The sequence below is a fragment of the Rhamphochromis longiceps genome, linkage group LG1 (genome assembly GCF_057381845.1).
Source record: "Rhamphochromis longiceps isolate RC_006_pf linkage group LG1, R_longiceps_female_GT1.1, whole genome shotgun sequence".
NCBI classification, from domain to species: domain Eukaryota; kingdom Metazoa; phylum Chordata; class Actinopteri; order Cichliformes; family Cichlidae; genus Rhamphochromis; species Rhamphochromis longiceps.
In genome coordinates, this window is record NC_140557.1 from 24,760,363 (window position 1) to 24,831,419 (window position 71,057).

At 41.4% G+C, this 71,057-nt stretch overlaps 5 protein-coding genes across 5 annotated transcripts; all 5 read left to right on the plus strand.

Moving 5' to 3' along the window:
- The first annotated feature begins 341 nt into the window (after positions 1 to 341).
- Positions 342 to 14,055, plus strand: arl6 (ARF like GTPase 6). Its single transcript, XM_085403026.1, has 8 exons — positions 342 to 506; positions 1,405 to 1,558; positions 2,272 to 2,333; positions 2,489 to 2,557; positions 2,636 to 2,730; positions 2,920 to 3,049; positions 4,155 to 4,210; positions 12,895 to 14,055. Exons 2-8 carry the CDS (start codon positions 1,439 to 1,441, stop codon positions 12,918 to 12,920), a joined length of 558 nt encoding a protein of 185 aa, XP_085259152.1. The 5' UTR covers positions 342 to 506; positions 1,405 to 1,438; the 3' UTR covers positions 12,921 to 14,055.
- Positions 14,056 to 14,191: 136 nt separating this feature from the next.
- slc5a7a (solute carrier family 5 member 7a) lies at positions 14,192 to 23,530 on the plus strand. Its single transcript, XM_085403015.1, has 9 exons — positions 14,192 to 17,160; positions 17,900 to 18,125; positions 18,353 to 18,466; positions 18,773 to 18,928; positions 19,063 to 19,211; positions 19,402 to 19,545; positions 20,197 to 20,350; positions 21,285 to 21,502; positions 21,616 to 23,530. The coding sequence occupies exons 2-9, from the start codon at positions 17,942 to 17,944 to the stop codon at positions 22,288 to 22,290; spliced, it is 1,794 nt and encodes a 597-aa protein (XP_085259141.1). The 5' UTR covers positions 14,192 to 17,160; positions 17,900 to 17,941; the 3' UTR covers positions 22,291 to 23,530.
- A 7,566-nt stretch (positions 23,531 to 31,096) lies between these two features.
- LOC146678784 (SUN domain-containing protein 3-like) lies at positions 31,097 to 36,443 on the plus strand. The gene is made up of 9 exons (XM_085411404.1): positions 31,097 to 31,157; positions 33,296 to 33,383; positions 33,507 to 33,733; positions 33,838 to 33,896; positions 34,004 to 34,139; positions 34,229 to 34,353; positions 34,467 to 34,640; positions 34,740 to 34,829; positions 35,018 to 36,443. The coding sequence occupies exons 2-9, from the start codon at positions 33,298 to 33,300 to the stop codon at positions 35,126 to 35,128; spliced, it is 1,008 nt and encodes a 335-aa protein (XP_085267530.1). The 5' UTR covers positions 31,097 to 31,157; positions 33,296 to 33,297; the 3' UTR covers positions 35,129 to 36,443.
- Positions 36,444 to 49,381: 12,938 nt separating this feature from the next.
- On the plus strand, positions 49,382 to 52,671 carry LOC146678785 (uncharacterized). The gene is made up of 3 exons (XM_085411415.1): positions 49,382 to 49,467; positions 51,163 to 51,318; positions 51,746 to 52,671. Exons 2-3 carry the CDS (start codon positions 51,193 to 51,195, stop codon positions 51,977 to 51,979), a joined length of 360 nt encoding a protein of 119 aa, XP_085267541.1. The 5' UTR covers positions 49,382 to 49,467; positions 51,163 to 51,192; the 3' UTR covers positions 51,980 to 52,671.
- Positions 52,672 to 64,103: 11,432 nt separating this feature from the next.
- Positions 64,104 to 66,351, plus strand: LOC146678786 (uncharacterized). Its single transcript, XM_085411423.1, has 6 exons — positions 64,104 to 64,191; positions 64,994 to 65,063; positions 65,520 to 65,794; positions 65,899 to 65,957; positions 66,085 to 66,124; positions 66,227 to 66,351. Exons 1-6 carry the CDS (start codon positions 64,104 to 64,106, stop codon positions 66,349 to 66,351), a joined length of 657 nt encoding a protein of 218 aa, XP_085267549.1.
- Positions 66,352 to 71,057: the final 4,706 nt, after the last annotated feature.

Sequence of the window (71,057 nt, forward strand, 5' to 3'; positions counted from 1 at the left end):
AAATCAAGGTATTTTTAATCATTTGATATTTATTTATTTTTTTGTCTTTTTGGAATTTTATCGATTACTTCACTACTTTAGTGTAGTGTGAATGGCAGTGGGGGAGGTCCATATCAATAGAGAAAGCTGTAAAACATATATACAGTAAAATACAGTTCAAAAATCTTCACATTTTCCAAAGCCTTCCAGTGGGCCTGATTTCAGTCTTTGCCGGGGTGAATCTGCCTTCTAGGCCTTATGTTTGACACACCTTGCGTGCCTAAAACCTGGCTGCTAAAGGTATCAGATTGGAAGTAAGTTTTGTTCTGCCCTGTAGGGGTCAGACTAGAGTCAATTCGGTGGTCTCCCAGCAACACAGTGTAAATAACTCAGTGGGTTTTTCAGCAGGTCATGGAGCTTAAGAGGCAAGCAGAGAAATGAATGCAAAAACGATTTAATATTAAGTAAAGTGAAGTAAAGGGAAGGGAAGGGCGACTCGAACGTAGGCACTCAAGCGAAAATTACAGGTAAAGTACATCTTCAATATACACTTTAGCACAGGATAATACAAGCTAACCATAGCTAAAGCATCACTAGCTGTCGTGGTAACTCAACGATGAACTATATTGCCTTGATGGCTGAGACTGTTCATTTAAATATCGAGTACCGCACTAGGCTTTAAAAGCCTACCGCGTTACGAGGGCTCGCTGATGTAAAGCTTGTGGAAAGAGGTTGGCTAAGGGTAACTAGCTTCAGTAACAACAAGAGATTAACGAAGTAGCAGTAGCGACTGATAATTATATTCTAGAGCCCACTAAGCACGTTAGCTGAGGCTAACGATAACAAGGTTAAATGTTGTTGGGTTTGGCGAGGCATAAACACAAACGCTATTTCTTGGCGTTATGCCGTCCATCTGTTATTGCAGCAACTTGAGTGTGAATGCTAATTATGCAGCAGAAATGTGAACTTGTTCAGTTTTCGCTGTCCCTTTGGTGATCTCAGAGCTAACGATGAGTACTGTAACTATGCTAGCAATGAAATATGAAACGTTTCCCACACAGGACACGTTCCCATTCCCATAAAGTCTAGATTACTCATTATTTTTGTAGAAGTGGCTTAATGTTATCGAACAACAACAGATAACATTATGTCGCACAGCCCAGTTACCGTGTGATTACATTCGGGGTCACCAGGCTAAAGTATAACATTTAAAAGGGTTCCTAGGACTGACTTGTTTCTGATAGCCATTGCATGTGATTAGCAACAGGTGGGTGATCAGTGCGTGACCACAGCTTCTTTAGAGTTGCAGGTCCTCATGTTGTGAATTTTCCAGGACACGTGAAGTACCCTGTATAATCTCCAGCACTTGCTGTAAAGTATTGCTGTATTCTAAATCTTTCTGTGTTTATGTTATGTTACTTGAAGGTCATAAAGACAGCTGATGGTTGCTGAGTAGCCAATGGGGTTGTTTGACAAGTTGGCGGGTTGGCTGGGCTTAAAGAAGGAGGTGAACGTGCTGTGTCTCGGTCTGGACAACAGTGGAAAAACCACCATCATCAACAGACTGAAGCCCTCGAATGTAAGTCTTTCTAATACAAGAGATGTTGCATCACTCATCTTTATGTTGATAACGCTGATGAGAAAGGTGAAGGTGGGGTGTAAGGGGTGGAGATGGGTGTCAGGGGTGATTTATGACAGAAGGATACCAGCAATAGTAAAACGAAAGGTTTAGAAGATGGTAAATGGTAAATGGCCTGTATTTGTATAGCGCTTTACTAGTTCCTAAGGACCCCAAAGCGCTTTACACAACCAGTCATCCACCCATTCACACACACATTCACACACTGGTAGTCAGACTTGCTATGATATATGGTTTGGAGACGGGGGTACTGACAAAAAGACAGGAGGCACAGCTAAAGATGGGTTAGGGTTAGGGTGACTACATCAGAGGGACAGTACAGGTCAAGCGGTTCGGAGACAAAGTTAGGAAGGCAAGTCTGACATGCTTTGGACTTGTGCAGAAGAGGGATAGTGGATATACTGGAAAGAGGATGTTGAATGTGGAGTTGCCAGGCAGGAGGAAAAGTGAAAAACCACAGAGAAGATTTGTAGATGTAGTGAAGGGGGGCGTGCAGGGGGTTGGTATGACAGAGGAGGATGTCAAGGATAGGGTGAGATGTAGCCAATACAATGAGAAAAAGACAGTACTGTAGAGGGAATGTTGCTACTACTAAATACTGTGTTTTCCCCACCTGAAGCTGCTAATGAGAACATGGTGCCCTTCTTTTTCAGGCTCAGGTACAAGATATTGTCCCAACAATTGGCTTCAGCATAGAGAAGTTCAAGACATCCAGGTAGCTGCTGTGGTTTAATATTGAATTGAAACCCAGTAATAAAGTATTGTCATCCTTTACATTATTGAACATCTGTTACAGATTAATATATTTTATTGCTTGTCTCGTTATTTACATAAACTTCATACACATGTGATTTTCTTCTCTTCTTCTAGTCTTTCTTTCACAGTGTTTGACATGTCAGGTCAAGGCAGATACAGAAACCTTTGGGAACATTACTACAAGTGAGTGTGATCCCAAAACAGCCTTTGCAAGATTTTTGTTTTGATATACGTTAATTAATATCTCTCATCTCTTCCCAGGGAAGGCCAGGCTATCATATTTGTCATTGATAGCGCAGACAAACTGAGGATGGTAGTGGCCAAAGAAGAACTGGACACATTACTAAATCATCCTGGTAAGGATTTTTTTTTTTTAGCCACTTGTTCACATATTTATTTTGTGTAAAATTAAATCAGGTTTAAAGGTTTCTTTTTTTTAATTGCCTTTTTAAATTTAGTTTCAAAATATTGTTCATTTATTTGAAGCTAATAACATTTCTAATTAACAGCACAACTCTGAAACTTTAATCTCTCTCTCCTTGCAGATATTAAACACCGGAGGATCCCCATTCTGTTCTTTGCTAATAAGATGGATATGAGGGATGCTCTGACTTCAGTTAAGGTCTCACAGCTGCTGTGTTTGGAGAACATCAAAGACAAACCCTGGCACATCTGGTACGAGCTTTTACTTTTATGTCATTGCCATTGAAGCAGTGTAGTTATTATAGACACAACAGCTACACTGCAGTCTGATGTGAGCATACCAGCACCATTCGCGGTTTTCCTGATGCATCACATTATACGAAAGTCCATTTCAAGGGCAGAACAAGTTTTATTACACAGCATGCAAGTTTGTTTTTTGTTATTGTCTGGTGTACGATCATATTGAACTAAGATGCCCAAACTGTACTGATCACTTCCTCTCGGCGGAAGTCCAGGATATTAATACTGGGACATTTATATTGTATGACTGGAAATAGTTCTGATGAACATCTATTTTTCAGTTCAGTTTTATTTATACAGCACTAAATCACAACAACACTCGCCTCAAGGCGCTTTGTATTGTAAGGTAAAACCTACAATAATACATACAGAGAAAAACCCAACAATCATTTGACCCCCTATCAGCAAGCACTTTGGCGACAGTGGGAAGGAAAAACTCCCCTTTAACAGGAAGTAACCAGTTAGGATGATGGGAGGAAGACAGGATAAATCTGCCATCTGCCACAAGATGTCATATTAACCCAGCAAAAATATTTCTATCTCTTCACTGTTACACTAGAACATTTACTTCAGTGACCTGAGACTAAATTACTCTATTGATTGACACAAGCTCGTTAACACTTGACAATGAAAATGAATATTTTTTTATCCTTCACCAGAACAAAAAATATACGGAACCTTCTGCGATTTTATTCCTTTTTTTTATGCTGGTTGCAGATAAGATATATTATACATCTTATTATATGTGTTATCTTCATATATTATGAATTATACAGTGTCACTTGGTGCACATTGTTAAATCTAAACATGGAAGAAAGAAATTAATTCCATGTTCTGTGCAAGTGACACCACACACAGCTAAGCATACTAAGAGTATCCCATGTTAAATCACAAGACTGACAAAAAACCCTAAATAGGGATTTGTTACACAGTGGTTAATGGATTTCTTTCGATTTGCCTTTGCACCCTCAGTATTAAGGATGTGGATTTGGCAAAGCAGTCACTTGAAGGTTTTCTGCTTTGTGCTTTTATCAGTGTGTATTTTGATATTTTTCAGTGCCACCAATGCTCTGACAGGAGACGGTTTACAGGAGGGAGTCGACTGGTTACAAGGTATAGTAGGAATGAATATACATGAAAATGGGGAAAGTGGACATCCACTAGTGAGTTCATCTCACAGTGTAGTTCACTGTTAACCATTAGAGTACATATTACATACATTTTAAATGACTTTCAAGATTTATACAGTTAGTTTTTTTGTTTTTTTTTAACAGGCGTATTTTTCTGTCTATAAGGTGCACTTAAAATCCTTTAATTTTCTCAAAAACCAACAGTACAGTACAGTACCGAAGTCGGGAGCATTGCGGAGTAATCAGGGTCCAAACTCCGCTTCAGGTCCCCAAGGTCAAACGATCACTGCGGCATTAAAAACTGTCTAAATTCTTTCATCTTTAATAAAATGATCAGTGTTATTGCTTTACCAGGTGTAACAATTAAGTTTAACATCTAGGCATCCATGAAAACAGAATTTATTATATTTTAACGGAGATGGAAGTTAACAGGAAGTTAACAGGAAGTTAGCTTGCTAGTTTCCACCTAAATATGATATAGCATGTTCTGACTGAGAGATTTCTGAAAAAAATTAAAACGTACAGCTCTGCTATCACTTCCAACATAAATGAAGACAGAAAACTAAACAGCAGTGACTTCTGTAGTTGTTACTAAAGTTGAACTAGCTGGTTTATAATGATGTGCTACGTGATCGCTAGCGACACAGCTAGGTTTGCATAACATAAACACAGTGAAGCTGGAGGATGAATGCTAACTTTTTCCACTTGATAAAAGTTAACAAGAACGTTCCTGATGGTTAGAGACAAATGCAGTCGCATGGCAGGATGCTGTAAACGGACCGAACTTCAGTCAGGAGAACAACTGAGATAATCCATCCACAATATAAAGTCGGTTATTAATATACTGCAACAACATGGGAATAGAGCATGTTGTTGCAGTATATTAATAATACAGGCCGTACCGAAGTGGAGGAAGCAAGAAGAATGAGTTGAATAAAGTTTGACTTATCAGACTGTTTTGTTTCACTTAATACACCTTATAATCTGGTGCACCTTATGGTCTGAAAAATATGGTAACCCCATAATTCAGCCACGTGTAAAACTACGCTTAGCAGGAGTAACTTGAAGTAAACCTTTTCTTTATGACTTTATCGGCCTTTCACATGAAGGAGGAAATTCCAGTCCACTTTTGGTTCACTCTTCTTTACAGTGTTGTTTTGGTTCATTGAGGTTTGCTTGCATTTTATGCACAGCTCTCTTAAGGTCTCAATAGATTCTTTTCTTTTTCAGCCGTTCTGTTGTAGATTTGCTGCTGTGCTTGGGATTATTGTCTTGCTGCATGATGCAATTTCAGCCAAGCTTTAGTTTTTTTACAGATGGTTTCCTCTGTAAACTTTGATATAGAGAGGCGTTCATGGTCAACTTAGTGACTGCCAGGTGCCAAGGTATCGTAGCTGCAAAACCAGCCTAAATCATCATCACCGTGCTTGAAAGTTGGTATGAGGTTTTTGTGCTAATATGCTGTGTTTTGGTTTTCAGCAAACATTGCGCTGTGCATTATTGCCAAACACCTCTATTCTGGACTGATATGTCCAAAGGACATTGTTCCAGAAGTTTGCAATTTTCTATTTAGACAGAATAGGCTTTTTCCTGGGAACCCTTCTAAGGAATCCATACTTGTTCAGTCTTTTTCAAATTTTACTGTTGAACTTTAACATTTAGTATACTAAGGCCTGTAGCATCTGAGATGTAACTCTGACCTTTGTGTGAATTTACTGGGAGATCCACTGCTGTTAACGCACAACAACTGCCAAAAACTTCTGTGTTTATAGTGGTGCTCGCACTTGCTGATCATCAATTAATCAAGTGTATTTGATAGCAGCACCAGGCTGCCTCTTATCCTCTTAATTCTAACGGAAGCAGTAAGGGTGCACTTAGGCTGCGTTCACACTGCAGGCGAAGGTGCATCAAATCTGACTTTTTTGACCCTATGCGACCCATATCCAATCATGGTATGTGTCACGGGGGTGGAACGGACTCAGGCGCAGACTGAGGTAGCACAGTTCAACGACACTTTATTAATCACACTGGTGCGCTATATACACGTGAAGGGAGGGGGGAAACACCAGGGTCCCGGGGATCAATAGGCTGGGGAGACACACTTCTTCGCACTCGCTCTGCTCCTCGTCCAAACAGTCTCCACACAAGCAGCTCAGCTCACTTTCCTACTCACGGGGTCCAGGGGTCACAAAAGGGCTGATCCAGGTAAACCTGTTTACACAGACGAGGGTAAGTCGAAGGCAAACACGGGAACAGTAGAATCGCAAGGAAGCCAGGCAATACTAACGAGAGTTACTCAATATTCCAGCGACGAATAGCTCAGAGCCCCAGCCTTAAAAGCCAGAGAACTGCAATTCGCTTGAGATCAGCTGCAGGTGCGTGGGCCAAGGGCAGGAGCCCAATCAGAGCTCCGCCCAGGCAGACAGGTAGGAGAGAGAGAGAGCGAGAGAAAAACAACAAACACTTGTGGCCACACTGGGCTGGCCGGGGAGGCACAGGGACCATGACAGTACCCCCCCCTCAACGGGAGCCTCCCGGCGACCCACCAGGCTTACCCGGGTGCAGGCGGTGGAAGTCCCGGAGCAGACCCCTACCCACGATAGCCGACCGGGGCACCCAGGAACGTTCCTCTAGCCCGTAGCCCTCCCAGTCAACCAGGTACTGAAAACCCCGACCCCGGCGGCGGGAGTCCAAGATGCGCGAGACGGCGTAAACCAGCTGGCCACCGACGAGCCGGGGGGGCGGCGGGGGCCTGGAAGGAGGGCACAACGGGCTGGAGACCACTGGCTTGACCTGAGAGACATGGAACACATCATGAATACGCATATTGCGTGGCAGAGCCAAGCGGACGGAAGCAGGGTTGATCACAGCACTGATTTCAAACGGGCCGATGAAGTTGGGGGTGAGTTTCTTAGATTCGGCACGTAAGGGCACGAAGCGAGTAGAGAGCCATACCTTCTGCCCCACCACATACACAGGGGCGGCCGTCCGGTGGCGATCCGCGAGTGCCTTATTCCGTTCCTTCGTCCGGAGTAAAGCCGCCCGAGTGGCCCGCCAGGCCCTGCGACACCTGCGGAGGTGATGTTGGACAGCCGGAACAGTATGCTCACCTTCAACCATGGGAAACAGAGGTGGTTGGTATCCCAGAGACGCCTCGAAGGGTGACACGCCGGTAGCAGAGGATGTGTGACTGTTGTGAGCATACTCTATCCACGGCAGGTGTTCGCTCCAGATGGCCTGGTTATGAGAGGCGACACAGCGGAGGGCGGCCTCCAACTCTTGGTTGATGCGCTCTGTTTGGCCGTTGCTTTGCGGGTGGAAGCCAGAGGAGAGGCTCACCTTGGCTCCTATGGCAGAGCAGAACTCCCTCCACACCCGCGACGTGAACTGAGGGCCCCGGTCCGAGACAACGTCCTCAGGGATGCCATGGAGCCGAAAAACATGCGTGGTGAGGAGTCGGGCAGTCTCCAAGGCTGTGGGGAGCTTAGGAAGCGCAATGAAATGGGCAGCTTTGGAGAAACGGTCAACGATGGTCAATATTGTAGTGTTACCTGCAGATGGTGGCAGACCAGTGACGAAATCCAGAGAGATGTGGGACCAGGGTCGGCTGGGTGTGGAGAGTGGCTGCAGACGTCCAGACGGATGTTGATTGGAGTGCTTATTTTGAGCACAAGTGGTGCAGGCGGTGACGTACTCCCGTGAGTCTTTAATGAGGGCGGGCCACCAGAAATACCTGCGCAGGAATGCAGTGGTGCGGTTAACTCCTGGATGGCAGGAAAAACGGGCCGTGTGAGCCCACTGGAGCACCCGGGACCGGACAGCCGCCGGAACAAAGAGTCGATCAGGGGGGCCCGTGCCAGGATCAGGGTCGGTTTCTTGTGCCTCCCGGATGAGCTCTTCGATCTCCCATGTAACTGCTCCAATAACACAGGAAGTAGGCAGAACAGATCCAGGGTCGGACTCCTCTCCGACTGGGGCGTATTGCCGGGAAAGAGCGTCTGGTTTAACGTTACGGGAGCCTGGCCTGTAAGTGATGGTGAAATTAAACCGGGTGAAGAACAAAGCCCACCTGGCCTGCCGTGAGTTGAGCCGCTTCGCCGAGCGGATGTATTCGAGGTTTTTATGATCGGTCCATACAATGAACGGCTGTGCAGCCCCCTCCAGCCAGTGCCTCCACTGCTCCAGAGCCAGCTTTACGGCCAGAAGTTCGCGGTCTCCGATGTCATAATTCCTCTCGGCTGGGGAAAGACGACGAGAGAAAAAGGCACAGGGGTGGAGCTTACCCTCGAATTGTTGGGAGAGCACGGCCCCTACTCCAGACTCCGATGCATCCACCTCCACAACGAACTGCAGGGAGAGGTCCGGCTGGCGAAGGATCGGGGCGGTGGCGAACCGTTCCTTGAGGTGAGAGAAGGCTTCCTGAGCCAGCCGGTCCCAGTGGAATGGCACCTTGGGTGACGTTAACCTAGAGAGAGGCAGAGCAACTTTACTAAAATCCCTGATGAAACGTCTGTAGAAGTTAGCAAACCCCAGAAAGCGCTGAAGCTGCCGGCGATCGGGTGGTTTGGGCCAGTCCAACACTGCCTGAACTTTTGCCGGGTCAGGTTTCAAATCCCCTTTGGTGATGATGTAGCCCAGAAATGCCACTGAATCCATGTGGAAGTCACATTTCTCTCCTTTAACAAAGAGCCTATTCTCCAGCAGGCGCTGCAGGATCTGCCTCACATATACCTCATGTTCCGCTTTAGACTTGGAGAAGATGAGAATGTCATCTAAGTAGACAAAAGCACATCGGTTAATAAAGTCTCTGAGAACATCATTAACAAGAGCCTGGAACACGGCCGGGGCGTTGGTCAGGCCGAACGGCATCACAAGGTACTCGAAATGGCCTAGGTGAGTATTGAAGGCCGTTTTCCACTCATCCCCTTCACGGATTCTCACCAGATGGTAGGCATTGCGCAAGTCCAACTTACTGAAGATCGTGGCACCCTGAAGTAACTCAAAAGCAGAAGAAAGAAGGGGCAGAGGATACTTGTTACGAACGGTGATTTTGTTAAGCCCGCGATAGTCGATACAGGGGCGAAGGGTCTTGTCTTTCTTAGCAACAAAGAAACACCCCGCTCCCACTGGGGAGGACGACGGCCGAATGATGCCCGCAGCGAGAGAGTCTGCAATGTACTTCTCCATAGACTCCCTCTCTGGCTGAGAAATGCTGTACAAACGACCAGATGGAAGCGGAGCCCCAGGCAGGAGATCAATCGCACAGTCATACGGTCTATGAGGGGGAAGTGAACGCGCCCCGTCTTTACTAAACACTTCAGCCAAATCATGATAAACACGCGGGACCGAGGTCAAATCCGGGGGCTCGACCGGCTGGTCAGACCCTGGAGATGTGGTTGGAGCAGGTGCAGCTTTGAGACAGTTCATGTAGCAGTCATTGCTCCACCCGGTTACTCTCTCTTTCTTCCAATCGATGTGCGGATTGTGCTGGAGCAGCCATGGATAACCCAATACAAGGGGGGTGCGCAGTGCTTGAAACACGAAAAGCTCGATGCACTCTGAGTGGTTACCCGAGAGAGTAAGAGACAGGGGTTCTGTGATTTGGGTTATGTCCGACAAGCGTTGCCCAGACAGGGCTGTGACAGCAAGTGGATCGGGTAGGGCGTGTAGTGTGACGTTTAGCTTTTTCGCCAGAGCGATGAAACTCTGCTCAGCACCTGAATCCACTAGAGCTTGAAGAGAGTGGGTAACATTCTTAATGGTGAGTTTTGCAGGTAACATAAGCCGGGGGAGAGAACTTTTAGTCGTTATATCGCCCACCAGTATTCTCTCAACTACTGGCGAGCGCGCCCTTTTGCCCGTGCGCAGCATGAAGAGGCAAAATGGCCCTGACGGCCGCAATATAGACACTCACCGGCGGCCATACGCCGTTGACGTTCTGCGGGCGAGAGCTGCGAACGTCCAAGTTGCATGGGCTGCTCCTCCTCAACCTCGCCGTGCTCGCGTGCCGCTCCAGGCCCCGGTGAGGCGTCCCTCGGTGGCCGAGGCTGAGCGAAGCGACGTTGCGTGCTTCGCCGTGCACACAGGCGATCGTCTATTCGGATGCATAGGGACATGATCGCACCTAAAGAGGAGGGTAACTCACGCACCATCAGTTCATCTTTAATCTCCTCGCTCACATTATTTAGCAGTGCCGTCTTTAATGCTTCCTGCCCCCACCCCGCTTGCGTCGCTAGTGTCCCAAAGTCAACTGAAAAATCTGCCATGCTCCGCTTACCTTGCTTCAGATTCATGAGGCGGAGCCCAGCCGCCGCAGCAGTGGAGCCTTTATCAAAAACACTCCGAAACAGAGACAAAAAATCATCATAAGTGATTTCGGGACTAGCGGTCAGCACGGCTTGTGCCCAGGTCAGCACACGATCTTGTAGCAACTGAACAAAATATGAGATCTTACTCCCGTCATTAGAGAAGGCATGAGGCCGCTGGCGAAACTGGAGAGAGCACTGCATAAGAAAACCCGCACACTTCCCTACATCCCCTGAAAACAGCTCAGGTGTGGGGAGATAAAACTCACACACAGCCGGGACCGGAACCGGTGAGGCAGCACGTACTGCGGAGCTTGATGACACCTGGGCGGGTTCGCTGGTAGGCGAGGGTTCCGGCAATGGAGTGCGCTGAGCAGCTGCTAGCGTTAAGGCAGCGACATTCTCGCTGAGGTGAACAAGTATTCGCTCGTGGCGTTGTAAGATCGCTTCCATTGTGACCGGGGCGGAGGGAGACGGGGAGGAAGCTGAATCTGCTGAGTCCATGGTGGCTGGAATATTCTGTCACGGGGGTGGAACGGACTCAGGCGCAGACTGAGGTAGCACAGTTCAACGACACTTTATTAATCACACTGGTGCGCTATATACACGTGAAGGGAGGGGGGAAACACCAGGGTCCCGGGGATCAATAGGCTGGGGAGACACACTTCTTCGCACTCGCTCTGCTCCTCATCCAAACAGTCTCCACACAAGCAGCTCAGCTCACTTTCCTACTCACGGGGTCCAGGGGTCACAAAAGGGCTGATCCAGGTAAACCTGTTTACACAGACGAGGGTAAGTCGAAGGCAAACACGGGAACAGTAGAATCGCAAGGAAGCCAGGCAATACTAACGAGAGTTACTCAATATTCCAGCGACGAATAGCTCAGAGCCCCAGCCTTAAAAGCCAGAGAACTGCAATTCGCTTGAGATCAGCTGCAGGTGCGTGGGCCAAGGGCAGGAGCCCAATCAGAGCTCCGCCCAGGCAGACAGGTAGGAGAGAGAGAGAGCGAGAGAAAAACAACAAACACTTGTGGCCACACTGGGCTGGCCGGGGAGGCACAGGGACCATGACAGTATGACAGTGTGAACGGCACAAATCCGATATTTTCAAATCCGATCTGGGTCACTTTTGTATGTGGTACTGAATCCGATACATGTCTGATGTTTCAGAAAGCGACTGCTGTTTGAACGGTCATGTCGCATTAAATTCGTCTTTTACATCACTGACACAAGACAGACGCCAATTATCAGCTCCAGAGAAGACATCGTGAACACTTCCTGGCCATCCAGTGTAGATGTCAGTGAAACTGTTGGAAAAACAACGTTGGAGAAACGTGAACATTTTATTTGTACTGTATAATCTGCAGATTCTTACAGAAATCTGCAACTATCCTTTGAAGCACCGCTCCTCTCTAAAACAGCAATAAGGATAATTATTAGGCCATATCTAAATAACAAAATAACCTTATAATTTAAAGCAAGATTGGGAAACATAAAGTCCAAAACAGTCAAACAATACTGTTTGGTCTGGGTCTAAACAGAGCGCATTTTGTGTGACGTCTTCTTTAGCGCATGCGGGCCGCTTTGAGGGTTCACACTAGAGCGCGTTTACTGTCACATTTTATTTGTAGTGTGAAGAAGCAGACAAAAAATCGGATTTGATCAAAAAATCGGAATTGAGCATTAAGACCTGCAGTGTGAACGTAGCCTTAGTTCTTCACATGACTGCATACAGTCCTAAGAAAACTGTCTTGTTCACACGACTAGTTGATAATCTTATTTTTTCATGCCTTTTTTGGAAAATTTTCAAATATCTTTTTGTTCAGCATATCAGAATGGTCATGTGTTTTATGTCATTGAGCAAAGCACAGTGTGTTCTGCATCGTCATATTATTTTTCTTTTTTTTAACATTTAATGCTCTCGCTAAAATCCTGCCATAGATCAAATTATGCAGTGAGTACTAAATGCTGTGTTGTCTTATTGTTATGCTGTCTAGTAGATTTTATTCAAAATTAGTTCTACCTTACTGATTTACTGTCAGTGTGCCTTGGTTAGTGGAGAATAGGATTATTTGGGTGTAACAGTGAACCATGCCTAGATGTGTACCCTTTCCTATATCCTTAATAATGATGTCAGATTCATAAAGGAATGCTCTGCTCTGACCATTATCGCTTAATTATCGAGTCGTCAGTTTAACGTGGAGTCAGAAGGTTCATAGAATCAATGTTACTGCAGCATATGCCATTTTCTCCACAGACGACTTGGTCAGTATTCTGGTTTCCTGCATCATAAGTGATAGCGGTGCATAAATGAAACCTGTGCTGTATATTCCTTCTTAACCATACTTCTCACTTTTTTCCAGATCAAATCAAAACAATGCGAACATGAGGGCGTGAAGGGGCATCGGCCAGAAGTCGCAGTCTAGTCTTTTATTTGTACCAAAATTCAATGTTCAGAATGGGTTTTTGTTTTTTTTCATTAATGTATTTTTGTCAGTCGAAAAAACTTGGTATCAGTAAAAAAATGTAAAGAATGAATTGACTGTGAGGAAAAGGTCAGTGAGAAATCTGTGACTGAAGACATGGCAAAGTGCTCATGTTTAAAATTCCTCATGGACGTTTTGAAAGGAAAAATAATATTTAAAGCATTCTCTCACTGAAGAAGTCTGTTTCCATTTATCTCATCCCTTATTGTGTCCTTTTCCCCACTGACTCACGATTCATTTCCACTGCGCCATTACAGCAGGAGATAAATGCTGTGCTCTGAAATTTTATGGACGCTTTTTGAGAGCCTCCATATATCACACAAATTTCTAAAAGTCAAACAATTTTGGGAAATAAGTGAAAGATTTTTTTTCCCACCTCTGACATATGCCAAATGCTCTCTTATTTTCAACTTTTTGTGTTTCTCAGGGCCACTGAGGATACATTTCAATCTATTGCTCTCATATATATATATCTCATATATATCTTCAGCATAGGCAAATCTTCTGCTGTTTGTGTCGTTAATACCAAATATTTTCACGTATTCCAGTGCGTCGCCTTTTTTCAAGTTTGCATAGAGGGCCATTTCACTGCCGCATTAAAAGAAAACAGCAACAGCTGTTACCTTATTGCAGCTAACATCACATGCAGCTCTGCTTTGTTTGATAACCATTGTTCCAGTTGTAGTCGAAGTGACAAAATTGTAAAATAAGTCGTGTGTATTTTTGTTCATGGGTAACAGTAACTGTAGGGTCTAGAGATCAGTTACCGAGCTGTAAAATGATTTTCATACACGATTGTAATGCTAGCCTGTAATGTTTGTTTGAAAGTATTTTAACGTTTTCCTTTTTTTGCCTTATTTCATTGCTGAAAGGAAAATGTATCAAACATTGTGCTTCTTAGAATTGACTGATGGTACTTGTGATCAGAAGGCAGACCAGCTAAACAAAACATCTGCTCAGTCTGCACCAAGTCAAGAACCCAAGCTTTTTGTCCTGTGCTTTAGCTGGCTGAAAGCTTGCATTAAAAACAAGTACAGATCTGACTGTGTGGTTGCATTTTTGGGGGTTTGTGGGTGTGTTTGTCAGGATCCATCCCCTAATTGAGCTTTAAATTAAAAATGAATCATTTTCAGTGTTTTGGGTGCTTTCAGGGTACAAATCCCAAATATTGTTTTGTTCACTGCACAGTTTGGAGTTCTGCTTTTCCTCTATAAATTGTAATTATACAGGTGTTACGTACTGCAGAAAATATTCTTTGCATTATCCAATGAAAGAAATGAAAGGAATTGTAAGCTTTCTGTGGTTGACAATATCAAACAGCTGTGAATGTGAATGCAAATTTAATCCTGTGAGTTGTAAATAAATAACAGAAAACATCACAGACAGATTTGATATGAAGCAAGCAGAACAGACCTCATTTGATCACTTTAGCTTACAGAAAAGGACAGCAAGCTGAAACAAGCTTGTTGACATCAGGAGCTTAATAATCTATGACCAGTGATGTTTTTCACTGCACAGAGTTGGTGTATGTGTAACTTTCAGCCCACTTAGTCTCCACAGACACTGAGTACTGGTTCATGTTAGCTGTAAGGACATTACATTGAATTGCTACTTTATAGTGATGGTTAAAAAAAAGTGCACTACCTTCAATTTTAAGGTTTCATGTATCGGCACATAAAATTAAAAATAATCACAATATAATTATTTAAATACAACTGCAGATGACTTATAAAACATGACTTTTTACACCATCTAATTTTTTAATTTGGCAAAAATGAAGCAAAAGCAGCGTGTCAACAACTAAATACACACTGACTCAGCTTGTAGAACCACGTGTAGCAGAATAACTTGATGTTATCGTTTTCTGTGCAACTTTATTGCGACTTTACAGACTGTCAAACCTCTGCTTGCATAGAGGCGCGCACACTTAATAAATAATAATATGTAATATGTCATGTTCATCTCAGGTTGTATTAATCTTGTTTCAAGACCTGGTTAAGGACAGGATTTTGTCAAGTTCTGATAAACCTTAGAAATGGAAGATAGAATACTTATTTTTAACCTTGACTGTTTATTTTTATAAGTTTGGTCAACTCTTCAAATTCTCCAAAGGCCTGCATATTTTCTAAACAAGCAGATGTTCCCTGAGAGATCAAGTTTCTTATTCACCAGACTGTGATTCAAACTCAGACTTCTTAGATCCTCCCAACAAGCTGTGTGTCTCACAGAAGCTCTGTTTATTTATTTTTTTATTATCTTTTGTATCTATGTGCTAACTTTCAAAGAATGCATTTTGTGGAGAAAAAAATTGTTTCATGTTTTGGAAATTGATGGATGTTTCATATGGAAAATCCTCTCTACACATCTCTGTGAATCTTTGACTTCCTTAGCGCTTGATTTTCCTCTCAGACATCTTGAGCTCTGCCAGCAACAGCTGCTCATTAAACCTCCACTCCTTGGGCCCTGACCAATTTACTTTCTTTAAACATAAACATTCATTCATGACAATTATTAGGCTTGCTCTTATGCTATATATCACACCTGATCTGTTTTAGGTAACAATATTATTAGGAATGTGTATGTAATGAGACTTCAACCATTAAACAAAATGTAGAGTCTTAGCTTCAGTGTTTAGCTTGAAAATGTATCGGGGTTGTGTCCCAGCCATCTGTGAAACATGTCGTTAGAAAGCTTTCCAGCTGTCTGCCGGATGTTTTAGCTTTTGGCATCAATATTGATTAGAATCAAGTTAGATGTCAACAAAAAAAACATACTTTTAATTCAGCCATCATACAAGTACTCAGCTTTTCACATGCTCCTGTGATATATTGTCGCCGTAATTTGGCCTTTAAACAAACCGTATTTGACTGTGTTTTGCAGAATTAACCGTATATTGAAAAGCCATGTTAGACTCCCTTGTTACTCTTAGACTGGGTAAGTTCCAAAGTCATATTACTAATGTCTAACTCTGTTTTGTTGACCGTATGATTTAATCAAATGAAATAAAAGAGCTCAAAGAGAAATCATAAATATTAACTTTATGATAATTAAAAGGAAGTAGCAATCATACATATCAGATTCTCACGCAGTCTGAGCGGTTAGAATATTGTCCACTGTCCTTGGTGCTGAAACGAGAATGTTGTCTTTCCCAAAGAGGGCGCTGTACATGGGTAGCAGTTAAAACAAGCTTTTGTCTTGGTAAAAACCACAGCCCTCTATCAGATATCAGTTGTACTTATACGCGCGCGTGTGTATGTGTGTGCTCGCCAGTCAGAGCGTATCGTTAAATCTCTCCGCTGCTCTCCAGGATCCATCCTAATTGGATGCCTCAGTTTTGGCAAGAGGTCCAGATTAAACGAGCTCGTGCAGAGGAAGCCATTAAGTGGTCACAGCTCAAGTATATCCTGAAGGGGAAGTGGCAGACACACTTAAACGAGTTCTAATAGGTCCAAGATGAGAGTGTCTTCAAGAAGGTTTTAGGAATTAAAAATTTGAGTGATATATATTTAAAGTAATTTTTTATTTACAGATATTTGTCTCTTTATAATTTTTCGCCTGCAAGGACATTCGGACAAGCTTTCTACGTCCTCGACGCTCAAAACTTGCGCGGAGCAAAGCTGTTTGCGATTGTGAGACGAGGAGAGGACGTCGGACAAAAGGCCGTGAAGTGTGGCTGCGCAGTCAAGTGACTATCAATCACTTGAGTTTGGAAGAGCAGGAGCCACTGGAAGCTTGAAACTCCCCCACAACATATTGATTATTTGGTGCGTAAAACGCCGCATTCAAATTCATGTCAGGCTATTGAGCTTCTTTAAAAAGTGAACGATGTCCGTCCATCCTCCTTTTGGCGTAAAGGAATCTCTTCCGCCCTCCCACCACTCACATCAGCCATTACACTGTGACGCGTTTCAATACAAAGTGCTCATTAAGAGGGACGTTTGGTTTCTCTGACGTAGGTTTCAGTTCTCTAACGGCACCTGCCCCCTTTTATAAGCCTCAGTAAGTCACCCGGGAGACCTCCACCAACAGTTCAATTTGACTGTTCCTCACTGTGCGGCGGAAGGTCGAGGGTCTTCAGAAAAAGTCTGTTACGCGCTCCGTTACCCTTAAGTGCCCCAGCACATGACTCTAAAAATACTTCAGGTAAGTTCTGCATGTTTTTCAAGTTTTCCTACATTTTTAGAAGCATTTAGCAAATAGCTTTTTGCACAGGACGCTTTCTTGTTTTTTTAACGTGTCAAAAATGGGTAATGATTTTTTTTCATGCGCTCTGTGCGTAAATTGAATTTTACATACATGATTCATTACAGGAGACAGACAAAGAAAAGGACAGACCAAAGTCTATTACCATAGGACCGCTGACCATTTTTAAAATGAATTCTGAACAATTTGTTTGGTTTATTTTTTATTTAAAGAATCGTTTCTATGTTTTTTCCCCAACAAGGCAACATGCACCTTGGGCTGTATCATGTTATTTTGATAAACCGTACCAAGAAAACATGGTATTTATTTTCAATACATTTTCATCTTACGCGATAATGTGGAGATGATTTTACCCCAAAATAGCCAAAAAACATATTTTTATAAAGAGCTTTTTGTGGTTACTCTTTACCTCGATTTTTTTTTCTTTTGTTTGTAAAGGTAGAAAAGCACATGAAATTTGCTTCTGTATCGGCAACAGGGAATAAAAAGTAATTTACCATTTTAAAAGTTAAAGTAGTCATTACATCAAATCGAGCATAGAAAGATGTTTATTTTTTATACATTTATTTCAAACCAACCTAACAATTCAACATGTTGCTTCTGTCACTTTCTTGTCCAAAAGTCGGAAATAAAAGCCAAATAATTACTTCTTTTTTTTTTTTACTTTGACTCCACACAGGTCTTGATGCCTTCCCGTTCCTAGCGGAAGACCGCTGCGACGATGACCATCCATGTAGAGGGGCTTGTGGCTATCGCGGTCTTTTATCTGCTGATCCTGTTCGTTGGCATCTGGGCGGCATGGAAGAACAAGCACTCCGGAGAGGCGGAGGGCACCGACCGCAGCGAAACCATCATGGTCGGAGGGAGAGATATTGGATTATTTGTGGGTGGATTCACCATGACAGGTGAGGTTTTAACTTGTTATAACTAAGTGACACAAAGGAGATTGGTGTCTTTTTTAAAGACACTTTCTTCTTTTAATAAGTGGAATGAGCTTAAATTAATATTTTCTGATTGTTTTAATTAGTTCTGTAAATGTATTTCACTTTGGCCAAGTTTGTGTTCAGATTTTTGCTCGTTATAATTCATATTGGAAGCTTTAATCTGATGCGTGTATGTGCAAAATTTCCAGCGACCTGGGTTGGAGGAGGGTACATCAATGGCACTGCAGAGTATGTGTATCTTCCAGATTATGGCTTGGCTTGGGCTCAAGCCCCATTTGGATATGCACTCAGTCTAGTTCTGGGTGAGTGTTTCTTTGTGTTTAAAATAATGCAAATTGCTGATTTTATATTGCTTCTGAGATATTATATTGCTTGAGAAAGGATTTGGGGCAATTTGGACACAGATCTGATATCTTTCTACCCATTTACATTTAAACAAAGCAGCACTTTAATGCTCTTACTTACTGGGTGCTAATCAGACCTCTACAAGTATTATTCTGCTAAAGAGTCTGAGGGGGACTCTTTAGGTTTGCTTTTTTGTTTGTTTGTTGTTTTTTTCTGCCAGGGGCTGTGGACATAATATGTAATGTGTGCACCCTTTGTACCAGGTGGTCTCTTTTTTGCTAAGCCCATGCGCTCACGAGGTTACGTCACTATGTTGGACCCGTTCCAGCAGCTGTACGGGAAACGAATGGGAGGCCTTCTCTTCATACCTGCTCTCATGGGCGAGATTTTCTGGTCTGCCGCCATCTTATCAGCCCTCGGTAAATTTTACTGTTGTAATCAGTACAAGATAAGCGATCGGTGTGGTCAGTGAAGTCAAGCTTCATCATTTGACTTCATGATGCTGCAGTGATCATAACATCCTTTCAATCTGTTCATCTCTTCACGATCTCAGGTGCCACTCTGAGTGTCATCGTGGACATCAACATTAAGATGTCCGTGGTCATCTCTGCGCTTATTGCAATCTTTTACACCCTGGTTGGAGGACTTTACTCTGTGGCCTACACAGATGTTGTGCAGCTGTTTTGTATCTTTGTTGGTCTGGTAGGTTCACGCCAATCTGAAAATTAAATCACCCTCATTAATATACGGTAGTGTAACAAAAAACATGCAAATATATACTGCTTCACCTCTATATATTTTTTTAAGAACCCTCTTTTATTTGGATTTTCTTGTATGCAGCGTCTCTCTTCTCATCTTCTTTTCCATCGATACTTGTTTTTCTTGTCTGCAGTGGATCAGTGTCCCTTTTGCTTTGATCAACCCTGCGGTGTCAGACATCACTGTTACTGCCGTGAAGCACTTGTACCAGTCACCCTGGATAGGCAGCGTCCAGAAGGGGGACACTTGGGTCTGGATTGACAACTTCTGCCTCTTGGTACTGTAACCACGAGCTGTTGATCTCATGTTTTATCTCACTGCTTTATTACCCTGGAAAAATACTGACACTAATTAGATGGATAAATTAAATTGTGAGACGATTTGTTGATCAAATACTCCAAAATGACTGAAATGAGCTGAAAATAGTGAATGCTGCCAATCAGAGGCATTTAAAATCGGTGAACTATAGTAACCACTGATTTACATTTGTATTAGTTTCTTCTTTTATTTTGGAGACAAATTCTGCCAGCTGATTACTCTGATAAATCATCTAAAAGTGAATTTGCCATAGTAATAACTGCTTGTTGCAGCAATAAAATGTATTAGACTCTCAAAATGAATCTTCCGCTTACCGGCAGCTGCTGTGAAGCTGTAATAGTTGACTGTAATGTGGTTTTACTTTATAGCACAGTTTGGTTTTTTTTAAATGTTTTTATGCAAACACAAATTAAATGCAAATGATTAAAAGTATTTTTCTCCTTCAATCATGACCTCATCTTGTGCTTTTAATAACTTTCTTATCCCCCCCAGTTAAAAATCTTTTTGATTAGAGGATTTTGCTTGTTGTACAGATTTATGATTTGGGGTTATAATAAATGAGATTATATTGACCGTGAGTGCTATTCACTTGATTTGAACTGTGCTGCAGATGTTAGGAGGAATACCTTGGCAAGTGTATTTCCAGAGAGTCCTGTCAGCCTCTTCGGCTACGTACGCCCAGGTCCTTTCCTTTCTGGCTGCTTTCGGGTGCCTCGTCATGGCTGTGCCCTCCGTTCTCATCGGGGCCATCGGGGCCTCCACAGGTTAGAGACAATAATGTATGGTGTATTCATATATGTATGTATGATGAGGGTCAGCAGCTCTGTCTTCTGTCATCATGGTAAAGTGGAAGTGCTGTCCTGAATACTGTGGCAGGTGTTGATACTTCACAATAGTGTCACATCTATACAAGAACCTTCAGATGAAAAACGAAGGTTGGATTCAACAATGAGTGTGTTTCAGCCAAAGTGTGCCATGGGTTTGCCTCCCAGTACTTAGCCATAGATGCCAAGTACCTGATGCTGCTATCTTATATTCTTTTCATGTCTTTTGTGAAGTACTTCTATGTTGTGTATAAAGCCAGAAGAAGGTGTCATTCTATGTATGTGTGTGTGTGTGTGTGTGTGTGTGTGTGTGTGTGTGTGTGTGTGTGTGTGTGTGTGTGTGTGTGTGTGTGTGTGTGTTTGTTTGGGACTGCTCTGGATGGATCCATGTTGCCCTTAGATCTGAGAGAACCTGGTAAATAGCAGCTGGTTCGCCTCATCCATAATGAAACAGCAATCAGTTTAATAACCATGCTGGTTGTGTAAATATTACATTAGAGGGAGGCAAGGGACCGAATTAGTAGTTTGATCTTCAGATTTTTTTCTGGCTTCAGATTCCTCAGTGAACAGGTGATGTTGCTCTGTTTTGTCCTGTACTAAAATATATATTATTTATATCTATTATTTGCAGAAGCAAGAAATTTAAAAGAACAAATGTGATTCTCCAGTGCAAATATATTTAATATTTAACATGTTGTGCATGTCCAGCTATGGCTTTAATGTTTCTCTGTTTATTTGGTTGAATTTCGTTGGTGCAGAATTATGAATTTCTCTGCATGAATGTGCTTGTATAGATTTATAGATATTAGTGGGTGTATTTTGCACTTCTGTTCATCACGGATGTCTTTTAAAATGTTTATTTTGCCGTCCTCAGACTGGAACCAGACATCCTACGGTGCCATTCCCCCTAAAAACAAAACTGAAGCAGATATGATATTACCCATTGTCCTCCAACACCTTTGCCCTCCATTTGTCTCCTTTTTTGGCCTGGGAGCAGTTTCTGCAGCCGTCATGTCGTCTGCAGACTCCTCCATCCTTTCAGCAAGCTCCATGTTTGCAAGGAACATCTACCAGCTTGCCTTCAGACAGTCAGTAAGTGCATGTCTGGTCCTTGGACACAAGTAATTATGCACTAACAGTTTTCTCTTTAAGTTTAAATAAAATTCATCTTGACGTGTATTTTTCGCTTCTATCTTTCTGCTTAGGCATCTGACCGTGAAATTGTGTGGGTGATGCGTATCACTATCTTTGTATTCGGCGGTCTTGCCACCTTGATGGCCCTGGTAACCGGCACGGTTTACGGCCTCTGGTACCTGAGCTCAGATCTGGTTTACGTCATCATCTTCCCCCAGCTGCTCAGTGTGCTCTTTGTCAAAGGAACCAACACTTATGGCTCAGTAGCTGCATATCTGTTTGGTATGGTGCTGCGTATAGGCGGAGGTGAGCCCTACCTGCAGCTTCCTCCCTTCATTTACTACCCCGGCTGGATGACTGAGCAGCGGAAGCACCATATAACCGGAGAACTGGAAGAAATCGTTGTCCAAAAGTTCCCCTTCAAGACCGTATCGATGCTGGCCTCCTTTCTGGGTAACGTTGCTGTCTCATACCTGGCAAAGTACCTGTTTGAGAGTGGCAAGATTTCACACAAATACGACTTTCTTGATGCCGTGGTGTCCAAGCACAGCGGAGAGATCATGGATAAAACTACGCTTGTGACTCGTGGCAACGCCATCGGGCTGTCGGAGATGGCGCCCATGAAACCGCGGCTGAGTGTGACCTTGGCGGCTGCCTTTACACGCCGTGATACGTTGCCAACAGAAACAGTAGAGGAGGAAGAGGAAGAGTCCAGCCCTGACTCCTCCCACCACGAGGAAGAATGACGCAGTAAAATGAAGAAAATTAAATAAACAAAAAGTGAGCAATTGACTGAACTGACAGAGAATCAAAAGACAGCAAAGAAACATCGTCTTACGGGACTACAAATACAGCACCCCGCCTGACTGGATAACAGCTACGTGCCAGGATATATAGTGTAGCAGCTTGCTGATTGTCAAGACATGAAGCGGTCTTTCTGTGAAGTAAAGCAAACACGCCTACATACATACATACACTCAGAGTATTTATCAATAGCTGTTTCTACTATATATTCATTCTTTTTATTAACTGGTTTGGTGAAAACTGTGTTTAGAGACTTTTTAATTGATTATTAATTTTCCATCGATAACAAGAAAGGCGCTCACTTGCTGAAAGATGCTACTGTTCACACAGAGCAAAAGAGGGTGAAATATTCAATCAGAAGTACAACACAGACTGACAGCACAACCACTGTTTAGACTCAATGTACAAATCAGATGAAAGCAATAACACACACACACACACACCTTAACAGCTGTACGGAAATGATTACAGAGCGCCGCTTGTGAGAGTAACTGAAACAGATCAGCAAAAGGAGATGATGGATATGATTTTCTCTTTTATTAAACTGGGTTTTCATATATAAATTAGTTCTCACACAATTCCACATAAAGACAGACAGGAAGTCACGTCTCTCATGTTCGTTATAGATCAATGAACCTATACTCATAATTACTGTGAATCAAGAAAGGCACGAATCACGTGCCACGCCGTGTAGAAAATATACAAGCAGTAGTGATGGTAGCCGACTTGAAGCATTAGCTAATATTCTCTTTAATGTCAGGTGTAGACACTGTTTTAAAGTATGTAAACTAGTGTTTAAAATGATCTTGTAATCAGCTGCCTTAATGAAGCTCGGTAAAACAGATGCTCTCGTTTCCACAGCTCTGATGCCGGTGAGACTGCAGTGAACTAAGACTTGAATATGAATGTAACCTCTACCAAAAAAGAAAAAAACAGAAAAAAAAAATCGGATTATATCCGATAGTGTACTTCTAGCTTTTATTCATGATTTGCAAAGTGTTGCAGAACAATGTGGTGGCAGGTTCAGACGGATCTGTTGTTTGCTTGTTGTCAGCAGTGTACAGATTATTTTCTCTGTGATGTGTATCTTTATGTACATACAAGAGTGGAGAAAAAAATCAAGGATGACAAATAATGCTGGTTAAAATTATTCATATACGATAGGAAGGATGTTTATTTATTTTTGATGTCATAAAAAATTGAAACAATAAAAAAAGCAAATTATAAAAATATATAAAAATAATTTTTATAAGAAGAGAAAATTGTCACTTCACTTCTTTCTTGTCTGTTTTTTTAATGATCTTCAATACTGAATATTTGAAGTTGTCATATTTCCATTAAGCACGTCCATTTCTATATTTCTTTATATATTTCTTTTAGCTGCTTTCTCTGTTTTATTCAGTCGGGAACGAAACGCACAGAGAACCGTGAGCTTTCAGGGATGAGGTCTTGTTGTGGGGGTTTTATGGTAGTGGTTTCCAACCTTAATGGCATGTGATTGCTGTGACTCATATTGCAGGGGTTCAACCAAAAGGATTATTATTCACTCACACTAAATTAGAAAAAAATAACCTATAATTTACAAAAAGAAGGAACAAAGACCAGAAAAAGCCTCAGATATCTATTTCTTCTGTTATTTTAGAGTATTACAGCCAATTGTAATCATTTCCTTATATTCTGGCGAGCTAACCACTTGCGACCCCCCCGCTGTCAGTTATTTTGACATGTAGACTTTCTTTCATGCAGGGACAGGCTGAACATGAATTTGCTTCTCCAGACGTGTTGTTGTTTGTTAGGCCCTTCAGCTAGCTGGATGGCAGACTGAGGAACAAGAAAACGTCCAAAAACGTGACTGAAATTACAATCGCTTGGCTTGCATCTTTGTTCCCCTCCTTGTCCACAGTGAAAGATGGCATCTTAAAATAGCTCTCCTCTCTGGTTATTTACATTACTTTAAGTGCTGGACTCTCTGTCATCTGGACTCAGGGAGGAGCCATCCGAGGGTGGGCAGACTTGCTCGTGATCAGGCGGGGCAGATAAGACTTGGGTGGTGTACCTTAATGGCGTCCGATGCCATAAAATTCACCAGCTCCGGAATAGTGCAGGAATGACGCAGGTGCCCCACCCATCCGCCACACCGCCTCCCTACATTATCAGTGTCCTTTCTTGACGTCCTTGAGGACTTGGAGCAATCCCATAAAGAGAACAGAGGGTGGAGAAAGAGAGCGAGTTCCATCTACATTCATAGAAAGTACCTCAGAGAGCACTCATGATAATTAACAATTATGGGGGGGGGGAACTGTCACTTGTCCAAAAGTCAATCCATTTATCCAGGCCTTTACGGGAGGAGGAGATTGTTGGGGGAGGGTTTTCTGCAGAGGACTGTCATCTGGAGAGAATTTGGACACAAACCAAAACAGATTTGTTGATTCATAAGCACTAGATATATTTAGAGTCTCCTGGGATGTCTTTGCAGGCGTCATTGATAGTTTGGTCTTTGTTTTCATCGTGAAATTCTAATGTTTTTTTTAATTGTTTCTTTTCATCTGTTCTTCTACGAAGGGATGTTGTTAAAATATGCACTTAGATCTCAAAAGGAGACAGCAAACAAAGAATTCCCTAAACGGGATCAATAATTTTTGGGGGAGTAAAAAGGGGTTTTTTTTGTTGTTTTTTTAATTAGAGGTTTTCAAATCTCACTGTAGTCTAGTGATGTGACTTGTTATTAAATTTCTCCCAAGTAACACTTACTGTACTGAGACCCCAACATTCTTTATGTCGGTCTTACCAACAGCAGCCGGTGGAAATTTCTTTCATTTATAAAAGTCTTAAGACACTTTTCCTTCACTGCACTTTATCTGCTTCAGCTGTCTTCTCTGATTTCTTTGTGAGCTCATTTTCCCAGACCAACCTGAAGAGATAAGCAGGAATTCTTGGAATCAAGGTCCCGCTTTCCCTGAATGTGGACACAAGGAGATGAGATTACAGACGGCACATTCAGATACACATCTCACGTGCTGCAGTCGGGCATAAATTTAAAGAGCAGACTCGAGGTAAGGTAGCTGTTCAGGTATCAAACTGCTTGCTGGAAAATGCCATTTGCTGTGAGGATTGGTTATTATTTATTTTTTTAAAGCTCTGAAAGAGACTGAGCTTCCAGCAACCAACAACAATACTGTGACACCAAAACAGCTCACAACAAAGCGCATCAACACACGTAAAGCCACGGCGCCACAAGAATAACGTACAGTAAAAATATAAACATTACAACATTAACATTAAACAAACACTATCTGGCAGAGTATTTCTAACAGTAATGCAGCAAATAATCAAGCCAAAGGAATTTTCACTTTAAGACTTTTATATTTTTAAAACTATGTTATGGCAAAGAAGGAAGTGAATTGCATTTTAGGATACCCACTTTTGAAGACAAATTCAAATAACCCTGAAGTGATTAAATCACATTTTAAACTATTTTTACAAGTTAATAAAAACTGAATACAAGCTAGCCTCATCATCTGGAGCCGTGGCACTGTGAAGGCAATCTCAAAAGCCCTTTGCTCATTTATTAAGACTCTATCTAATAAGGAGAAATCTTATTTTAGTAAAGCTCCAAGCCCCAATCACTTAACCCTGTCTTGGTGCTGAAACACAGACTAGAAAGCAGCTAAAATGCTTGATACCTCAAAGAAATGTGTTTTTTATTATCTGGTATTATAAAAAACATTTTTATTTTTTTTATTTATTTATTTATTTTTAGGGGGGGGAGTCCCCTGTGCATCATCCTGCTCAGTGATGGTCAAATACACCGATATACAAAGTGAAGTAATAATATAAAATGCACACTGTGGAGGAAACCTTTGATGAAATCTGGACATGCATTCTCTATCTCCTCTGCACACAATGTGACACAAGCTCATATCTTATCTAAGGCTCATGCACCATTATCATGTCTGCTATTTATGTCCTTCTTAAGTAATGTCCCCTAATTTAATCACAAGGGAGCTAATTGAAACATGGGAGGAGGGGATAAGACAAACAAGCGATGTCCATTTGAGGACAAATGTGGTGCTGTGTGTGTGATGTAGTAATGCAAATTGAAATAAAGAAATAAAAATAATGCTTTTTCTGCTTTTAGGTACAAACATGATGCTTTTTTTCCAATGCATGAACAGATGTGTACACAAACACACCGTACAATAATGTCACGTCTAATTGTTTCCCATATATCTGTCCATCTCCTCCATTAGTCTCTCCAAGCAGCTGAGGAACATCTGCAGCAAAATGAATGCAATGGCTGCTCTAATCGAATCAGCCAGGAGAACTTAATTATACAAGCAGCTTTGTTCCATTCGCGCTGGCTGCAGGTAGACTGTCTAGAGCTCACCGCAGGAATGAGACAAATGCTCTGCAATCAGCAAACCTACTAATTCTTAATGAGTCAGAGCCACGAATCAGCTTCAGCAATATGGAATTCTAGCTGTGGCTGACAGACTTGCTTAAATCCAGATTTTACAAGTAGGGGAGAGCCATCAGCTCTACTCGATCAATGAGAATCAAATTGTTCCGATGCACCATGGTCAGTGTGTAGAGACAAAAAAACAACGAAAGAAAAGAAAAACAAGTGCAACATGATGATTAGTTTTACATTTTTGCTTGTTTTGGTTGAATATACTGCTAAGTTTACATGTGGTTTGACTACATTTGACAACATTTTGCTGGTGGGTAACCCAAAACTGGCTGAAATATTCCACTTTTCTTCTCTTAATCAAAGACATCTTTGTCGATCCTGGTGAACAGGTGCCTTCAAAATGAACATTTGTCTCACATTCTTGGCAGTCCTTTCAAATTTGCAGTCATATATTTTCTTGTTCAGATGTATTGATAACCATGGTACTTATTAACCCAATCACACACATTCAACTAATTTTTTTTTTTTAATGTCTGTACCTAATCGCCTTGTCATGGTTCAGTATCTTCCCCAGGGATACATCAATATGTAGACTGGAGAAGTTGGGGATCGACAGCCACCCTCATATGAAGCATACAATGTATGTACAATGTATATTTTAATATTGTGTCCTGAGAAAAATGTGAGTTGGACCTTTTTCTTTGACAAAGTTAGTTTGGAAAATTGAGCAAGCTGTACAATGCTGATGCGTCTGTAGTATCTTTATTTCTCTACATGTCTTGTTGATCTCCTGAGGGCTGCTCTGCTTCACAGCAGGTTCGCCTTCAGCCCATCTCTTTTCTAAAGACAGGAAGGAACGGGTGTGCTGGCTGGACCATCATTTTTTCCTCCCATAGAAAGTCAGTGATGAGAATAATGTCGTGGCCATACACTCCACACATACACACACAAACATTAAAAAAAACACATTAGCCCCAAGGGACGTGTGCACTCTTTGAATGAAGACGCAGAGGGTGGAAAGGACTGATGTGAACCTTTCATATACACACTTAAACACACAAGAGCCTGAGTGGGGATGGGGGTGGGTGACCCAGGGCTAAAGACGCCACATTTTAGATAAAAATTCAGTTCAGCTGTCCTGTAATTTTAACTACAGCTATGATTTAGTGGTATTTTAAGTAGCTTAACAAGATGAACTATTGTTTTATTAGATAATTATTGGGATTGTATTTGATTAAATTCAATACAAAGCAGTAAAGTAACACTGTGGTTCAGAAATGGTGCAGCATAGGAGACGAAACAAAGGACAAAGAAAGAAGGAAAGGGTCATCCTACCTCTGAGCTCATCGTGACGTATATCTGCCCGCAGCTCCGCCCTGGCCTACGTGTGCTTTATGCATGCGTATTGGAGTGTCTTTAGTATCACAATCAGTGCTCGAGCTGAATCTGAGCCAGAAGATCCATTAGAGCTGATTGAGGAGCATCAGGGTGCAGAAGTAAGCTTGAGAGAAGGTGAGACGGAGAAAAGACATAACCAACATGAGCACGAGGACAACTGGAGCCACAAGTAACTCTACACAAGTAAAGACACACATACATGTACAGTAGTACAAAGAATATTATGTAAAACCGCTCGACAATAGTGGAAAGTATACCAATAAAGTGTATCGATATGAGTCAAAGTGTGCGTCTGCAGTTCAGCATCAACAAATGAAGTTAACAGGAGTTCATGTGACTAGTTCACATGACATAGAAATCAGCTTTTAAACAGAGTGCAGTTATGGGTTTCTTCAAATATTAACTAGGTGACAATAAATGTCCTAAAACCAAAATTAATTTGCAGGTGACAAACTAACCATTTAAAGACTGAGCTGGCACGTTGAAGCTCCAAAGACACACCCACAGATCCACCAATTAAACTGTAAACAAGACACGATCAGCGTTAATTGTTCACTGTTTCAAAAGAAAATAAAGTCCTTGTTATAACATGTCAGTGACACAGATGTTTTTGAAGCAGTTGTTAAAATTGTTTAATGCATTAGAAACATTGTATGCTAATGAATTAGAAAATGCATTACTTCAAAGATCGAGACACAGGGATGATGCCTTTGTTGTTTTGTCATAGATGATGTGAAGGTAATCATTTTCATCAAGGCCTCATTCTTAGAACAGATTGCAAATGGTAAAGATGAATTACACTGGACTCACTGTTTCTTATACGAAGTAATTTTGATTATTAGTTACATTATTGATTAACAACTGACTGAAAATCAGTATCAGATAATTAAAGGTATTTACAGGTTTATCTGACTTTTATACATCACATACACAGCTTCAGCCAAAGTGCCCACTAGAGGGCACACTTGTTCAAAAGTCTACAAATATTCTAAATCACAAAACTAATGAGTCATAATTCTGGTTTGTTTTTGTCAGATGTCAAACAAATCCAGATGCAACCTGAGAAGGGAACATGAAAGAGCCTGTGCATCAATCATCCAGGGATGAGGGAAATCTCAGATGGTTGATTCTGTTCATCATTACATTTATCACTGAGACATAACTTTCAGCATACTGGTTACTTAACAGCCTTTTGGAAATGATTTTCATACTTTCATGTTACAGTAAAAAAGAAATAATCCCCCCTTTTGTTGTAGATGCGTAGTATTAGATGGTGGGCTCAAGCCTGAAGCTATCAAATTGAAGAGGTGGAGGTGGAAGGACGTCTGGTTGGTGTACTACAACCCTCCTAGCCACCTGTGGATGCTGGGAGAAGACAGCACTGTCTTATGAAGCCAAGTCAACCAGTGATACATGCAAACTTGTATCCTGGTGATAATTGGAGAGATGTCTGCCAATAAGTCTTTTGTGCAATATGAGGACATCTGAATAAGCTTTAAAGGTCATATTGTGAGTTGCTAACCTCTGGATTAGCTCGCATGTCATTGCACTGAAGATCTCAACAACTTTAACGTCAATGTTAATGTTTTCATCCTGAATTGATTGAATAAAAATGGCAGTTTTATAAAAGTTACACATCCCCATTTTTGCCGTTTCCTGTCTTGGCTGCTTCATTCATGTTGGAAATATCATATCCACTAGCAAGCTGACTCTGAGTGAGACCATCAGCCTCAGCAGTGAAGGGCAGAAAGGTGCATGTGGAATACACATTACGGTATTCTACCAATTATGTAAGTGTTAAGAAAAAAATTATATCTCTATGTTTTGATAATAGTTTTTCAACATCTAATATTTAAGATAATTCTGATCTTTTTGTCATTAATCTCTTGGATGAGCACCCAACAGTGCATGGTCCCCTGGGCAAGTGTCCAGCATGCCCTTGGGATGATCCAGCCAAGCCTGGATGGCAAAATGTCTCTGGACCGGTGTTGTACCAAAAAATGATTGTGGATTCATATTTAATCTGGTGTAAATGACTCGTTGAACAAAAAAACAGTAATATTCCGGCAGCTGGGGTGCCAAAATAATACCAGAAAATACCAGAAAATAACTTTCTCATAAAAATACGGCTATTTTCAGTAATGACAATACAGTTTGTTGCCCTAATTTTACATGGGATTTTCAAGTGCTTTTAAACATTAAATTAGGAACATTTTAACGTGATTAAACAATGAAATTACCTATAAACAAGGTCAATGAATGCGGCAATATGAATAATAATACTTAACAGTTGGTTTAAATAATAATAATGGATTGCATTTATATAGCGCTATTCAAGACCCTCAAAGCACTTTACAATTCCACTATTCATTCACTCAGGCAAGCTACAGTTAGCCATAGCTGCCCTGGGGCAGACTGACAGAGGCGAGGCTGCCATATCGCACCATCGGCCCCTCTGGCCATCACCAGTACGTGGTAGGTGAAGTGTCTTGCCCAAAGACACAACGACCGAGACTGTCGGAGCCGGGGCTCGAACCGGCAACCTTTGGATCGATTTGGATCGGTCGCTTCCCAACTCATCTAGCCCGGATCCTTTGGATCCGTTGTTGATTATAAGCTAGAATGATGCCCGCTAATGTTTGGCTCGAGTCTCCTAAAATCACACTTTCCCTCTGAGAAACCCTAAATATTTGAACAAATATAACCACATTTTATGAAAAGAACAATATTTATTAATATTTGAAACACACTTAACTTGGGACACAGGAATGATTGTAGAAAAGTTTTCTTCAACAACTGCAATACACATGTATATTTTCAAAAGGTGACATCTCTGGCCCCTTTCTGGCCCCGACACAGTTGACTACAACACTTTCTTCTGGATTAAGCATCTCATATTCTCTTATTCATCTCTTATTCTGTGTTTCTCTTCATCCACCAGGATTGATTTTCAGTACTGGAGGGCTGAAAATGGACTTTCCCACCCCGTTCATGAGTGAGGTATGAAAAACATATGAAGCTAATTTTGTTAAGCACAGTGTTATTGTGAATTGCCCCTACTTAAAATGAATTCAATTGGGCTGAATTAAATTTCTTTAAAACATAACAACATCGTCCCCTTCAGAAAGCCAGCATGATTGTAGCTAAAAGAGCCTGCAATCACCATCTCTCCCCTTGTTTAGGGTTTGGCTATGTGACAGGATTGCACGTTTGTGTATTGAAGAGGTTCGCTATCATCTGGCTGACACTTTTGAATTTGTTGAAATCTCTGACCCTTTCCTCAATCATATTAACAGTGATTCAACATAATCTGTAACCCATTTGACTGCACTTTGTGTTTATGTGAAACTACACCTCTGCCGGATACTGATTCCTTCCTGGACTTGTTCCCCATATCTTCTGGGCTCAGTGAACTCCCTGTCTAACTTCACACAGAAGATTATTTGCTTTAGACTCTAGCATTTCTCTTGAACTTTTGATTTGGACTGACTAAGCAGTCTTTCTCTTTGCTTAGATGTTGTTGTTTTTTCACCCTTTGTCTGCTGTGATTTTATGGTAATTTGAAACATAAAATCTTATAACTAAACAGGGAGAACCATGAGAAAAAGTGTTTTTTAAGAGTAATCTGGCAAAGAGGATAGCAGAAATTGCAACAATAAAGATGTTTTAGATGGCCTAAAAGAAGTAACGTATTTTACCAAAATAAATAAGACATTACAGGCTCTGTAACGGATCCGCGACCCGGGTCCGGATCGGAGTCCACTTGCACAGCGAGTTTGGAACAGATCATGACTGGACCCGATTTGGATCGGTCGCTTCCCAGCTCATCTAGCCCGGATCCTTTGGATCCGTTGTTGATTATAAGCTAGAATGATGCCCGCTAATGTTTGGCTCGAGTCTCCTAAAACCACGCTTTCCCTCTGAGAAACAGTTTCATTACACTTTAATACCGTATTTAAATGACCGTGGTCTTCCCTCATTCTCATATACGTCACAATTTTCTCACAGCAAAATCAAACAAATTAGTGACAGTGAATATGGAAAAGTTTCCTTCATTCACTGCAACACACCTTTGCACATGGGCTCGTGAGCGCATGTGTTGTGCTGTATGAATTTTGACAATATGATGCGGTGTTTATAAAGGGACTGAGAAGGAAAGGTAAATTTCGAGCAAATTTCATTAAAAAAAAACAAAACAGATCTACGCTCACACCTTTGCGCGTGCGCACACGAAGTGCTGCTCTTATGGAACGCGCGTGCGTCATATTCGATTTGTGCATGTGTCTGTTTGTAACGTCGCTGAAAAAGCTGCGGTTTGAAATTTTTCTTCTGCACCTAAATTTTCTGGTTCAGATGAGTTCAGTGAGAAGCGCTAAATGTCCAAATTTACGGAAAAGCACACTTAGCGATTCAGTTTCTTCAACTTTCGTTTTAAGTGAAGGTAAGTGCAATCTTTAGACTAAAAATCAGCAAGTACAAAAACAGAGTATGTTTTGGCTTCACATCTTACTTTTAATATATGTGTTTCAAATCTAAACATTTTAAAAATGATATCCAGTTGATTATGTCAGAAAAGCACTTTTTAGTAGCTACATTCTACTGTAAAGGTGATTTTACTGCTTACCTGTTAGACGCAGCTTGTCTGATAAAAATTGATTTCCTTTTGTATATTAACTATAAAAACAAAGAGTTTTTAATTCTTAAAGACCCTTTTATACGATTTTAGGCCAAATTCTTTTAGTTGCTTTGAGCTTTTCTTTACCGCTGTGGTGATTTCCTCTTTTTCTGAATTTTAAAAACTACATTGTGAACAAACAAACTGACATTTGAAAGAGATTTTTTGCAAGAAAAACAAGAAAATGTTGTGATCTGTTGCTATGATATGAATCATAACAATATGACGCTGGAAAAATAAAATTCTGTATTAAGAGCGCATTTCATATATGGGTGTGATTCAAATATAATTCTGTTCATTAAAAACAAAACAAGCTGGCACCGTGAAGTTTATATCTAAGATAATCTGCACTGATTTGCACAGAGTTGCTTCTGATGGAAACATGCTCAAATCATAGTTATGAAGTCTGATAAGCTTTGTGTTAGAGACTCACTTAACCCCATGTTTCCCTTTCATTTTACAGCCATGTTGAGAAGAAGCCAAAGACTTCAGTCTAACGGCTATTACGGCCAAGGAGAGCCGTTAATCTCCTACAAGGAGACTTTACACAGGTTAGTGCTGGTCTACATGTTCTTTGTTGTCATCCACTGACATAGATGCAGGTTTTGTAATCATAATCCATTTTATTCTTCCATGTACATTTTTTCTTACATGATTTTGTTTTTTCTGTGCAGAGTTTCCAAAAGGCGACGGCCCTGTCCAATCCCTGACAATATTGACCAAGACACAGTTGAATACAACACTGTTGACTGTGACACTGTGGACTACAACTACGATGACCGTGACACTGTGGACTACACCACTGATGATTTTATTGACTACAGTAGTGGCAGCAGCAGAGGTCTCTTTAGAGCCATCAAGGCATTGGGACTTTTGGTCCTCATGCTGGCCTTGTGTTTTGGTAAATGATCTCCTTCCACAAACAATTACAGTCTTTCTAGTACTATGTGCTTTTCTTCTGGATTAAGCTTCTCTTTTTATTCTGTGTTTCTCTTCATGCACCAGGATTGATTTTCAGTATTGGAGGGCTGAAAATGGACTTTTCCACCCCGTTCATGAGTGAGGTATAAAAAACATATGAAGCTCATAATATATTCCCTGAAAATTAATCAGATGACAGTTTATTATTATATATATATATTTTAACACGAATGGTTCTTCTCATTTGCAGTACTTAATGAATAGACATGAACAGGTGGAAAGGAAGGTACAAGAGCTGCAAAGGGAGTTAATGGACTTAAGAAAAAGAATTGACTTCCTTCTTCCAGTTGGGGACAGGATGCCCAACTTTGCTCTGGAGGAACTGGGTAAGACATGAAATCGGATCAGAATTCACGTAAGAATTTCTTTGTTGTTGTTTTGCGATTCCTTTCTCACTCTGTGTTTTTGTCTACAGGAGCAAAGATTGTTAAAGAACAGTCTTCAGCATCCTACCTTTCAGAACAGGGTGGATTGAAGCTGTGGGGGCTTACATTGATACCCGCAAAACCACCCTGTGTAAGCTCAAGAGTCGTTATTCAGGTATAATCTACTTTCACAAAAAAACAAGATACTATCTCACACATCTGCATGATTTAATAGTCAAACACTAGCGGTCCAAACTGAACTCTGTTTTTGTTTCCTTTTCTCTGTAGGGTCGAGCACCCATGCTCCCAGCAGTGTGTTGGAGTTTTGCGGGTTCCCAGGGACATTTAACAATTAAGCTGTCACACAGCATCGCCATCAGTCATGTGACACTGGGTCACATTTCTAAGATGGTGTCACCATCTGGAAAGGTCTCCAGTGCTCCCAGGATGTTTTCAGTGTTTGTAAGTCACAGATTTCCACTGCACCACTGTTCAACTGTTGCATTTTACATATGTGTATATAGAGAACAACTTTATCTGTATTTATTTCTGTCTTTTCAGGGAAAGAGAGCATTAGACGACAGTGGTGTCCACCTGGGAACATTCGTCTATGATGAAAATGGAGATCCACTCCAAACATTCAGGATACCCGTGAGTACACTGTGCCATTATACACATGCACATAGACTTTTCTATCCAGAGTACTTAGAGGTTAGCTCCCCTTGCTATCTGTATATCCTCCCTCATAATAATCACAGTATTCCTAAATTTACCATCCTTTCAAGAGTCAAGAAAACTATTATGCAACTAACCCATCTGGTTTTTGTTTTGTCTCTCAGGACGACAAAGTAGACGTCATTCGCTTCATTACGCTGCATGTGTTGAACAACTGGGGCAATCGTGAGTATTCCTGTCTGTACAAGTTCCGAGTTCATGGAAAGCTGGCATAACTAGCTTCCCACGAACTCCATCTATAAAAGAAAAGAGAGGAAAAATGTGAAAGTGAATCAGACTGCAACATATTTAAATAATTGTACTTGGAAAAAATTTTCAATTTAACCCATTTTTTTCCTCCAGCGAATGTCCATCCTACCAGGTAAGACATGTCTGATTAAGATGTTTACAGTCTGATTCACCTCACCCCCAACCAGCCGTGGCAGAGGGCTTGCCCCTCCCTGAGCCTGGCTCTGCCAGAGGTTTCTTCCTGTTAAAAGGGAGTTTTTCCTCTCCACTGTTGCCAAGTGCTTGCTCAAAGGGGATCATCTGATTGTTGGGGTTTTTCTTCTCTTATATTGTAGGGTTTTTACTCTACATATACAGTGCTTAACAAATTTATTACATCACCTGTCATAGAAATAAGAACACCCCAAATTCTTACATTAGGTGATGTTCAACTAACTTTGTTAAGCACTGTGTTATTGTGAATTGGCCCTCAAATGGAACTCATTTGGACTGAATTAAATTTCTTGTAAAACATAAAAATTCTCTAAATTGTCTCCACTGGAAATTTAGAGATATTTTTAAAATAACAAGAATAAAAATTTCAGAAAATATTTTTCATGTCTTTTTGTATTCTTAATTGTAAGAGTATATTAAACAAGCGTGATAACACTATGGCCAGAGGATTTAAATTTTGAAAATGAACATTTAAACTCCCAAAAGTAAAGAAAGTAAAGTCCATGTTGCATGTGCTGTGATATGAAAAGCCTTCACTGTGATGCAGGCTTTGAGGTTTAGTGAGTGTAGATAACAGCAATGTTATGGTTGTCCATACTGCCTCCTGTTGCTGCTGTTACGGAGAGTTCCAGCAGGTGTCGCTGTGGTTCTCTCTGGGGGTTATGTGTACTTCCTGTTACGAGTGTACAACGTTCATGTTGGCTGCTAATAAACGCCTGGCATACAGTTACAGCGGACTGATTATTATAAGCAAACCTACAGTGAGGTAACTTCAGGTTTAACCACGTGTTTGTAGTTGGGACACCAGATAGACCAGTGGTCGGCAACCTGCGGCTCCGGAGCCTCATGCGGCTCTTTAGTCCTTTTAGTGCGGCTCCGTGTGGCTTGGGAAAATAAATTTGTTTTTGTTTTTTTAAGTAATTAGCTGAAGTGTATTTTATTCATGTTAGTTCTTTTTTAACTTGTAGTTCTAAATTGGAAGATTATTGTGATATTGAAATACAAACATAAAATTATATTCTTTTATTTTTTGATCACTCAAAATAAGCGTCACACTCGCGGAAGCCGGTGTACCCGCCTAAACGCCATGCATTTATCCAGACTTTCAACCCCAGGTAGGCCAATTATGGATCTTCGGATCCACATTATGTCAGCAGCTATTCTCCACCGTGAATTATGTTAAAAACAAACACCGCTGCGCCTCACAGACGACAGCTTACAGTCCTGCGTAAAGATGAAAGTGACTTCGTACAGCCCCGATTTGCAGACGCTGTGCACAGAGGTTCAGGAGCAGAAGTCCCATTGTAAACATACCACGGCAGACTCCACGATGTTTCCATGAACATGTTTTTCAGCATCTCGTTATTGACCACTTTTCACACACAGTTGCTGTACAGCCGGCTGTAGCTTTTCAGCTCACAGCCCAACGTACACCAACAACAACAAAACAGCATAAATGGCACAGACGTTAAGGCGGCCAGGCGTGATTGCGGGTGCCGCTCAGGTGCGTCCGCCTCTCCTGCAGCAGCGCTGCAGACCACGCCCCGCCACACACATTAACCAGGTGAAATACATATTTACGCAGAATTTTGCAAATATCTGTTTTTTAATTTTTAGCAGCATAGTGCTTTTTTTCCAATTATTTTTTAAAAGTCAGGTCAAGGCTACAAAAGCCCAACGACGATATAAGGGTGGCGGCTCACAACAGTTTTTGTTTGCTACATGGATCATTTTAGTTCAACTGGGTTCTTTCCTTTTGTTATATTTCTTTAAGAGTTCAAAATGTGTTAATTACATAAATAAAATAAAAATTTTATTTAAATAAAATTACAATTTTATTCATGTCATGATGTCACACAGTGGAAATTTGTGTTTTTATGTTTTATCAATCTGTGTATTGGTACATAGTGTTGATTTTATTTGCATGATTTTATTGTGATATTTATATTGCATGTTTGTTTATTGATATTTATACTGCATGGTTTTATCCTCATATTTATATTATGTGTGTTAATGTTGTACCATGTCCCTTTAATCCACTGTGGACTAAACAGACAATTGTAGGCACCTGTGAGGTGGGGGCGTTCCCCAAGGTGGCCTATCAGCCGCCAGGTTGACCTGTTAAAGGGGATAGTAAGCGCAGAGACAGGAAAAAAGGAGCGACGCACGAAGGGTGAGCAGGAGAAATAGGAACGCGTGCAAGCCCGCACGTGTGTGGAACGAACTGCTGCCTGACTGTGGGGTGCCGCGAGTCGTTCGGCGATCCAGTCCCAACGGCAACAGTGGGTGGTGATGGCCGCAATGCACAACAGGGCAGGGATGCCCTTCTGCCTGCATCTGACGGTGAGACGAGGGAGGCCGTGTTCAGGTGTGGAGTAGGGCGGGACTGTGCGGCGACGCGCTGTCCGGATGAGACAGGTCTGCGATAGGAGCCTCCTCCCTGGTCTGCTGCTGGCGAGTTTTATCATACCGGAAGAGGGGGGACTTCCGGATGTGCTTTGCCGTGTGAAGACGTGCGTGCGGAGGCTCCGTGTAAAAGTAGTCAAAATAGTGATATCGCCAGTTTGTTACCATTTTGAGGAAGCTCGGTTAATACGATTCGTGCTGTGGAGTGAATGAGGGTGCTCACGGGGCAATTTATGACCGAAAATGTCCAACCGACAGACCCGTGCCGGCGTAGAAAAGTTGCATGCGGATAGCAACACTGCCGCCGCAGCTAGCAAGGCCACTGCTAACCCAGCACGCGCCGACAACATGCCTCAGTGGGCTCAAGACATGATGTCCGAGATCAAAAAAACAAATGCTGAGATTACAAAATACTGAGAGGAGACAAAAACCGAGATCATGAGATGCAAGGAGGAAATAGAAAAAGGAAGAAAAGAGTCAAAAGCTGAGATGGAAAAGTGGGCTAAGAGTGTGGAAGATAACACTAAAGCTCAGTTTGAGTTGCTACATGAGGAGGTGAGACTGATAAGCGAGACGTCCGTCAGTCTGGCTAACAAGATGGAAGCGCGGAAAAAAGAAGTGGATGACACGCTGAACGACCAGTCTGACAGTATAACCAGCATGGAGACGAAATTGAAAGAATTGGAGAAGGAGATGCTGACGCTGAGGAGACGTAGTGAAGATCTCGAGGCGAGATCACGACGCAACAACATACGCATCGTGGGGGTAAGAGAAGGGGCTGAGACGGGCAAGACGCCGTCGGAGTTCATAGCTGGACTGCTGAAAGAAAAACTGGGGCTATCGGTGACACCGACGCTTGACCGAGCACACCGAACACTCTGCGCGAGACGAGACGGAGCCGGGGCTCCACCGAGAGCGTTCGTGGTGAGATGCCACTACTATATAGAGAAGGAGGAGATACTGAGGAAGGCGAGGGAAATGGAGAGAACGCCGGAAGGTCGGAGTGGACGAATTCATATCTTCCCAGACTACACCCAGGAAGTAAACAACAAGAGAGCAGCCTTCAAAGAAGCAAGGAGCCTCCTGCGTACCTACGGGGGGGTCAGATATGGGCTCCGTTATCCGGCAACGCTGGTGATTACACCAGAAGGGGGACAAACGAAAACCTTCGAGACCCCAAAAGACGCCATGGAGTTCATCAAGAAGACGCTGACTCCCGGGTGAAACATATGGGCTGGTCTGAGCTTGGCTACGTATAAGGGCTACACTGGTGTAAGGACTTAAATGTCTCAGGAAAGATATTGGTGATTGGATTTTGCAATATTGGTGAAGTACCACCTCATCTTGTTTTATATTTGAATATTTTGTTTAAGAAATTGCTTTATACTACTTACATGTTATTTTTGTATTACTGGATTTTATTTTCAAGGATCTTTTTGCTACAAGTTTCCCCCGACTGTTTTTTTTGTTTTTTTTCCCCTCCCCCCTCTTTTTAGGAGGTGGGTAGCTTAGAGGGTGATATTATATTTTTAGAACCATGGGATATTTTGCACGGAGCCGCACACGGTGGGCTTGGTGTGTAGGAGATGGTGGACCGGTTGGCCACGAGGGTGCTTGTTAATGAGCACTGTGTTTGGGTTCGTATTCATATATGCAATGTGTTGTGTGTTACTTGTGTATGTGTGTGTGTTGTTTCCCCATTTTTTCCCAGACACCGTCCCTTTATTTTTTCTGTTTTTGCTGCCAGACCTTCAGGGTGTGATCCAGATGGTGGACGACATGGGAGCGTAGTGGACATGTTGGGCTGTGGACTCCTGGCATGGCACCGGACATGGCTGTGAGCGGAATGGGCACGAACTTGATTAGCTGGAACGTAAGGGCGATCAACAAACCGGCTAAACGGAGTAAAATCTTTTCATATTTAAGAGACCAGGGAGCGGAGTAAGAGTCGAGGAGTGGCCATCCTTATACACAGGAATGTACAATTCATAGAAACAACCGCCATAAAAGACAAACACGGTCGATATGTTATTGTAGCTGGGAAATTATTCAATATGCCAGTAGTGTTGGCAAATATATACGCACCCAATTGGGATAATGTTCAATTTTTTAAGGATTTGTTTTCGTTACTACCTAACTTGGACACACATAATTTGATTTTGGGGGGAGACTTGAATTGTGTCCTAGATTTAACTCTGGACCGCTCTAGCCCAACACCCGGTGTGCTAAGTAAATCTGCTCAATGCGTTAACTCCTTTTGTGAAGCATATGGTATATTCGATCCATGGAGATATGCAAATCCAACTGTTAGACAGTACTCCTTTTATTCCCTGCCATACCAAACTTATACTAGAATCGACTATCTTTTGTTAGACAAGAAATTGACCCCAATGGTAATGCATGTAGAATACCCTGGTATAGTACTATCTGACCATAGCCCAGTCACACTGAAACTTAAATTCCCTGACTATACACCACCTCAGAGGATGTGGCGTCTTAATAGTAGATTGTTGGCTGATGATGATTTTAAAGAATTCATCAATTCGCAAATAGTTTTTTTCTTGGATCTTAATGATACTCCTGATATAAGCAGTGGCATTTTATGGGAATCATTAAAAGCGTACGTACGCGGACAAATTATTTCATACAGTGCTGGTGAAAGGAAAAGAAGAATGAAACGTACCACAGAATTAATGACAGCAATAAAAGAAGTTGACCGGGCAAATTCTATGACTCCATCTGAGGAGCTGCATAGAAAAAGGATTTTGCTCCAGACCGAATATGACATTCTGACAAGTCAGCGCGAGGAGGATTTATACCTTAGGTCGAGACAAGATCTCTATGAGCATGGTGAGCGCGCCGGCAAACTCCTGAGCTACCAGTTGAAACAATCAGCAGCTGCTGGTATGATAGTAGAGATAGGAGACAATGTGGGTAATAAAATTACAGATCAGAAGGGGATTAACAATCAATTTAAATCTTTTTATGAGGACTTGTATACCTCAGAAATAAATGATAGGGACCGAGTGAAGAATTTTTTTGAAAACCTTGAAATACCACCACTAGAGGCAGCAGATAGAGATAGGTTAGAGGAACCCTTATCTGTCATGGAGATAGACAAAGCAATTCGGGGTATGAAGACAGGAAAAGCGCCGGGCCCTGATGGGTACCCAAGTGAGTTTTATAGGACATTTGCTCCCGCACTGATTCCCTTACTTTGCAGAGTATTTAAGGAAGTTCTTGATAAAAAAGCTCTGCCCCAAACAATGTCACAGGCCTTGATCTCTGTGCTCCTTAAGAAGAATAAGGACCCACTTAAATGTGAGTCATATCGCCCAGTAAGTTTACTTGGATGTGATTATAAAATACTGACCAAGGTACTGGCAGCTAGAATTGAGCTTGTCATAAGTAAGATAATACATCCTGATCAGACAGGGTTTGTTGCAGGTAGACAACTCTCCAGCAATCTCCGCCGTCTGTTCAATGTAGTATATACTGCTGAAGATAACATTATGCCAGAGATTGTGATATCCTTAGATGCCCACAAAGCCTTTGATCGAATAGAGTATTACTATCTATTTACGGCCCTCGAAAGATTCGGCTTTGGTCCAACATTTTGCTCATGGATTAAAATAATTTATTCGAGCCCCCAGGCTATGGTGAGAACGAATAATATCGTATCTGAACCCTTCTCTCTATTCCGGGGAACAAGACAGGGGTGCCCTTTGTCACCCCTGCTCTTTGATGTGGCAATTGAACCCCTTGCGATGATGCTGAGACAGGCTGCTGAATTGGTAGGGATACAAAGGGGGACACAAAACCATAGGCTGTCCTTGTATGCTGACGATCTCCTCCTTTTTCTGTCAAACCCTGCCACTAGTATCCCGGTGGCCCTTGGTATTATCAAAGATTTTGGGAGGGTGTCGGGCTATAAAATTAATTTAGACAAAAGTGTTCTTTTCCCCATTAATAAACAGGCGAGGAAACTTTCTTTCCGGGCCTATCCCTTTGCAATACATAAGGATAGATTCGCATATTTAGGTGTTAATGTAACTAGTAAGTATAAAAATTTACTGGACTATAACTTTAAAGTTGCACTGGACAAAGCGAAATTAGATATGGAAAGGTGGGCGTCGCTCCCCTTATCATTAGCAGGGAAGGTAAATTCTGTTAAAATGATTATACTGCCGCGGCTCCTCTATTTATTTCAGACGATACCGATTTTCATTCCTAAATCATTTTTTAAGGAATTGAACAAATGTACGTCTGCCTTTATTTGGAAAAAACTATCCCCAGGATAAGACGGGAGTTTCTTGAGAGACAGAAAGAAGAGGGAGGTCTGGCTCTGCCGAACTATATGCACTACTATTTTGCTGCTAATATACATAAGTTGTTATTTTGGGTCAAAGAGTTGGATGAGGATGAAACCCCAATATGGGTTCATATGGAAAGGTATGTCTCTAGTCCAGTGTCCCTGCGCTCCCTGGTCTGCGCTCCTCTACCCTTGAGCAAACATCTTTACACAAACAACCCGGTGGTATCTCATTCTCTGAAAATTTGGACTCAATTCAGATCACATTTTAAAAACAGAACCGCCCTCCTGTCTGCTCCCATCTATGGAAATCACTTGTTTCCCCCAGCCCTCGGGGGAACAGCCTTTAGGGAATGGCATAGAGCTGGGGTGGAATGTGTCAAACATCTTTTTAAAAATGGTACTTTTATATCTGCTGCTCAACTGGAAAAGGACTATGGAATCTCCTCCAAGACTAATTACTTTAGATATTTCCAGGTTCGGGACTTTGTGAAAAAGTCATTCAGCCCCTCCCTCGAGCTTCCACAAAGCGGATGGATAGACGAGTTGATGGACACAGATCCGACTGCTAAGGGGACAATCTCCACGCTATATACACATATTCAGAATGTGGCTTCCCCCTCCCTGGACAATGTAAGACGGAAATGGGAGGAAGAATTGGGGCTGGACATTTCAGAGGTTGACTGGGGGGGGGCTGTAGATCTAGTACACTCTGCTTCTATATGTGTGAGACACGGATTGATACAGTTCAAGGTGTTGCACAGACTGCATTTGTCAAGGGAGAAACTGGCAAGAATGTACCAGGAGGCCGATCCGACCTGCCCCAGATGTAAACAGGTACCAGCCAACTTATGCCACATGTTCTGGTCTTGTTCCAGGCTGAAAGACTTTTGGGCTAACATCTTTAGAACATTCTCATTCATTTCTAATAAGGATATGGAACCAATGCCTCTGACAGCCATCTTTGGTGTGGCACCGAGGGAAACTCAACTAACAGCCTCTCAGAGGAAGGCAATAGCATTCGCCTCATTGCTGGCTAGGAGATTGATTCTACTTAACTGGATAAAGGCAACACCGCCATCCCATAAACGCTGGGTGGAGGAGGTGATGGCACACCTCAAATTAGAACATCTAAGATTTACTATACAGGGCAACACCAAGAAATTCTTTAAGGTCTGGCAGCCTTTCATTTCCTATTTTGAAGATGAGTTTCCTTCCACTCCATAACTGGCAACTCCCCCCCCCCCCTTTTTTTTTTTTTTTTTTTTTTCCCCCTTTTCTTTTCTTCCTCTGTCTGGGTATAGTTTTGTCTTACACTGTGCGGTAGGACTTGAGTTTGAGCTTTTCTGTATGAATGATATGCTTTCTGAAAACTCAATAAAAACACTTTGATTATTATTATCATACCGGAAGAGAAGTTCCTCTCCTGTCCCTTTCAGATAAGGACCATTCGGGGGGGCGGGCAAGATGGCGGACTGAGCAGTCGCATCCGTCTGAACTCCTCACTAAAGTCCCGATGTTTTAATCTTGAAGTTATAAAATCCACTCCTTTGAGCTATATTGACGACGTTTCAGCCCGAACATGAAGAAAACCAACAACACGAAACCTCCGGCAGTGAAAAACCTCCCTTTTACAACCCAGAGAAACAGCGAGCATGACTACCCAGCTCCGATGGAAACTGCTAATTCCAGCAGCAACAAGAGGGACAGACTGTTAACAACCCCTGATAATACTCCTGAGAAACCACATATGGAGAAAAAAGCAAAAGGTACGGCTAGTGATAATGACTCCAACACATCCACTGACACTATACTGAAAGCTATTGAGAGTCTTGGAAAACGTGTTGATGACCGCATGGACGAAGTTAGCAAACAAATTCAACAACATAGCGCCATGCTGGCTTCCATCGCTAAATCAGTGCAGTTTAATTCAGAGGAGCTGCAAGAATGCAAAAAGAAAATAAAACACCTGGAAAAAGAGATGGAATCAATCAAAAAAGATAATGACGATATTAAGGATCGTGTATTGAGCCAGGAAAGATACAAAAGAAGATGGTGTCTTCGTATCAAAGGGAAAAAGGAGAAAACAAATGAAAATATCAGAGAAGAAGTGGTGGAACTTCTAGGAAGGATTGCTCCGGACCTAAAGACGAAGATGGAAGAAGCAGTTGATGTTGTCCACAGAGTGGGAAGAGCGGTGGAGAATAAGCATCGACAAATCATTATTCTGTTTGTGAGACGTGCCGTGAGAGATGACATCTGGAGGCGAACAAAGGCTTCTCCCGTGTGCAAAGAAGAAGGCATCCGCTTTGCTGAAGACCTGACCCCAGAGGACTGGAGATCCAGACAAGCATTGTGGCCAAAAATCGACCAGGCACGGAAGGAAGGCAAGGCTGCAGGCTTCAGGGGCCCTTTTGGTTTCATAGAAGGCAAACGCATCAGGGTAGAGACTCCAGGTACGGGCTGACATCTGACTACGAAAGGAATATACAGTGGAACATTTCGGATGATGGGACTTTTACCTCAAGATTTTCCTACTCCATCTCCTAAACTTCCTCTTTAAAGCTGTTCATGTGTTCCGTGTTCCAATTAAAAACTAATATTTCTTTTTTTTCCTTTAACACAAGGGGACTTAAAGACTCAATTAAGCGCAAAGCTGTTTTTCTGTTCTGCAAGGGGCAACAGGCAAATTGTTTTTTTCTCCAGGAAACTCATTCTGAGGAATCTGATGTGAAATTTTGGTCACAACAATGGGGAGATAAAATTTTTTTTAGTCATGGTACAAACAGGTCGGCTGGGGTTGCTATTTGTTTCAACAGATGTCCTGGTAGGTTTTTGTGCAACATGGCAGACAAAAATGGACATTGGGTTGCCTGTGTGTTAAATACTGATAATACTCTGATTATTTTGGTTAATGTTTATGGATACAACAATGATCAAGAGAATAAGAACCTGCTGCATCAAATTTCTACAGTTATAAAGGAACTTTATACCAAATTCCCTAATGATTATATAGTAGTTGGAGGTGATTTCAATGTGACTCCTGATGAATGGTTGGATAGATGGCCTTCAAAGTTTTCAAGAGAACATAAAAACCCAATATTTGAAAAATTCGCTAATGATAATAAATTAATAGATGTATGGAGAGTGTTAAACGAAGATGTAAAACAATTCACCTGGCACAAACCTAATGGTCAAAGCAGGTCACGTATTGATTATTGGTTGGTATCCAACTCAATTTTACAATATGTTAAGGAAACAGTCATTTCTAACAGTCCCTTAAGTGACCATTGCGCCATTATTCTGAGACTACAAAGCAAAGACCAAAACAACACATTTAAGGATTATTGGAAATTTAATTGTCAGATGCTGAGAAATGAGGAGTATTGTAATTCTATTAAAAAATGAATTTTAGATGTCCAGAATGATGAAGCCATCAATACACCGATACTCAAATGGGAATATCTTAAATTTAGAATCAGAAAAACCTTAATTGCATTCGGTAAAAAGTTAAACAGACAAAGAAAAGAAGAGGAATCAAATGTAGTGAAAGAACTTATGAATCTGTATGCCAAATTGAATTGGACTGAGGAAGAAAAAGGAAAAATTTATAATTTACAATCTAAGTTGGACGAAATGTACCTTTATAGAGCCAAGGCTGCTTATTTGCGATCCAAAGCCAAGTGGATAGAAGAGGGTGAAAAGAACACTGCCTATTTTTGCAATCTAGAAAAACGTAGACAAGAATATAACTCAATATGTAACCTAATAATCGACGGAGAGGAATGTACAGACCCTAAACGCATTTCAAATGAAGTATTTACTTTTTACAGTAACCTTTATAAGTCTTCATACTCAGAACAAAATGTCACCTCCTTCTTTGACAAAATCAGTAATTGGATTCCAGTAATTGATGATAATTTTAGAGAAATTTGTGATGAAGACCTGACTATAGAAGAATTTGATTTTGCTATTAAGAGCATGGCATCTGATCGTTCACCGGGACCAGATGGTATAACAACTAATTTCTATAAGCACTTTTGGGAAGACCTAAAATTACTATTATTCAGTGCAATAAATGAATGTATAAATCATAAGGAGCTTATGACAACAATGAAACAGGGAGTTATAAAATTAATTCCAAAACCGGGGAAAGATAAGAAAAAACTAATTAATCTAAGACCTATAATACTTTTAAATACAGACTACAAAGTTTTTACAAAAGTTTTAGCCACAAGACTAAAAACAGGTATTTCTGAAATAATTAGCCCAACACAATCAGGATTTCTCAAAGGACGGTTGATCCGAAATAATATCCGCTTGGTTTTGGACCTCATCGATTACAATTACCTAATTAAGGATGATGGTTTTATGTTGTTCTTGGACTTCCATAAAGCATTTGATTCTATTGAACACACTTTTATTATTAAGACATTTAAACATTTTGGGTTTGGTGATGCATTTCTGGATATGATCACTATGTTGTATACTGATATTAATAGTTGTGTTTCTCTTTTAGAAGGCACATGTCCCAAGTTCAGGGTGGAGAGAGGTATCAGGCAGGGCTGCAGCATCTCACCTCTTTTATTCATTGTAGCCACTGAATTACTTGCTATTACTGTCATAAACTCAAACATCAAAGGATTAGACATAAATAATCACAAATTAATAATAAGTCAGCTTGCCGATGATACAACAGTCTTTCTAAAAAATAAAGAACAAATTCCATTGGCCTTAGATACAATAAAGATCTTTTCTGATGCTTCTGGACTACGCCTGAACCTGGACAAATGTGAACTCATGAGTATCCACAATTGTTCTCACTCTTCTTTGTATGATATACCTGTCAAAAATGAAATCAAATATCTTGGAATCTGGATAACTAAATGCATGGCTGATAGTGAAGAAAAAAATATTCAGAATACAATTGACAAATGCAAAATAACTCTAAACCATTGGCTACAGAGAGATTTAACGTTGTTTGGCAGGATAATGTTGACCAAGGTTGAATCTTTGTCCAGATTAATCTATCCAGCTTATTCCCTAGCCATCCCACCAAGAATTATAAAAGACATCAATAAGGTGAATTTTAATTTCATATGGAAAAATAAACATCATTATGTTAGTAACAGGGACTTGATAAAAGATTATGAAGAGGGGGGTTTAAAAGCAATCGATTTTGAAATAATGAATGGCATTTTAAAGATTAATTGGCTACGATCTTTCTTGAAAAATGATAATGAGATCTGGTTCTTGATACCATCTCTTATTTTCAACAAAGTTGGGGGGGATCCAATTCCTTTTAGTATGTGATTTTGAAATTTCTAAACTACCCATAAAACTTTCCAAATTTCATCAACAAGTTCTGTTAAATTGGAAATTAATGTTTAAACATAACTTTAGTCCCCACAATGTTCCATTGTGGAATAATAGGGTGATATTGAATCGGGGGAAATCTATGTTTGTGGAAGAATGGATGACAAAACAAATTTGGTCTGTGACACATATAATGGATGAAAATGGAGATATACTTGAATTAAACAGGCTTAATGAGAAATATGACATGAGTTGCTCGTTCGAGCTCTATAAAAAGGTTTCACAGAATATCCCAACAGTCCTTGTAAATACGGTAAAGAACAATTTTTCAAATATACAGACTCCAAATTTGCATAAAGTTAAACTAGATGGTCTTGACTTGGTTAATGGAAAATGCAATAATCAGTTTTTGAGGAGGTATTTGGTTAACACCTTATATCCAGGTAGGACAAAACATTCACTCGTCTTTAAAGATTATAACAAATCTGAGATCTCGTTGATCAGAACCAAATATTTAACATTTCCAATTCCCCCCAAATTTAAAGAAGTCCATTTTAGAACTACAAAAAATATTTACCCCTCCAATGAATTTATGAGAGACAGATTTAAATTTGTGTTAGACAACTGTTACATTTGTAAAACAACTTCGGAAACAACAGAGCACATGTTCTATGGATGTGTGACAATCCAGAATTTATGGAAATCTCTCCATGTCCTAATATTGTCCCAGTATGGATATATTGATTTTTGGTCTTTTCAAAATATTCAAATTGGAGTAATCCTTATGGACAAAAATAGTGAGTTTTTAGTTAACAAAGTATTACATACATAAATGCCGATATGCTAAATCCCCCCCTTCATGGCCTGCTCTTAAAAACGACCTCTCCCTGTTCCGTAAATCTCTTAAGCTGATAAATAAGCCCCAAGCAATCAAATTGCATAGATTTTTAGAGGAGTTTGATTTTTCTTAGCCCCTTATTTAAGTTATATGTCTTGTTTATGGAACCTCACTTTTAGAGATTTTATGATCCCCCTTGTCTTCTTTATTTCTGTTCCTTGTTTTTCATTCTTTTTTTATTCTTATTTATTTTTGTATTGGTTATTCATCTTTTTATATTATTATTATGTAGATGTGTGAATATAAATGTGTATGTATACATGTGTATATGCAAATATATGTGTGTGTGTATATATGTTTACTTTTAGTTATTGTCGATTTCATTGTGGTGTATAGGAGATGTGATTCTGTTCTGATTGTTTTAATATGTCGCTTGTCTCTTTGAGATTGTCATTGTTATTGTTCTAAATAAAGTTCTTAAAAAAAAAAAAAAAAAGATAAGGACCATTCGCCCATGTGTGGCTGGACTGTGGGATTATGGGACTGTGGGAGGGTAATTTTAGCATATGGAAAACATGTTTTAGCCTTGTTTTAATAGTGTATAGTTAGTTCTGCCGGCAGGGTTTTTAGCAGGTTGCAACACTTTTTTTTAGTTTTTTTTTTTATTGTATACGGGTAATTTTATCTTGTATTTGTGACTCTGGCTGAGTTTCTTTTATGGAAATAAATGGTGTTTGAAGCCAGCTAAGTTTCTGTGCCCTGAGCGCTGACCCGCTCACTCCCCTTCCTCTTGTATGTGAACAGACGTGGTGGGGAAAATTTAGGTCCACCAGTCTTAGCGGCTACAATGACAGAAATATAGAGAAAATTACATTTTCTCTGTAGCAGTTCATGGATTTCATAAGCAACACACTTTAGTTCACACAAAGCATAAAGACAAAAAAGCAATATATACACTGAAAAAAATGCAATAGGGTGGTTGTTGAATTTGCATAGAATTACTTCATATATCCAGCATGACAAATTTAAATTTCACATCTAAACATATTTTTGTCTTTTAATTTTCACATATTCTTTAAGAATATTCATTCTTTTAGAACAAATCATGTTGAAAAGAAACAAGTTAGTCGCGTTTTATCCTCAAGCTCCGCCACCTGGAAAGGAAAAATCGGCTGCACTGTCCGCCATTTTTGTCTCTCGCTTTGGAAAATCTACTACCATCTGGAGTTTTACACTTGAAGGTAAATAAGATTTTAAAGCTAACACACCAGTGAGAAAGAGTGTAGACCCTTTATATATGTGGACTTTTACTGGGGTGTTGTTATTTTACAGGTATGTGGGCTGTTTATCGAAAACCATGAAAGGCCAATGTTAGCTAGCTCCAGTTAGCTAATGGTAACCGAAATTATGCGATAAGCAAATTAGTAATTAACATATATAATGTGAGTTAATATTGTTTGTATATTCTTTCAGTCTAAATTAACAGACTATTACAAACTTGCATCAGTGTCTGTAGTAAGTGGTGGTACCTGCAGTGTCTTAACCATTAAACAAGCTAATGTAGGCCTGGGATATGACTAGTTTGTTGAAACATGTCTGCTGCCAATGTGACTGCTCACACACGGTAACATTACCAGCACATAGCCACAGCCGCTATAAACATGCTGAAAGGTCAATCTAGCTTCTGTAGTCAGCAGCTGGAAGACTCAACACAGACCCAAGATTCAGTGTAACGGTTATCTAAATGTTGTGTGTCCTGTTTGTAAGCCCAGAAAAAGAAATTAAATAAAATGACGGCCTTGAGCTTCAAGCTAATGTAAGTGCAATGCTATAGCATAAAGCGACTAATGCAATGATGAGGTTGTTAAATTAGTAAAAACACAGTAAATATATCCAACATGAATCATTTATATTTTTGGTCTAAACATAATTAAGTCTCACGCCTTTCACTTGTTTTAGAAGGATGTTCAGTCTTTTAAAACCAGTCATATCAAAATAACAGAAAATAGTTATGTTTTCTGTTGAAACTCCACCCCCCCGCTAATGTGCATTAGCTTTTTTTCAATGTGTGCCCAGTCACATTCGCTTGTTTTTTCTCAGTGAATACAGACTAACAAACTTATGTCCATTTAGTTAACTGGTTGTACCTAAAATGTTTTAGTTAAACAGTTAAATAAGCTAGTTTGCCATGGGGTGTGCTCTGTGTGTGTTGGGGGGGGGGGGTGTCTTCACTAAAGTGGGTTTATTTAGGGCATGACACCTATGCAGTACTCATTAGGAGAGGAACTGCGTGACGTGGGGCTTTATTTCATGTTCTGGGGCAGTGAATGTAATGTACTGATAACATGTTACAGACACACAAAAACCCAACAAATTATTTTAACTGATTTATAGAGAGACTGAGAGGAGGGCTTAAAGAGATAAAAATAATGACAGTATAAATATGTTAAATTTATTTTTTCTGTATCGATATATGATGCTTATCCCTGCTGAAGGGCAGATTGGTGTTGCTTCAGAACAATTCTCTAGCGCTGTTATGTAGAGGTGTTACAGTTAATGTTTTAATAACATTATTTTATTTACTAGTGAAGATTTGCATATGTTATCTCACATTCTGTAAGGTAAATTTTCTGGAAAGGTCAAATTAACTAATTTAACTAAGTATTAATGAAAGACCTTGATGTGTATATGACAATAATAGATGTAGTTTATGGGTCATTTGGCAGAACTGCAAAATGGCCAGAAGGAGGCAACTGCTGTGGTTGCAAACAGGCTTTGGGTGGTATGGAAGTAAGGGCAACTATGGAACTGCTCAGCAACATGGGACCCATAGCTAATAAATAGTAATATGACAAAAAATAACAACTTTGTGTGGATGTAACCTTGTGAGATTTGAGATTTTGACAGCATTTTTATGTGACAACTTCTCTTTTTAGATAAATGCAGAGTTTAAGCGCATTACCACCATGCCACTGCAGTCCATATTACTCTCGCAGATAGATGTGCTATCTGACAAACTAATAAAGGTCTTCAAAAGGCGAGGAGGACAAATAGGAAGAAGACTTCAGAACATTCTGGAGCCCACGGCCCAGGTAAGAAAAAAATTAATTTGTGTATACACTTTAGGGAAAATAATAATTTTAACAAAATGCTGCTTGTCACTCTATGCCAGGAGTATGTTGAAAATCACCTGGGATTTTCACAATTTACCATGGGTGCGTTTTTTGTTTGTTTTTTTCCTTTACCTGCATTAGAACTATGTGTGGAGTTCATAGTTGAACACCTCTCTATGCTCTGACAGTATTCTGCTTCTTTGCATGGAGATTTCACTTCATGCATTACCTTTTTAAGCATTCTGAGGACTCAAATCACATGCTGTAATGAATCCATTTTTTTTTTCACCTAATGTGTTAATGTTAATATTTTTTGGAATAGTGACACAGATTAAAATAAGATTTGGTATAATGTTCTTTAACCAGTGTTCTGTTTAATTAAATTTTGGAATTCTGCATTTTCTAGGCCACAGATGAAGCCATTATTCAACGATCTAATAAGGAAACAACCATGGGAATTTACATCATAAAGTCAAGAGATGCCAATGGCAGCCCTGAGGACATCAGGATAGTCCTTGAAGGCCAGAGAGTCTGGCAGGATTTGGATAACTATACCCTAGCAGCTGCAATGCTGTTTGGACTAATGTACACTTTGAACCTCACCTACCCACTGGAAAAGTATACCTTTGAGGTATTATAGAAACTGGTTATGGAGCTCAAAAGGAACAGCCTTTCAAAGAAGGCCCAGGTTTTCAGGACCAGACTGTACGATTGAACAGTTTTCCAGTTATGATGTGGGAACAACATGTTTACCTCTTCGAATATGTACCATCCTTTGTTTTAAGCCAGCACTGGTAAAGTTGCAGTACATAGTGAAACTTATTTTTCTGGCACTTTTCAACTTGGGGCCTTTATTACTGCAGTTTTCACTTTTCAAGCCATGGCTCTTTTAAAAAAAAATTCTAACTTTGAATTTCCATTTTTCTCAATGGAAATGGTGCCTTGCACCAATTTCACCAGTTTGCAATTTTTTTCCCAAGGTGCACCACTACAAACAGATTGCATCGTCTAGTGATTGTGATGTTTAATGATAGAAGCAAGCCAATACTAATCAGTTTAGGTCTCTTGGTTTTGTGCCTGTGGGTTATAATGATATTTTAAGTCTCTTCTTTGTGTCATTTTAATAATTACACCCCTGTTGCCATATTACCTTATGGCTCTTACATTTAAAAAACTATTTTTTACATAAGCGCGATGTCATAAGGCCCCACAAGGTTGAATTCAGGTTACAGCAGATAACTTTGAGGAATGTTGTGGAATGTTTTTCAAGAGATGCATTGTACAAATATGACTCATGTATATTTTGGAAGCCTGAATTGAAAGTCCATTGTTACAACTGTGTAGTATTTTCAAAAATACAGGTCATTGTTCAAAAATGTTTTGCTTATTTCTTTGATTGAGAGAAAGTGTACAGTACATACAGTAAGATCAGCCTTAATGTAGTTTTATATATTGAACACTCAATTATATATTATATATTAGAAATTTGTTATAAAATAAGCTTACCATAAAATAATCTTGTCAATATAACACATAGTAGTCCAATACAATTAACACAAAAAGTTCATGTCTGATAAACAAGTGGTTTCTATAAATATTTGACCGGAATGAAGTGCAACCGATTACAATGCTTTATGTTTATCCCACTGATTATTTTTTTCAGTGTAGACTGTTATCTTCATTTTAGATGTCAAAGTATTTGCGGCTCCCAGTATTTTCTTTTGCGTGGAAATCACGTCCAAATGGCTCTTTGGGTGTGGTTGCTGACCCCTGAGGTAGACCATTGAGCATATTGCATCTTGTTTTTTAACTTACTCAATTAGCAGATTTCACTGGAAATTTTTATTTAATTGTCACGGTCTGGCTGGCAGACCATGGGGATGAGGAAAGTAGGACCCAAAACGCAGGACTCTGCGATGCCACAGTGCACTTTAAATAAAGTGAATAGACGGGTTAGTCCAACAATTAACTCAGAGATGCAATTTGCCAATGGTGCTCATCCCTTGCTCCCAGTGCGTCCCGTGCTGTAGCTCCCTTAGTGTGTGTGCTCCCCAACTCGCTTCTTCGCTCGACTTTCCTGGAGGAAGAAGGACAATCCACAATTAGCCACACGCCTAGCACAGACTATACCGGTCAGGAGTAATAATCCCACGTCGACTGTCGCCGTGAGTCCAGGTTAAATACCTCTTCCTAGCCGGGAGGGATGATTACCACCAGCTGGTCAGGTAATCAGCTGCAGGTGGGCCAGCAACAGCGAAGAGGGACTCCCGATGACGACAGTCGCCCGGACACGCCTCTCCCACGACGTGCGCTTCCGTCAACAGCCCCGAGGACCGGGGAGAGAGAGAGAAGCAGACACGCACACACACACACACACACACACACACACTCTACATACAAATGTGGACAGAACAGTAGACGACACTAGTGATGTGCGATACCACTGATTTCCTTTCCGATCCGATACCAAGTAATATTCAGGGTGGTATCGACGATACTGATCCGATACCGATACTTTGTACAAAACGGATTTTATTTATTGTATCTCAAATTATAGCGTCATAATGATTACAGGACATCAGAATACCTTCTTCTTATCACTTAATAATGCAGAGTTCATCATATAGAAATAAAAAAACTAAAGTTGTGTGCTATTTGAACACCTTGCCTGCCTGGAGGACTAAAGGACTCCGTGAGAGACTCTCACCCTAGCAGCACCTGTCCCTCTCCTCCTCTTCAGTTCGCCTCAACATACGCTCGTCATATTTTGTGATATGATTTACTCTGAGGTGTTTGACAAGGTTAGTGATGTTGCCACAACCATACATGCCAACCCTCCCGATTTTTCCGGGAGATTCCCTCCTTTCTCCAGATTTTCCACCCGGACAACAAAGTTGAAAAACCATATCGCAGAATTCATAGCGCGGCCCAGCCAATTCCAGTTTCCAACAATGACGGCAGCGACTTAGTTTTAATATCACTCTTATTTCTCTTTCTGGGTCGCAAAAAAACTTTTAACATATTTTCAGGTGAGAATGTAGCTGTGTAAACTTCAAATATCTGAGCCGACCGACACATCGTCTTCAAACCCCTGCGGTCTTTCACCACTCGGGTTAAACATGATGTACAAGTCACTTTGATAACTTAAAAATGTTCTTGTTTGGCTTTTTCAGTGTTTTATTTGTTCGTGAGTAAATCGGTTTGGCTGAGATTAAAGTTATTAGATTAGATTAAATTAAATTAAACTTTATTATTCCCTCGGGAGGGTTCCTCCGGGGTTTTCACACAGCTGAATAAACGTCAAACAGAAAACTGATTAAACAGAAGAGTTTACGTCAGTGTCCGGTTATATTTTAGACAGCAAGGAGCAGACGGCAGAGTTTCACTCCACCGAGGGAGCTCGTGACGTACTACCCGGCTTTCTTTAGACCGCGAAGGCCGGTCCTCAGGTGGAAGCAGCCTCTGAATTTGGACACCCCCGCTGTTTCTGGGCCGGCCAATAATAACGGTGACATTTAACGTATTTTATCCGATAAATAAACCCTGTAAAATATATTTATCCGCCCAAACAGCCCTTTTGAATGTCTCCCTAATTCTGAGGTCTCAAGGTTGGCAAGTATGGCCACAACACCTCACTTTTTTTGCCACATTTATTGCAAACCACGGCTCAGCTGTTTGTGGAGGTAAAATACATCCGCACAATTACGCTCAGCCATTGTTGTGAGTGCGCACGCCAAGGGGCTGCGAGACATTTATACAGCCGTATTTCGCACATGACTATGAAAGGCGGAAGAGGAAGTAGTTCCTTTGAATGTAGGCAATCCGAATGTTATAGTTTCTTTCCACTGTGTTCCTGTTAATGATAAACTACAAATTTACTCTAAATTACTAAAATATCGATATTTTAATGTGAGAATCGATTCTAGAACATAAATGATTGGTATCGGAGGAATCGATATTTCAGGATCGATCCGCACATCACTAGACGACACTGCTCTCAGACCCCTGAGTCCTCCAGAGCCGGTCCGTGACATTAGGATATATGCTATATGCTATATGAATTTTGACAATATGATGCGGTGTTTATAAAGGGACTGAGAAGGAAAGGTAAATTTCGAGCAAATTTCATTAAAAAAAACAAAACAGATCTACGCTCACACCTTTGCGCGTGCGCACACGAAGTGCTGCTCTTATGGAACGCGCGTGCGTTATATTCGATTTGTGCATGTGTCTGTTTGTAACGTCACTGAAAAAGCTGCGGTTTGAAATTTTTCTTCTGCACCTAAATTTTCTGGTTCAGATTAGTGATGGGATTTCCAGCTCTTTTTAGAGAACCGGCTCTTTCGGTTCGGCTCACTAAAAAGAGCCGGCTCTTTCGGCTCCGAACCGGCTCTTCAGGTTGTTTTGTTGCTTTAATTTATTTATTATTAACAGTATTATAAAATTATGCACAAAAGGAATTACTAACGTAAAAAAAGTGGTTTTATTTATATATGTTTATATATAAATATATGCGGTGGTCCCTAGAGACAAAACACGTACAAACTCCAAGACACATTTCTAGCATGAACTGAACGTCCAAAGCAGAGCTACTAGATCACTTAAATTACACAATTGAAAGCATGTGTGTATTGTTTGTGTATTTATACACAGGCACTCATATATATTCAAATAATGTTCATTTACCTGTTACTACCACACAACAAATCCAGTCATTGGTACTTGCTGGCTTGTGTAGCCACTCGGTAACAAAAGTTCAACACTGCCCCCAGCATCCTGGAGCACTTCTGTTGTCTTTTGTACGTGTTTTGAGTTTTTATGTGCTTCTGAGTTTTTACGTGTTTTGGAGTTTGTATGTGTTTTTACGTGTTTTGGAGTTTTTACGTGTTTTGGAGTTTGTACGTGTTTTTACGTGTTTTAGAGTTTTTACGTGTTTTGGAGTTTGTACATGCTTCCGAGTTTGTACGTGATTTGAAGTTTGTATGTGCTTTATCTCTAGGGGCCACCGTAAAAATACTTTTATTTATTCACTCCACATAAAATGTAATAAATAAATCATATAATACAAAAATCAACTATTCACATTTCAACTTTTAACTATTTAAATTTTCAGTGTAGTGTTCTGTTGCAGAGTGTAGCAACTCCGATCAAACACCAAGCTAAACCTCTGTCAATGAATACACGAGTCCGAGTAGAGTTGACCTTTTACTCAGAATCTTCATTTGACAAGCGGTGAAAACTGTAGTTGAAAAGAAATACAGAATAGAAAAAATGATCGTTTACATAAATATTGCATCATGAAATAACTCAAAATGTGACCTTACACCTTCGTGTTAGCTTTAGCAACAGTAATGATCATCAAAACTGCCCTTTTTTAACATGTACAAATCAACCTCCATGAATCACAAATAAAATATAATTTTTAACAAATACCGCTATTTATGCCTTTTTAACACCTTCACCATGAAATATATACACTTACGACGTTGCCTGAACAATGTTCCCAAGTGGATGGCTGTGGATAAGCCTCAGAGCAAGACCGCATGTCCCTCTCCCTCTTAGAGCAACCAGGAAGAGGAATTAAACAGGAAATGAAGTAATACAGGTCACCCACCAGGAAGTGAGGTCACCAGCAAGCTAACCTTCAAATTTAAAGCTTCTTAACATTTTGAAGTCTTTTTACTGTTCTTTTTAACTTAAATACATACGAAAGAATTACTTTAAGCAAACATTAAAGATAAATGAAATAAATGCCTTTGAGGCATCACACTCCCCGCCTGGCCTGTGTGAGGCCACTATGAACTTGAATGAGTCCAAACAACAGTCCTTAAATCAGTCCTTAGGCAGAAGAAGAACTACTTCTGCAACTGGCCTAAGGAAGGTTCTTGTGTCACCGTGGTCGGTCGTTTTTACTTCAACCTTTCTCACATGTCCATCCTTCCCAGGAAAGGTTGCTGTGACTATGGCCATGGGCCAGTAGTTGCAGATGGTCTGCTTGTCCCTGAGGAGGACCAGATCCCCAACTTGAAGGTTTCTGCGTGTCACTGTCCATTTTTGTCTTTGTTGTAAGGATGGTAAGTATTCTTTGCTCCAACGGGCCCAAAACTGGTTTGCGAGCGCTTGAACTTGCCTCCATTGTTTTGTGAAGAGGTCCTTGTCTGTGAAATCTCCTGGAGGAGGTGGAACTCCTGATTTCTGTGTGAGGAACATGGCTGGTGAAAGAATGAAAGGTTGGTTTGGGTCTGTAGACACAGGTAGGAGTGGACGTGCATTGATGATAGCTATAATTTCTGCCATTAGTGTTGACAGCACTTCATGGGTCAGGCGACTCTTTTGCTGCAAGAGCATTGAATCAAGGATTCTCCTGGCAACACCAATCATCCGTTCCCATGAGCCTCCCATGTGGGAAGCATGCGGAGGTCTGAAGTTCCAGCTACATCCTTGCTTGCTGAGGTACCCCTGTACAGTATTACCCATCTCCAACTCCTTGCTAGCTCCAATGAAGTTGGTCCCACAATCAGACTGAAGTTCCTTTGCAGGGCCTCTGAGAGCGAAGAACCGCCTGAGAGCATTTATACAGCTAGATGTGTCCATAGACTCAATCAGCTCAATGTGGACGGCCCTTGAACTCAAACAACTAAACATCATGGCCCACCGTTTGCTCTCTGCCTGTCCTCCTCTGGTGCGTCTGGTTACAACAGACCAAGGACCAAAGACGTCAAGCCCCACGTATGTGAAGGGAGGGCAAACCTTGAGACGTTCCGGCGGTAAGTCGGCCATACGTTGTTCTTCTGGTCTCCCACGCAGCTTCCGGCAGATTACGCATTTGTGTAGGACTGAATTGATTAGTCGCTTCCCACCCAAAATCCACAGTCCAGCTGCCCTTACTGCACCTTCTGTGAGATGTCGACCCTGATGTCTCACCTGCTCATGGTGATGTCGTACGAGCAGTAAGGAAACGTAGCTGTCCTTGGGTAGGATTACTGGGTTCTTTTCTTCACACGTTAGTTGAGAATGTTTCAGTCTGCCTCCAACGCAGATGAGACTACTCTCCAAAGTTGGACTGAGTTTATGCAACGGGCTGTTTGTGGGCACCACTTTGTTTTCTTGGAGGGCCGACAGTTCCTTGGCAAAGGCTGGCCTTTGTGCTACTTGCAGAATGACATGTTTCGCTTGAGCTATTTCATCCACAGTACGAGGTAAGCGGCATGTGTGCCACCCTGTACACCTGCTGTTTTGGTTTGAATGTTTGTGAGATCTTGCCACATGGATAAGGAAAGCCACAGCTCGCAGTAGAGAGGTAAAGGTGGAGAAACGGCGAAAGCGATCAGGGGTAAGTACAGGTTCCTTCAGATGAGTAGTGTAGGTGCGTACCTGTGGTCGAATCTCTGAGTCATTTCCCGGGTCGATGAGCTCAAACGTCTCACTGGTTCGTGTTGTTTCTGCAGATAACTGATGCAGGAATGAAGGTCCGGTGAACCAAGAACTCTGTGTCAGATGGGATGCAGGCAGAGATCTGGATGCATGGTCCGCAGGGTTTGCTTCCGTGCACACATAATGCCATTGTTCTGGTCTGGTAGATTGTCGGATACGTTGGACTCTGTTATGGACATATGTGTAGAAGCGTTTTGTCGTATTGCAAATGTACCCGAGTACCACCTTACTGTCCGTGTAGAACCTGACAGCATCCAATTTCAGATCCAGCTCCTCTCGGATGAGATCTGCCATTTCTACTGCAAGGACAGCAGCGCAGAGTTCGAGCCTCGGGATTGTTGGTTCAGACTGGGGTGCTAATTTGGCTTTGCCCATAACAAATCCTACTTCCACTTTTCCATCCTCCTGGATGGCTCTCAAGTAAGCGATAGCCCCAATGGCCATAGTTGAGGCATCTGAGAATACAAACAACTCTGTGCGCACAGCTTTGGTGAGCGAGGTTGATGTGTATGCACGTGGCACATGAAGCTCCTTTAGGACTTGGAGAGAATCTCTCCAGGTTTCCCATTTCTTCAGCTTGTCTTCTGGGAGAGGTGCATCCCAGTCAGTCAGTTCCGAACTAAGTTCCCTAAGAAGAGCTCGTCCCTGGATTGTGACGGGTGCCAGCATACCCATTGGATCAAAAACACTATTGACGGTGGAGAGGACTCCACGTCGAGTGAAAGGTTTGATAATAGTTGATGCAGAGAATGTAAATGTGTCTTTTCTGATCTCCCAAAGCAAACCCAGGCTGCGCTGCATGGGTGCTGTCTCCCCACTCAAATCCAGATCCTTGATGAGCGGGACACAATCTTCTGGCGGGAAAGCTCCAGTGACTGCTGGACTGTTCGACACAAACTTGTGCAAGCGGAGGTTTGATTCAGCAAGTGAAGCCTGAGTCTGTTGGAGAAGGTTGATTGCTTCTGCTTCAGATGGGAGAGACACCAAGCCATCATCCACGTAAAAGTGCCTTTCCACAAATTTCATTGTGTCGGCACTGTACTTCAGGGTACCTGCAGCAATGGCTCTTCGCAGACCATAGATAGCCACAGCCGGAGATGGTGAGTTGCCAAAGACATGAACCCTCATGCGATAGTCGATAACTGCCTTGGTGAGGTCGTTTTCCTCATACCACAAAAACCGGAGGAAGTTGCGGTGCCTTTCATGGACCAAAAAGCAGTGAAACATTTGTTGGATGTCGGCGAGGATAGCTACTCTCTCCCTTCGAAAGCGTAGAAGGACGCCCAAGAGAGAATTGTTGAGGTCGGGACCAGTCAGAAGCACGTCATTGAGGGAGACCCCGCAGTACCAAGCGCTGGAATCAAAAACCACCCTGATTTGGTTGGGCTTTTGTGGGTGGTATACCCCGAATGATGGAAGAAACCAGCACTCTTCATCTTCCCTCAAGGGTGGTGCCACCTCTGCGTGACCGTTGGCAATGATCTTCTCCATGAATGCCACATATTGCTTCTGCATCTCAGGTTTCTTCCTGAATTGGCGTTGCAAGGATTCAAACCTCTTAACCGCATGATCTTTATTATTTGGCAAACGTTGCCGTGGCTCCTTGAACGGCAATGGAGCAACCCAACTACCAGTGTCATCTCTGTGGACATTTGTATCCATGATCTCTAGGAAGAGGATGTCTTCTATTGATGGAGCAGGTTTGTTATCATGTTCAGATTGGTTAAACACTGTGTGTCCTAGCATCCTCTCTGGCATTTTGTTAGACTTGCTGAAGCTTGGCTGTGTTTCTTTGACATGCATGAAACTTGCACAGGGCTGAAATATGGAATGGCGACCGCTGTCTACCACATGGGTCTTGAATGTGTCCACCGTTGGCTTATGCACATTACCTAGGCACACCTCCCCTATCACCACCCAGCCTAGATCGAGACGTTGTGCAAAGGGAGCGTTGTGTGGCCCGTTAACTTGCTGCCTGACCTTGTGTGCTCTAAGCACGTCTCTCCCGAGCAGCAGGAGTATCTCTGCTTCTGGGTCTAGATCGGGGATGTGTTTGGCTATATGGTGGAGATGAGGATGATGCAAAACAGCACCTGGTGTTGGGATTTCCGCTCGATTGTTAGGGATTTCGGGGCACTCAAGGAGTGGTGGAAGAGGTATGAGCACGTTGCCGTTCAACGACTCTATCTGGAATCCCTCTGCCTTTCTGCCATACGTTTCGATGACACCGGAGCATGTTCTGAGATGGTATAAGAGTGGTTCGTTCTCCACACCAAACAGCTCAAAGAACTCTGGCCTGGCTAAAGAGCGATTGCTCTGGTCGTCCAGAATTACATAAGCTTTAATGGCTTTGTGTTTTGAATGTTTGGGGTAGACCTTTGCAAGGCAGATCTTAGAGCAAGAACGACCCCACTGGCCGGGGCCACAAACCTCTGTGCAGCTGGTTCTAACATCAGTTACGTTAGAGTCATCTTCTCCCTCCCCGCCATTCTCTTGTGGTGGTGGTGGAGCCTTGGTGAGTTGAGGTTGTGGGCCAGGGTGCATGGCTGCATCATGATAGATGCTTTCACACTCTAAGCATTTCACGGAAGATTTGCAGTCTTTGGCAACATGTGAAGTTGAAGAACAACACTTGAAGCATATTCCTTTCTGTTTTAGAAAGGCCTTCCTGTCATCGATGGACTTGTTTCTGAATGTCCTGCATTTTTTAAGTGGGTGAGGTTTATTGTGCAATGGGCAGTTCTTGTTAGCGTCGTTGTTGATTGTAGAGACATCTGTTTTGTGAACCGCGATAGACTTGTTGGTGTTAAAGCTCTTCATAGGTAATCTTTCTGGTTTTGTGGGGCTTGCGCCGTTGCTTTGACGAATAAAGCTGGGGTCATTTCGCTTCTTTGCCTCATGACAAACAAAGTTACAAAAGTAACTAAAGGGAGGGAAGCAGCCGTTATTCTCTTCTTTGTACCACGACCCAGATGACACCCACTTATCCTGGAGCCCATATGGGAGCTTGTCTACAATGGGTCCGATACCTCTGGAGGTGTCTAGATATGACAGCCCAGTGAGGTATCCATCCTCCTTTGCGCCTTGTATCTCCATAAGCAAATCCCCAAGTTCACGTAATCTGATGTGATCTTTGGCTGCAATTTTTGGAAAACTGTCAAGTCTCTGAAACAGTGACTGCTCGATCATCTCAGGGGCACCATAGCAGTCATTCAGCCTCTCCCATGCCTTGCGCAGAGCCAAACCAGCATTATTCACATGCACTGAGCGTATGCATCTTATTTGCTGTCCAGACTCTTTTCCTAACCATTTGGTCATGAGGTCTAATTCTTGTGTTTCTGTAAGTTGAACCTCAGCCACAGCGTTAGTGAATGAGGACCGCCATGCACGGAAATTCTCTGGTTTATCATCAAATTGGTACAGTCCTGACGTAACGAGATCACGTCGCGCCAAATATTGTGCCAGAGGGTCTGGAGGTTGTGGCACGCACACTGGAAGCATATGCTGGGGTGTTTGTGATTGAGCACTTATATACATGCGAGGGTTTGTTCTTTCGACGTCGGTCTTCGATTCAGCTCTGGTCAGTTTAGACAGGTTTGTTGTGGGTGGATGCGTCCCATTATCCACTTCAGGCTTGGGCTTGCTATTGCTATGTTGGAATTCCGCTAAGCTTACAGGTGGATGCCATGTTCTGAAACTGTCTTGTGATTCTGTACGGTCTACAGATTTAACAGGTGGGACAGATACTGGTGCGAAGGTAGACTGATTCTGATCATTTTGAGAGCAAACATATTCACTAGTACGTTGCAATCTAAGCCTGTCTTCTGACTCAGATTTCATATTTTCTACATTTCCATGCATTTCTGCTACATCTTCTAACACCTGTGCTTCAGCGATGGCTGCGTCTGCTTCACGATTTAATGTTAGCACTTCCAGCTCTGTATCAATTCTAGCAGCTTCCAACTGATTTTGAGCTTCTCTAGTTTTCCTTTCTGCTTCTCTAGCAGCCTTTTCCAATTTTAATTTAGCCTCCTGGCTAGCATATGATGCTCGTACCTTAGCAGCTTCTGCTTTAGCTCTGGCGCGAGCCGCACTTACAGATGATGCTGATGTCACGTTGCTCCTGGTATTTGATACCGATGACTTGTTGCTTGCTGCCATCATGAACACGTAGGACCATCGAGTGCCGTCTTTTCACTGTAGTGTTCTGTTGCAGAGTGTAGCAACTCCGATCAAACACCAAGCTAAACCTCTGTCAATGAATACACGAGTCCGAGTAGAGTTGACCTTTTACTCAGAATCTTCATTTGACAAGCGGTGAAAACTGTAGTTGAAAAGAAATACAGAATAGAAAAAATGATCGTTTACATAAATATTGCATCATGAAATAACTCAAAATGTGACCTTACACCTTCGTGTTAGCTTTAGCAACAGTAATGATCATCAAAACTGCCCTTTTTTAACATGTACAAATCAACCTCCATGAATCACAAATAAAATATAATTTTTAACAAATACCGCTATTTATGCCTTTTTAACACCTTCACCATGAAATATATACACTTACGACGTTGCCTGAACAATGTTCCCAAGTGGATGGCTGTGGATAAGCCTCAGAGCAAGACCGCATGTCCCTCTCCCTCTTAGAGCAACCAGGAAGAGGAATTAAACAGGAAATGAAGTAATACAGGTCACCCACCAGGAAGTGAGGTCACCAGCAAGCTAACCTTCAAATTTAAAGCTTCTTAACATTTTGAAGTCTTTTTACTGTTCTTTTTAACTTAAATACATACGAAAGAATTACTTTAAGCAAACATTAAAGATAAATGAAATAAATGCCTTTGAGGCATCACATTCAGCTTTTTCCTTTTACAAATTTAAAGTGAAACAACACAAAACACTGCAAACCACAACACAATTAAATATAAATTAAAATATGAAAACAAAAAGAAACATGCACATTCTCTGTCAAATGGACCTGCATGAATAAACTTTCTGAATCCTTTATCATCTGCAACTGAAAATAGTTGTGGATGATTACTATACCTTATGTGACGTTGTTGTCCCTGGCTCTCTTTCTCTCTCTCCCCCTCTGGATCTGTTCCTGTGCTACTGAGTTTAACTACTGCCCCTCCCCCCTCTGCCCAGCGTAAAGCACAAGGCTGGCATGCTGAGTGAAGCAGAAAAAAAGTGCGAGAGAGAGGGTGAGAGAAAGAAAAAAAAAAAAAACACACGTGACGGCTCGCGATAAGGAGCCGGCTCGCGTCGTTCACGTCAAAGAGCCGGCTCTAAGAGCCATTTCGTTCGCGAACGACCCATTACTAGTTCAGATGAGTTCAGTGAGAAGCGCTAAACGTCCAAATTTACGGAAAAGCACACTTAGCGATTCAGTTTCTTCAACTTTCGTTTTAAGTGAAGGTAAGTGCAATCTTTAGACTAAAAATCAACAAGTACAAAAACAGAGTATGTTTTGGCTTCACATCTTACTTTTAATATATGTGTTTCAAATCTGAACATTTTAAAAATGATATCCAGTTGATTATGTCAGAAAAGCACTTTTTAGTAGCTACATTCTACTGTAAAGGTGATTTTACTGCTTACCTGTTAGACGCAGCTTGTCTGATAAAAATTGATTTCCTTTTGTATATTAACTATAAAAACAAAGAGTTTTTAATTCTTAAAGACCCTTTTATACGATTTTAGGCCAAATTCTATATTAACTATAATAAATAAATATCTATCTATCTATCTATAAACAATGAGTTTTTAGTTCTAGTGTGAATGTCTCTAAAGACTTTGACAGGATTTTGGGCCAAATTCATTTAGTTGCTTTGAGTCTTTCTTTACTGCTGTGGTGATTTCCTCTTTTTCTGAATTTTAACAGCTACATTGTGAACAAACAAACTGACATGTGAAAGAGATTTTTTTGCAAGAAAATGTTGTGATCTGTTGCTATGATATGAATCATAACAATATCACGCTTTGTTTTTGAAGACACTGGGAAAATAAAATTCTGTATTAAGAGCGGATTTCATAAATGGGTGTGATTCAAATATTATTCTGTTCATTAAAAAGAACAAGCTGGCACCGTGAAGTTTATATCTAAGAGAATCTGCACTGATTTGCTTCTGATGGAAACATGCTCAAATCATAGTTATGAAGTCTGATAAGCTTTGTGTTAGAGACTCACTTAACCCCATGTTTCCCTTTCATTTTACAGCCATGTTGAGAAGAAGCCAAAGACTTCAGTCTAATGGCTATTACGACAGCCAAGGAGAGACTTTACACAGGTTAGTGCTGGTCTACATGTTCTTTGTTGTCATCCACTGACATAAATGGTAAATGGTAAATGGCCTGTATTTATATAGCGCTTTACTAGTCCCTAAGGACCCCAAAGTGCTTTACATATCCAGTCATCCACCCATTCACACACTGGTGATGGCAGCTACATTGTAGCCACAGCCACCCTGGGGCGCACTGACAGAGGCGAGGCTGCCGGACACTGGCGCCACCGGGCCCTCTGACCACCACCAGTAGGCAACGGGTGAAGTGTTTTGCCCAAGGACACAACGACCGAGACTGTCCAAGCCGGGGCTCGAACCGGCAACCTTCCGATTACAAGGCGAACTCCCAACTCTTGAGCCACGATCGACATAGATGCATGTTTTGTAATCATAATCCATTTGTTCCTCCATGTACATTTTTTCTTACATGATTTTGTTTTTTCTATTCTGAATTTTTAAAAGGCGACAGCCCCGTCCAGTCCCTGACAATAACGACCAAGACACAGTTGAATACAACACTGATGACTGTGACACTGTGGACTACAACTACGATGACTGTGACACTGTGGACTACAACTATGATGACTGTGACACTGTGGACTACAACTATGATGACCGTGACACTGTGGACTACACCACTGATGATTTTATTGACTACAGTAGTGGCAGCAGCAGAGGTCTCTTTAGAGCCATCAAGGCATTGGGACTTTTGGTCCTCATGCTGGCCTTGTGTTTTGGTAAATGATCTCCTTCCACAAACAATTACAGTCTTTCTAGTACTATGTGCTTTTCTTCTGGATTAAGCTTCTCTTCTTATTCTGTGTTTCTCTTCATACACCAGGATTGATTTTCAGTATTAGAGGGCTGAAAATGGACTTTTCCACCCCGTTCATGAGTGAGGTATGAAAAACATATGAGGCTCATAATATGAAATGTACTTTTTTGCTGAAAATTTATTTAGATAATGCCAGTTTAATATTGTCATAAAGCTGTTACGTAAACGTAAATGGTCTCTTCTCAATTGTAGTACTCGGTGGACAGGCAGGTACAAGACATTCAGGATACCCGTGAGTACACTCTACCATTAGACACATGCACATAGACTTTTCTTACTTTGCTATCTGTATATCCTCCCTCATAATAATCACCATCTTTTTTTTGTCTCTCAGGACCACAGTGTAGATTTCATCCGCTACATCACGCTGCATCTACTGAACAAGTGGGGCAATTGCGAGGATTCGTGTCTACGCAGCTTTCGAGTTCAAAGAAAGCTGGCACAACCAAATTCCCATGAAACCATCTTTAAAAGAAAAGAGAGGAAAAATGTGAAAGTGAATCAGGCTGCAACACATATTTAAATATTGTATGAGGGAAAAAATGTCCATTTAACCCATTTTTTTCCTCAAGCGAATGTCCATCCTACCAGGTAAGACATGTCTGATTAAGATGTTTGCAGTCTGATTCACCTCACCCCCAACCAGCCGTGGCAGAGGGCTTGCCCCTCCCTGAGTCTGGCTCTGCCAGAGGTTTCTTCCTGTTAAAAGGGAGTTTTTCCTCTCCACTGTTGCCAAGTGCTTGCTCAAAGGGGATCATCTGATTGTTGGGGTTTTTCTTCTCTTATATTGTAGGGTTTTTACTCTACATATACAGTGCTTAACAAATTTATTACATCACCTGTCATAGAAATAAGAACACCCCAAATTCTTACATTAGGTGATGTTCAACTAACTTTGTTAAGCACTGTGTTATTGTGAATTGGCCCTCAATTGGAACTCATTTGGACTGAATTAAATTTCTTGTAAAACATAAAAATTCTCTAAATTGTCTCCACTGGAAATTTAGAGATATTTTTAAAACAACACGAATAAAATTTTAAGAAGAAGAAATTTTTCATGTCTTTTGGTATTCTTAATTGTCAGTGTATATTAAACAAGCGTGATAAGGCCGGGGTCTTTCTGTGTGGAGTTTGCATGTTCTCCCCGTGTCTGCGTGGGTTCCCTCCGGGTACTCCGGCTTCCTCCCACCGTCCAAAGACATGCAGTTTGTGGGGATAGGTTAATTGGATAATCCAAATTGCCACTAGGTGTGAATGTGCGAGTGAATGTGAGTATGAATGGTTGTCTGTCCTTGTGTGTTAGCCCTGCGACAGACTGGCGACCTGTCCAGGGTGTACCCCGCCCCTCGCCCCATGACAGCTGGGATTGGCTCCAGTACCCCCCACGACCCTGAAAGGGATAAGCGGTAGCAAATGGATGGATGGATGAATTTTGCAGATTTCACTGGAAATTTTTATTTAATAACCCCAAATTTGGACTTATTGATAACAGAAACAAGCTTCTACACTCATTTTATTTAGTTCTGTTAATTTCAAAACAAAGCTTCTTTTCCTTTTTCTTGACTAATGGTGTCACCTCCTGTAAGTTGGCATGACTTTTGAGTCATATGTATAAATTCTAAATGAGTGAAAGTCAGGGACTGGGCCAGATCGGACGGTCTGAGGCAGCTTTGTTCTGGTCTCCACCTCTGTGTGGAGCTGCTTCCTTTAGCTCATCCACTCACATCTGCAGGTAGTTTGAAATCAAGAGGCTGTGCATTTAGGAGCTGTGGTGATAGATCTCCACCAGTTTGTATTCCTGCCATGGTAGTAAATGGGCTCTGTCTCTTGTCTTCATTTCTCTGCGTTTACTCTTTAGTAACTTTTGTATATTATCTTCTCTGTAGAACTACACACCTGCTACTATATAACTCATCTGGAAATCTTACCTCTCCCATCTCAAAGAAGACCCACCCAGCTCCCCCTCTTCCCAGCAGCACTTTGAAAACAAATACTGAAAACACGAATCCCACCATCTGGCTCTGTTTTTGGGGCTCAGTAACAGTCGAATCATGGCACTGAAAATTCTTTTTTAATGGTATCCGTCATGTTCTCTAGGAAGTGGTTGGAGAGCTCAACCTCACAGCTGTGTAAACTTTCATGTGCTCTTCTACTAAAAACACTTAAAGTGCTTTACACAACTTGCCTCATTCACCCAGAAGATCCATTAGAGCTGATTGAGGAGCATCAGGGTGCAGAAGTAAGCTTGAGAGAAGGTGAGAAAGAAAAGACACAACCAACATGAGCACAGGGACAAACTAGGGTCACACACAACTTTATACAAGTAAAGACACACATACATGTACAGTAGTGCAAAGAATATTATGTAAAGCCGCTCGACAATAGTGGAAAGTATACCAATAAAGTGTATCAATATGAGTCAAAGTGTGCGTCTGCAGTTCAGCATCAACAAATAAAGTTAACAGGAGTTCATGTGACTAGTTCACATGACATAGAAATCAGCTTTTAAACAGAGTGCAGTTATGGGTTTCTTCAAATATTAACTAGGTGACAATAAATGTCACCCACAGATCCACCAATTAAACTGCAAACAAGATATGATCAGCGTTAATTGTTCACTGTTTCAAAAGAAAATAAAGTCCTTGTTATAACATGTCTGTGACACAGATGTTTTTGAAGCTGTTGTTAAAGTTGTTTACACCAACGTTTAAATCTAATACAACAGGAAGGAAGAGCAAAAATGGTCACAACTATTACTAACAGTGTGACTCACAGTAGTAATTGCTTCATTCAATCTGCCACATCAGAGCACTCTACCTGAAAAAAGAACAGCAGGTGTGTTTTTGTAACATTTTTTAAAGAAAAAAAAACAGTGCCCCTTATAATCCTGTGTGCCCTATGTATAAATTCTGGTTGTGTTTACTGACCTCGAAACGATTGTATGTGGTACACGGCGCTCGATCTGTCAAATGTTTCAGTACGACTTTGCTAAGCTACGAAGCCGCACCGCTTGATGGATTGTCGGAGCATTACGGCTATCGTAGGCAGGAGCCTTGCGGAGGCTGAAAATGGCCGAAACGCCCGATGAATCCAAGGTCCACTACTGACGATATGATAATCTAGATCAGATCTCTAATCCCTAAACCTAACCAAGGAAGAAAAAATGACAGATTAGCCTGGGTAAAAGACTGAAAGTTGAGGCACACAACGATGTGTGCTGCTGGGAAAGTTTCTGGGCTACCTTTCCTCATAACAGCCATCCCTCAAGAGTCTCTCCATTTAAATCGATGCATTATCAGGGACTGTAACATCTAGTCCTTTTTACTGAATCAGCAAACATCATTCCTGTCACAAGGCAGAAGCTGCAATCACCTTTTGCCAAACTTACATATCTTATATTCACCCAGTTAAAAAGTGTCATTGACATTAAAAAGTGTTTTTTAAGAGTGATCTGGCCAAGAGCAGGGCTCTAGACTAACTTTTCTCCATGGGGCGCACCGGCACAAAAGTTAGGCGCACTCAAATTTTTCAACCGCATTGCTTAACACCGCAGTTTTACATGTGCACTTTTTGGGGGGGGGAAGTTGCAGTCCATACAGACAATATTCATTTCTAAATTATTAACTAACAATCTTGTGCTTTAAGTGTTTTGTCAATATTGTAGAAAATGTTAAACTTAATCATCATCTCGGCCTCCTCTGACAACCTGTTTGCTGTTGCATGCTGCTGAAAGGCAGTGGGGAGAGGGGACACTTGGACAGTGCATTTATTGCAGCATATAATGTGTTTTCTGGATACACTGTGCTTTTTCAGCATTCAAAGACTGACTGCACCGTGTCAGAGCACTGGCTATGAATTTCAGACGGATCAGGCCTTAACTTAACAAAAAAGTTATCAATAGTTCTTTTCATCTTTTCTTGTTACTCACAGCTACATCCACTTCTGTCGGGCCTAGGCTGCTCACTAGGGCTGGGTATCATCACTGATTTCTATAATCCATTTGATTCCGGTTCTCAAAGTCCCGATTCGATTCAATTTAGCCTCAGACAGTCAGAAATATTATAATTCTGATCATTTATCAGTACTGATACATGTGTGACTTCATCAGAATTGTGAACATCACAGCAGATGCCTTTGTGTCAAAGTAACTGAGAATAAAACACAGAAAAACATGAAGGAGATTTTTCTGGCCTGGCTTTTTATAGCAGATAACCTTAAAAATATTCTGAAATATTCTGTAATTTTGCATAATTTTAAAAAGTTTAAATCTCTTCAGTATTGAACAGCAGAAATTAGGCTTTCCTGTCCAAGGTCATTTAAGTGAAAAAAGAAAAAGAAAAGAAAACGACAGTGGCCGACAGCACTGTAAACAACGGTAGACTGGTGGGTAATAAGAGAATGAATAATGCAGAAAACAGAGATTTGAGACGGGAAACTGTTCTTGAAGTACAAAGAGAGAGAGAGAGAGAGCTGTGCATTAGGTGTGATTTTTATCGTGGTGGAAGCAAAACAGCAAAAGTCAGAGGGAATTCATGACGATGTTTATCAAATGTGAAGCGCAGTTTGCTGCTTGTTTTGCTGCTGGCTCTGCAAATTTTGGTTGGATAGAGACAAAACCTGCAGCTCAGAATCAGCGCAAAACTATTTCAACAACCACCAAACAGCAAATGAGAGCAGGTACACGGATTCCACACAAAGACGTAAACACAGAGCGGACCCGATGCATCAGAATCGGTGAGCTCCGACAGCGTGTCCGTCTACGGGCCGTCGGGTGAGAATGCCGAGAAAGACAAAGCTGATTCTGATGCGTCGGGTCCACTCTGTGTTTACGTCTTTGTGTGGAATCCGTGTACCTGCTCTCATTTGCTGTTTGGTGGTTGTTGAAATAGTTTTGTGAGCTTTAATCTGAGAATCTGGCGTTTCTGACAAAACACAGTTATATTTAAAGCTACTCACCTCCCTCTATCCATCTGCACTTTCAACTGGACCACGGCCAAATAGAGAGGTCCCGCCCTTGACTATCTCTGATTGGTTTGGTCCATGAGAGGGGCATAATGTGTGTCTGTTGTTGACCACACGGAGAGTTGCATAAATTTTTTTTGTTACCCAAACAGTTGGTGCAACCAAATATTTTTTTTAGTCGCACCAGTGAAAAATTTGGTCGC

Bases quoted from the DNA above. Each gene is read 5' to 3' on its own strand.
- slc5a7a (XM_085403015.1), top strand. From the start codon at position 17,942: ATGACCATCCATGTAGAGGGGCTTGTGGCTATCGCGGTCTTTTATCTG. The intron at 19,212-19,401 runs GTAGGTTCACGC...TCTTGTCTGCAG, and splicing joins TTTGTATCTTTGTTGGTCTG to TGGATCAGTGTCCCTTTTGC. The intron at 20,351-21,284 runs GTTAGAGACAAT...TGCCGTCCTCAG, and splicing joins GGCCATCGGGGCCTCCACAG to ACTGGAACCAGACATCCTAC.
- LOC146678785 (XM_085411415.1), top strand. From the start codon at position 51,193: ATGCCACTGCAGTCCATATTACTCTCGCAGATAGATGTGCTATCTGAC. The intron at 51,319-51,745 runs GTAAGAAAAAAA...TGCATTTTCTAG, and splicing joins TTCTGGAGCCCACGGCCCAG to GCCACAGATGAAGCCATTAT.
- arl6 (XM_085403026.1), top strand. From the start codon at position 1,439: ATGGGGTTGTTTGACAAGTTGGCGGGTTGGCTGGGCTTAAAGAAGGAG. The intron at 2,334-2,488 runs GTAGCTGCTGTG...CTCTTCTTCTAG, and splicing joins GAGAAGTTCAAGACATCCAG to TCTTTCTTTCACAGTGTTTG. The intron at 3,050-4,154 runs GTACGAGCTTTT...GATATTTTTCAG, and splicing joins GACAAACCCTGGCACATCTG to TGCCACCAATGCTCTGACAG.
- LOC146678786 (XM_085411423.1), top strand. From the start codon at position 64,104: ATGAGTTCAGTGAGAAGCGCTAAACGTCCAAATTTACGGAAAAGCACA. The intron at 65,958-66,084 runs GTATGAAAAACA...TCTCAATTGTAG, and splicing joins CCACCCCGTTCATGAGTGAG to TACTCGGTGGACAGGCAGGT. The intron at 66,125-66,226 runs GTGAGTACACTC...TTTGTCTCTCAG, and splicing joins ACAAGACATTCAGGATACCC to GACCACAGTGTAGATTTCAT.
- LOC146678784 (XM_085411404.1), top strand. From the start codon at position 33,298: ATGTTGAGAAGAAGCCAAAGACTTCAGTCTAACGGCTATTACGGCCAA. The intron at 33,384-33,506 runs GTTAGTGCTGGT...TTTTCTGTGCAG, and splicing joins TACAAGGAGACTTTACACAG to AGTTTCCAAAAGGCGACGGC. The intron at 34,830-35,017 runs GTGAGTACACTG...TTTGTCTCTCAG, and splicing joins TCCAAACATTCAGGATACCC to GACGACAAAGTAGACGTCAT.